Raw genomic sequence first — 60,948 nt, 5'->3', positions numbered from 1 at the left:
TGATTAGCATGTCACATTTGGCAACTGGAATATTTTGTAGGAAATTTAGTTCCAAATGAATTGAAAAATTAAAAAAATATCCTTCTAATTTATTATTTTGACGAAAAAGTGACACATAATTTGCCGTTTCGCGAGTTGTAGCTGGACGGAGCAGACTGTGGGAAACAAATCAGCTGTAGCAAACCCGTGAGCGTGCCTGAGACCGGCCGGCGATTTTCACGGCTTGCAAACTGCTATTGTTTTAATTCAATTGTACTTTGGTGAGTTGGCGTGCCATACCTACCTGATTCAGAACCTACCAGAAAAAACGACAACACAAAATATGCGAAAAAGCCGATATCGATTAGTCTATAAATACCTACCTACGTTCGAACGTGTTGTGTCGCAATTGTTTATTAGATCATAGGCGATTAAAGGGTCGAATATCTTTTAAATAATATTAATAAATATTGTTAATAATAATTATTAGTAAAATTATTTTACCATACTTATAGGTAGTGCGTAGGCACTAATTAATATTATTATGGCCTGCTACATCCTACTATTGTAAATATTAATGATTACATTTCTCGTCATGTACCTACCTATCTTACTGCTAGAAATTTAAACTAAAATCACAATGCGATTTGTATAAATTGTAAGTAGTGAGACTGAGAGACCTCGTTATCAAGAGCACGCTATCAACGGCGATGCTGCGGCAGCGGGGCAAGGGGGGTGCGCAGGCTCCCTGCAGCGCAATACCATATATGGTAACGAAAACTCAGAATTGTTGTGATTGGTGGAGAGGTGTCCGCGGTCGCGGGCTCGCGGGTAGGGGCGCCCCGATAACCAGCCTCATTTATATAGTCAGCGTACCTCGGTCGCCAACATTCCACGAAGTGTACTCGAGTAGAGGTGTTGTGCAGCATATCCGAGGCTGTGCAATAGCGATAGTAATTTATTTATTTAATAGGACTATTTAATAAAAGTAAGTTGATCCAAAAGTGTAGAATTCGTGCATTTTGAGTGTTGTGGTAGTTTTTAAGTGTAATTAGTGCGTGCGGTCAGTGACACGGAGTAAAGCCGGCCTCGACGTGTTGCCGGGACTCCGGGAATGCCGGTTGCGGTAGGGCGTGGTCGAAACACTGGTCCTTTTTAATGTGATTGGATTAAAACAAATTGGAAAGTTCAAAGTATAGCCTGTGCTCGACTATCGATCCCCTTCTCCGTGTCACCGCGTGACGCCACGTCTACTTTGAGTCTTGAGACGCGTCTTATTAGATAGAACCTTATTTGGTCATCGCGTTTCCATCGCCCACTTTACTTGAAAGCGTTGGCGATATGTAGGTTTTACAATTATTAGGACCAAATGAGTTTGTAATCCAGATTTGTAAAATATTTGAGTACTAATTAAAGAATTATGATTATCGATTAAAGTATAATAATATTTAAATTATGCTGTAATTGATTTGAATTATATTATAAAATATTTTTTACCGTTGTTAAGTCACATATTAAATTTATTTACTTATTTTTCAGACTAATTCACAATGTGCGACGAAGAAGTTGCCGCGCTGGTAGTGGACAATGGATCCGGTATGTGCAAGGCCGGCTTCGCGGGAGACGACGCTCCCCGTGCCGTGTTCCCATCGATCGTGGGCAGACCTCGCCACCAGGGCGTCATGGTGGGCATGGGGCAGAAGGACTCGTACGTAGGAGACGAGGCCCAGAGCAAGAGAGGCATCCTCACGCTCAAGTACCCCATCGAACACGGCATCGTCACCAACTGGGACGACATGGAGAAAATCTGGCACCACACCTTCTACAACGAGCTGCGAGTTGCGCCCGAAGAGCACCCCGTGCTGCTCACAGAGGCTCCCCTCAACCCTAAGGCCAACAGGTAGGTGTCGCCTTTGCTCCGCATGACATGTCAGATGCCTGGCCGCGTCTAGGGCCCGCCCGCACTACTAACCGCGCGCTTCTGTTTCAGGGAGAAGATGACCCAAATCATGTTCGAGACCTTCAACACACCCGCCATGTACGTGGCCATCCAGGCTGTGCTCTCGCTGTACGCGTCCGGTCGTACCACCGGTATCGTGCTCGACTCCGGTGACGGTGTCTCCCACACCGTGCCTATCTACGAAGGGTACGCGCTCCCGCACGCCATCCTGCGTCTGGACTTGGCCGGTCGCGACCTCACAGACTACCTCATGAAGATCCTTACCGAGCGCGGTTACTCCTTCACCACTACCGCCGAGAGAGAAATCGTGCGTGACATCAAGGAGAAGCTTTGCTACGTCGCGCTCGACTTCGAGCAGGAGATGGCCACCGCCGCCTCCAGCAGCTCGCTCGAGAAGTCCTACGAGCTTCCCGACGGTCAAGTCATCACCATCGGAAACGAAAGGTTCCGTTGCCCAGAGGCTCTCTTCCAACCTTCATTCTTGGGTATGGAAGCTTGCGGCATCCACGAAACCACTTACAACTCGATCATGAAGTGCGATGTCGACATCCGTAAGGACTTGTACGCCAACACAGTATTATCTGGAGGTACCACGATGTACCCAGGAATCGCCGACCGTATGCAAAAGGAAATCACAGCACTGGCACCATCCACGATGAAGATCAAGATCATCGCTCCCCCAGAGAGGAAGTACTCCGTATGGATCGGAGGATCCATCCTGGCTTCCCTATCGACCTTCCAACAGATGTGGATCTCGAAACAGGAGTACGACGAGTCCGGCCCCTCGATCGTACACAGGAAGTGCTTCTAAGCGCGCTGTGTTCGCGCAGAGCTGCCCCCAGCAGCAGCCCGCGGCTCGGCCGGTCCCGCGGCCGGCTGCTCAACTCAGGCTTGTAATCTCCGTTAATTTAATTGTACGTAAGATATTATATGTAATTAAATCGTAATAGTGACGGCAGGACGGAGCGCGGCGCCGCGGGCGCGCCTCGACCGCCGGCCTCGGTACTGCACTCGCCAAAGGATCTTTTTGTAATCTCATGAATGATGATTGTATGTGCTGAAACGGATAAGACTACTTTCTTACTAGGTCATTTATAAATTATAAAAGAAAGAAAATACATGAAAAAAATTCGTAAAATTTAACCTGTCTTTCTTTTCACCTACCCTTGACACTAAAATAATCAAAACAGTAGGTATGTAGGTAGTTGCACTCCTATGCAAGATCGATGCTCGACATTGACCCAGGGCCAGAAATAGAACCGATGCGGCGTAAATAACTTGCGTGCTCTTGCATATCCATTCATGTCTGCATCCATAGTTATTTCACATTTTGTTTACACAAGTGATAACTGCGTTAAAAACAACCGACTTCAAACTTGCACTTGCAAAATTTACAAATATGTACCTACAAACAAAAATGCTCATAAAATAAAAACTACTGGGCCTATCCGAATAAGGGTCCGCACACACAGACAGGCTCGGAGAGCATCGGCGCGCATTTTTCTTTTCACACAGACCGGATCGTATACGCTTGGAGTTGGTCGGAGCGGAGCCGTCAACTATTTCACATAGACCAGCTGGAAGCTATCTGAAAGCGGATGCGAATGTAATCGGAGCTGAACGGCTGCGCGAACGAGAAAAAGTACGCGATCGGAGCCGGTCAGCTCCTCTTATTATTTCACACCAAGCGCGTTCAAGCATTCTTAATGTCAAAAGCAGTGCACACGCAAAAATAAACCTTAAGTTACAAATACTAAAAACTCTGTTTTCATCGTGATAAGAATCTGCTCTCCTCTCAGAGCCGGTCTGTGTGAACGGACCCTAAGGGTCAACTCACACCAAAAGAGCGTCGAAGCGCGGCGAAGCGGAGCGCAGTTTCCGTGTCATATGAATTTTAACTTTATCTTCATTACTATAATACTTATTATCGCATGACAAGCTCGAACGAGTCGCGCGGATGCCCGCGGCGCCGCTGGAATTCCGTGGAATTCCATTCGGAGCCGTGCGACTGCGCGAGAAGTCGCGGGAATTCCAGAGAATGCTCATGAGAATGTTGGTGTCCCTTCGTCCAGCATACTCACCATGGAATCCTGATATTTCATGAATGTCAAAAAACTGTTCTGAAATAGTGCTAAATAGTGCCCAAAGGAAAAAAATAGTGCTCTTGTACTTGCGAAGTTATAGCCATAGTTCGATGAGTACCATGCTGGACGAAGGTTTCGCCCAGCATACTCACCTCCGGGCTCCGTCCGGAGAATCTGTATACGCTTCAAACATAATTCATACTTCAAAAAATAGTTCCCAAATAGTGCCAAACGGTGCCCAAAAAGAAAAAACAGTGCTCGAATAACTTCGGAGTTACAGGCTTCGTTCAGTGAGTATGCTGGGCGTAGGTTCTACGCCCAGCATACTCACCTCAGTGCGCGAATATCGAACGAGCTATAGGTACAATTTACGTCTCAAAAAATTGTGCTTGAAATAGTGCTCAATATCAGTCCAATTTTTGCTTGACTTTTGACCTAGAAAACCATTAAATTTGATTGTAAACTTCTACATACATTACATTGAGTACAGTCGAATACAATATTATTAACTTTCTTTCTAACAATTTTTGTCTTGTGTAAATTATTAATTGTCTATGTAAGGGAGTATTTAGTATTTACTTTAGAATCGCAATATTATTAATTACACATTATTTTAATAATACTTTATAATAATATGATTAAGCCTTCGCGCGTCGCATGGGACCCCGGTAGCTAGGAACAATGATTTTATATATTTTGTCTAGATCACGGCGCTTGAAGGATTAAGATATCAAATGAAGTAAATCATGCATGAAAAATAAAGTTGCTGTTATTAATGCTTACATTACAACTGACAAAATTATTCAAAATAATCATTTTCCGGATCAAGGACGGTACCACAACGTTTACGGAATTGACCTGTATTCCTCATGTGATAAAGTTCAATATAGTGTGGCAGTAATGGATGCACGTACGGTCAATAGGTATGAGGCTTACGACGCGCGGCGCCCGCGACGCAAATGAATATGTTTATGTTTAAATACTAGATGGCGCTGCCCTAACATCTTACGATTATTAGACAAGACTGATCTGTATTTTGAAGGTGATAAGGGTCCATTTTGTGTCACAAAGCAATCGAAACGAACAAGCGCTTCTCAGTTTCTTTGTTTGTTTACATTTAGTAAATGATACTGAAAGGAAATGTAAATAAATACCAATTATGTAACGGTAAAAACGCATACAAATATGAAGTACTAGACTTCGTATTTATTGAAATTAATACTTCAATTGAAATAGAAATTGATGAAATTCCTAAAGAGATCATAAAACGGTGACACGGTAACGGTGTATCATATGAGATAAACGGTGACACCTTTAAAATTCTGTCGGTAATAGATTTTACAAATGGTGAATCAGGACGCATGGGGCATTACAAGTCAAAGTGCTATCGATTGCTAAAGAGAACTTGGAACTGCTATGATGACCTTAGTAAAAAAGTTTGTAGTAATTCCCAATATACTGTACCACACTGCATTATATAAACGCGAATGTAAGATGAAGATCGGTCCTAACTTGTTAGTTCCTATTTTGTTATTGTTTGTTTGTTTTTTTTTGTTCTTGTAAAAGTTATTTTATTAATAACTTACAGAAATGTGATTATAAACTGTGATTGTTAATTTGTAATTACTATAGGGTATTTAATATTAATAAAAAAAACGTGATTATAAACTGTGATTGCTCAATTTATACTTATTTGTAAGATAATTTTATTGTGATTAAAACGTTGTAGCAGTAAAACAAAGTACAAGTACCTACGTGTTATATTTTAGAAAGTTTTACCAATATTTGGCTAAACATTTTTTTATATGTATATTATATACAATATTAAAACTACAATTTTTTCTATTTACATTGATTATATTATGAATGTTAACAAAAGCTGTGAACTAGTTAACTAGAATTCTGATTACTTTGGCCCTTTAAATAGTAATAATAACGTAAGTAATTAAAAATGTTTTTATTGCTAAACCTTTCATTGATGAAACTATTGGAAAGAGTTTTAAAAATTTGTATAACTATGTCACAGTACTAGTTTTGACTGGTTATAAGTTTTGCCTGCAACATATATACAAAAAGAAACTGTATAATTTCCTTTTTACAATTTTTCAAGATATTAATTTTATTGGCTGCAAATGACTGTTTTTATTCAGATAAACACACAATGCAATGAAGTAATAGACTTCATTTACGCTTAAAGTTTCATTCATTTATTATTATTTATAAAATATATAATAATGCATTTAATCGAAAGTTTTTGACATGTGAGAAAATACCATAATTATTTCCAATAACATGAAGTCTACAATTAGAAAGTTTAATATTTTTGTCCAAAAACATGTGTCGACGACTGTACCCCATTTTACGTTAGTATGTAGAAGTTTACATTAAAATTTAATGGTTTTCTAAGTCAAAAGTCAAGCAAAAATTGGACTGATATTGGGCACTATTTCAAGCACAATTTTTTGAGACGTAAATTATACCTATAGCTCGTTCGATATTCGCGCACTGAGGTGAGTATGCTGGGCGTAGAACCTACGCCCAGCATACTCACTGAACGAAGCCTATAACTCCGAAGTTATTCGAGCACTGTTTTTTCTTTTTGGGCACCGTTTGGCACTATTTGGGAACTATTTTTTGAAGTATGAATTATGTTTGAAGCGTATACAGATTCTCCGGACGGAGGTGAGTATGCTGGGCGAAACCTTCGACCAGCATACTCATCGAACTATGGCTATAACTTCGCAAGTACAAGAGCACTATTTTTTTCCTTTGGGCACTATTTAGCACTATTTCAGAACAGTTTTTTGACATTCATGAAATATCAGCATTCCATGGTGAGTATGCTGGACGAAGGGACACGAATGTTGACCATCGGTGCAGAAACCTCGGAGTAATCGGTACACCTCCTCCTTTTTTTTTAAGTCGGTTAAAAATATCAAATGAATGAATTTCATAATCAAATATTCTGACTAGTTCATCAGATATTTAGAATTGCAATGTACCTATCTACCTACATATAATATACCTAGGTCAAAGAATTTTTACAATCGTCTAGTATGTTATAGATATGTACCTATATAGGTAACTAACTTACCGCCCGCTTTGTCTAGAAGGAACCTAATAAATTGTATACCTATAACCTTCCTCTTGAATCACTATTTAGGTAGGTACCTACTAAAAAACCGCATCGATACCGTTGCGTAGTTTTAAAGATAAGCATACAAAGGGTCATAGGGACAGAGAAAGCGACTTTGTTTTATACTAGGTATGTAGTGAGTACTAACTACTAGGTAGGTGTACCAAGCGCTGATTTCCATTTTTGTAAAAATTCCAAAGAAAAAATGATTCATAGAGTATGACATCAGGGCAGCTGTTCTGGTATGAATATGGAGGGCAAATATTCGACACGTCTGTGTTTATGCGATTGACCTTTAAATATCACTGCAGTTCTTAGATATTCAATCGTTTGAGGTATGAACAACACTTTGTCGCAGATTACCTACTAAAAATAGTTACGTAAACATAAAACAAAACATGACATCTCAATTTTCGGGGCACATTTGTGGGTTTGTTTTGCGGATTTTTGAAAGACATTAAACAATATGTACAACTAAATAGTGAAATAAATCCTCTTATTACTGGCCTACTGGAGACGAGAGCGGAGAGCCATCCGGATTATTAGCGCTCAGGGAGGGAATATCTCATATTTTAGTTTTTTATTTCAGTTGTCTCTTTTTCGCTGACTCAAGTTGAATCATGCCATCTTACTTTAACGTCTAAATTCTAATCGTGCATGCATTCACTTTGATTACCTAGTGCAAGTGCAGGCGATTAGTAATTAAGGCTGCGAAGTGCAGGAATGTAGTGCAAGTAGTGTGCACCACGGAGTATGGATATCTATACATATAATAAATCTGTAGAAGGGTCAATTCTGTAGATTGAAAATATTGAAAAAATAACTAGTAGGGGGTGTTACTGGATCGATACCAAACCCAAATATGTGATTAAAAAAATTTTTGTCTGTCTGTCTGTCTGTCTGTATGTGAAGACATCACGTGAAAACTACCGGTTCGATTTCGATGAAACTTGGTATAATTATACCTTATTATCCTGGGCGTAAAATAGGATACTTTTTATCCTGGAAAAATACGTAGAAAAAAAATTAATCTCAATTTTTCAGTTATCCATAGACGTTATTCTGTAGTAGGTACCGCGAACACACGTTGCGTTTTATTATAGACCTAGCCGTATTTGGGTCCAATAGATATTTATAAGATGTCATTGTCCGAGTTACTCAAAATGGAGAAATAAACCATCCATGCAAAGACCGACATCCGCGCGGACGGAGTCGCGGGCGGAAGCTAGTTGAATAATATGTGTATGGACGAACATCGAGAAACGCGCTTGCAATTGGTTGGTACGTAAGTAAAGTAAAAACGCGATGTAAATTTTAAAATCTTTTATTTCGAACAACACAAATATTTCGAAAAATTCACATTATGATTAAAATCTTAATACTAGGTACAAGAAATATGAATGTCTGACATAATATCGAAAAACTAAATAAATAAGTTAAAATACACACGTTAAAACATGATTGTTTGGCGAATGAATAGAGAAACCTCATTTTATTAAAAACAAATTGATAATGTATAAAATAAACATAAAATAATATACAATGCAAAAGTAATGGTGTAAATTTAAGGTGATACAATATTATGATTTACTAGTGAATTTGGACTCATGTGAGTAATCTGGATAAAGAGTTCAAAACGTTAAACTTAGAAGTCGTTAACATATTATTTTACCTCTAGTACTATTTTAAAGGTCATGTCATATTATAATAATTGGTAATTTGAAATTTCCTTATGAGGATTTCATGCAGGAAAATTCTGTAAATTCAATATACAAACAAATCTATATGGGTCTTGTGATCTCATTTACATTCAAAATATGACATTTATCCTATTAAGAGCCTTGATATACAGGATGTCCCACTATCGGTATACTAAGCGTGAAGGAACTTGTAGTCCTGCATTCACTGATCACGTAAAAAATACTTAAACAACAAAATTACGCCAAAAGCTAAATTTTTCCTTAAAATTCATCTCTTTTTTGAGTTGCTGAGTTTTCTTCTCTAGCTTCGTGCAACCGGCATATAACGCTTCGCTAATGTGAGCATTTTGTCTATGAAAACATAATCTTAAACGATAGCTCACGTGCGGGTGGCAGAGTTGGGTGGGTTGCTTGAGGGGTGTACACAAAGTTTTAAGACTTCATCTATTTGAAAAAAATGCATCTGGAATTTTATAAGTATTTTTTACGTACTCGGCGTATACGAAACTATAAGCTCCAATGATCCTAGAATACCGACGGTCGGACACCCTGTATAATGTTAAAGTAAAAATATATAGAGGAACTGTTTAAACTGATGAATGTTAACTAACAACAACACTTAATTGAGGGATATATCATTTTAGTATTAAAACATGTACAATATATCAGAATTACATTTGCTTTAACAATTTGATAACATACTCTATGATAATTTCGTTACGTAGAATTTATTATAATTCTTTTAAATAAATGTTACAAGTGCAATCATCAACCTGCGATATTCAGAGGTAATGACTTTACAAAATGGACGTATCAAAGTTGCTTATTATGTGTATAATATATATTTATCTAATCTTTATTTCATTGGAGATATTAAATTCTTTTTAAGACTCTTTGATTGTGTGTACACATAAAGAGATTATATGATATAAAAAAGAATTTTTCTTTGTGCATCATATATTAGTTTCAAGTTTCAACATCAAAAATTTCTATTTATATAAATAAAGTGCTAAACATAATTTTCAAGTTGATTTACTTTTACAATTTTGTATCTATATATTTGATGTTTTAATTTTAATTTTAATGTTGTTGGAATGAAAAAAAAAGTGTTTCATTTATTTTGTGGGTTTTGCTTGTTGCTTTAAAAGAATATGTTGCGGAATAAGGTCAACTCCAGGAAGAAGTCACACTTAATATATAAAAAGTACACGATTAAAATTGCTTGTATGTATAGCAATCGTGATTATAAATATTTAGAACAAGAAGATTAAAACAACTTAATTACAATTGGCATAAAATTACTAACTAAGCGGGACTAGCTCCTTCACTAAACCTAAATTAAAAATTATTTTTGGACCTTGACCTAGTTAAGTGTGACAAATGGTAAATGATTTAGATGTTATGTAAACATGTGTTACTAGATTTTTACATGATAATTAGAATTATTGTAATTTACAGTGTTTACCCAAAAAAAATCATTGTTTTTAAAAGTAACTAATTGTGACAATACCATTTTATGATAATTACAAATAGTATTTTTTTTTATTTAACAAAGAATTTGTACTTGTATCTTTTTCTATAAAACCTAAAACGCACAGCAATTTGAAATCACACAAAACCGTAAGATCCTTAAAAATATAAAGTATAATAAGTAATAACTATAATCTAGAAAACCTTATAACATAATCAAATCTTAAAATAATAAAAAACATATAAATATTGGTATAAAATTTTATCAGAGCTAAGCGTATCTGCCTTGTGCGGTATTTTATTGAGATTTAAACAATCACTGTTAAAATAATAAATCGCGTCACTACTATGCAAAGAAAAACCTACAACTATCGGGAGTTTCTACATCTAAATACAAACTAGTTATTAGTGTTTGTAAAGGTCCTTTCTTATTCAATATTTAGTAAATTAGGCTCAGTTTATGGTCACAGTTTGTACTTTAAACCTACACAGTTCTAGAAGGCCACATTACCACTATTCACTTTGAATCACTGTGGATTGTTAAGAATTCATAGACCATTTCGCACCGTGGACGAGTCATTTGTATATACACAGATATAGAGTCACATAATAGTGCCAAGTTCAGAATGGTAATACAATTTTGCGTTGTTATATCAATATCTCAACAGAACACTAGATCTCATATATTTAATTGCCACATTTAATAGTTGCTCGCCCTATCACACATTGTGGGCTAGGCAAAAGTTGTTGTTACGTTTCACTGTCTCGTATGCTATCTTCGGTGGCTTGCCGTATGTCGTTCAGCGGGTTTCCGTGCACTCTGAATCTGTACACACAGGTGTATGTCGGGTTGCCATGGTTACTCTCCACTCGCAGCTCCACAATGTCGAAAGCGACGGGATATTCCACTCCGTCAATGTTGGTCGTTTTCGGATATTGCACCGGGAAGTATTGTATGGATGTGCTGTTGGCGTCGTATATGTAGTTCCCGAACAGATGAGGCGCTGTGTCCAATTCATTGTGAAGCCCCTGAAATTTTCACTCGGGAATTATATATGTAACTAGCGGTCCGCCCCGGCTTCGCCCGTGGTACATGTTTACGTTTTCTCTACATAAGAACCATCCTCGTACTTCAAGGAATATAATAAAAAAAGAATTATCGAAATCGGTTCAGCCGTTCTCGAGTTATGGAATTACAACGAAAAGTGGCATTGATTTTTATATATTAGATTTTAAAATCTATCCAACTACTAATATGGTTTTATTTAACTGTATTACATAACTATTTCTAATTCTAACTACAATTACTATTACATTGACATTTTTCTGTCTACTACAGACAAAATGTAACATATTTCTAAACTACGTTTGGTTAAATATGAAATTCATGCATGATAAAAAAAAAAAACAATACAAAAAATTGGTATACTTGATGATCGTTAGTATGTAGTAGGTATCACGACGAAAGCAGTTGTCTTATATTATGTATAAGAAAAATAAGTGCAAAAGAAACAGAATTCGTATCAACTCTGTGTTCTTAAAATAGCAACAATCAAAATTATGTTTGTTGTTGTAATTTGTAAAATACAACGTCAATGATTATAAAAGTAATAAGGAATGTTACTATATTTTCCATTCATTGTGGAAGATCAAATTTTTTTACTGATGTAAGCAAGTCATATACTTATGTATGCTATCTCAAACTACGGAGCACTACAGCAAAAACCAATATCTGATTCACTTTTTATTTGCGATCGACAACCTGAGTATCTTAAATTAAATAAAGATTTCAATTAGTAATTAATAATAATTATATTTCATGTAGGTAAGTCTAGAGACGATATAAGAACACTTACATATACAGAGAAGTTTTTAGGCGCAGATTCTATCTTGCCCTCCGCCGCGAGCAAACGTGACATGTGCTCCAGTGAGAATCCAGTCACTTCTATTATAGCGTACGTGCGTATTACTGTAAAATAAATAAGTTATTATAGTATTCAAAATACCATATATGTATATAAATTTAAGAAAATAAGGGAAGTATGCATTGTAACTTTTGTTTAGGAAATTGAAAAGTTTCTACTGAAAATGAACGTACAGATACGTCGCCGTAAGCTATTAAAGTAAAAACTGTTAGATTATAATTTATATCGCGAGATTACAAAAATAATGGTAGATTTGTGATGCGTCACATATATTGCTTCCTTCTTCTCGTTTTGTTTCGACGAATCACATTTTTTTGAGAGATTATAATCTTGCTGGATAGATCAAAATCGAACAATTTAAAAAATTACTAACACAAATATTTTGCACACACACTACGATTATTATTTTTTCCATTATTTTCTGTATCTCCTTAATTCCCTTGTTTTTTTGATCTGTTAGCACTCACCCAGGTACCCCGGGAAGCCCTGGAAGGCCCAGCACTCGGCGGGCATGGCGCCCGGCGTGAGCGCGTACCGCGGCGACGTGTACACCCACCACACCGGCAGCCCCAGCACTGAGTACTGCTTCGTCTTGATCTGGTACAGCTCCGTGCAGCGCGTCGATATCACCTGACCACCTGCATAAACAAATCGAATTAATAACTCAGCCCCCGGAATCACAACACAATAGAAAATCTATTGTGTCGCGGTCTCATCGGCTCGGTGGTCAATGGGTTAAGAATTATTTTGCAGTTTAATAAGACTTGGTTACAAGTAAACGTCAATTAGACAAAAAATATTACATTATATTTTGATATTAGATATTTTGTATAAGAGAAAAACCGAATTGGTCAGTGATACAACGCTATGTGAATATTTCGTACGAAACAGAATAAGAAGTTAAAACCATATTTATGCAAATAAAGATTTTTTTTAGTGAATCAAAATATGTTCACTTCAAACTTACCCGCAGACTCCAAAGCGTAATCCACCAATCCCGTCTTATCAGCGTCATATATCTGCAGCATGCTGGACACGAGCCGGCGTATCTCCTCCATGTCCACAGACCCGGGGTCTCCCGCACCACCAGGAGCAGATACCTCCACCCTGGTTACGTACTCCTTCACCTTCTCTACTATTAATTCCATCTGCTTCCTCTCCACAGATAATAAATACTCCTGGATCATCCGCCGTATATCGTCCTCGCTCAACTCCGGTTTCCACGAATATATCAACTTTTCGTGTATCTCCTGACTCAGCAGTTGCATCTCGTCCTTCGAAATGTAATTCCTGTCGAAGTGTTCCTTCAGTTTGCTGGCAATAGCTTCACTATTATCGTTAACGCTTAAAATCTGAATCAAGTTTTGCTGCAGATGCTTGAACGAGTACTGCTCGATTTGCGCCTCCAGGTTGTCCATTTTCGATAATTTGTTATCGAACAGTGTCAATCGGTTGTCGACTTTTATGGCCCAGTTTTCTAAGGCCTCCACTCGTTTAGTCAAATCCGAATCTTGAAGGATCACCGGTGGCTTGTATGTATCGATTATTTCTCTTTTCGGTATTAATTGGTCCGCGTAGTTGTAATCTGTAAAATAAAGCACACGTTTAATAATCTGTACGCGCTCTGTCCTTCCCCACATGTGATAGAAGTTAAAGCGAGTTTCGTTCAGGGAAGGACAGAGATTGAGATTTTATATAAATAAAATGTTTAAAACTCACCTAAAAGAGCGTCGAACGAGCACTTTGTATAGGTGACGTTTATACCTCTATCCTTCCCTGTCGGTAAGGTGTGTTCAGGGAAGAATTATGTGGGAAGGGGAAGGGATGAAAACACATGTTACATGAAAGAAAATATTTATTTCAATCAATTATAACCCAGAATTAGTACAATTAAATTATAATCAAATATATTATAAATAAATTATTACTTAATCACTAAAGCGAAACTGAATTAAACATCGAAGTATGATCATTGCGAGAAATCCCAAGCAAAATAATTGAAATTAAATCAATGACAACAAATAATAAATAATTAAATAGGAAAAAAAAAGAAATAAAAAAATAAAGATACTTTGTGACATTTTCATAAATAATTTCACTTATCAATAACAGGTACTGATGAAAAAAGCAAGATGTAGTAATAACCATTACGTACACGTTACAATACGAACCGTCGTACAATATACATCTTAGAATTGACAGGACAACTGTATAATTATATAAAATTTATAATTATTTTTCCATTAAAAACTTTTCTGATGAAAAGTTAAACTTAAATGAACCATTTCAATAATACGACTAGTAAATTAGTTTCCGATTAATAAACCAATTAAAAACAATTAAAAATATGGCCACGTCATGTTTTATATTAGGTACATAGAGTTCACTTTCATATTTTTATTTACGTTCTTCTAATAATACCCATTCCCTTAAACAAATCTTAATTTAAAGCCTCAACCAAATTGAAAAAGCGTAGATAAAAATATAAAAGTTGTAGGGGTTTTGCTGTCTTACAAAACACATAATGTAATAATAAATGTTATGTATTATAACACAGTGTAAAACTCACAAGTGATAACTGCGTTAAAAACAACCGACTTCAAACTTGCACTTGCAAAATTTACAAATACCTACAGACAAAAATGCTCATAAAATAAAAACTACTGGGCCTATCCGAATAAAATTTTTATGGGACCAATTCGACACCATCCCGCATCGAACAAAAAAAGAATCACGTAAATCGGTTCAGAAACCTCGGAGTAATCGGTGTACATACATAAAAAAAAAATATACCGGCCGAATTGATAATCTCCTCCTTTTTTTTGAAGTCGGTTAAAAATCGTCGTTGCCGGACGTATACGCCGCGCACAATAAATATGTATGCTTCGTAAGCGAGTATTTCATTTAGTACACAGAATACACTTAAAAAGTTATTTAAAGCATTACAGGCATAACATAAAATAAATAATTCAATCTTAATTAAAAATAGCAATTATGTTTCTTCGGAGGGTAATAAATTGTAAATAATTGTAACATCTGAACCACTTTTATAATATGTAACATAAAGTTTTGTTAACTATATAATGCACTAAAAACAACATAAAAGGTGAAATTTCACCAGGATTATTCTTGTATTTTATGTTAAAATAAAATAAACTCGATCCTCTTAGGGCAAAACCAACCACTGGTACATGATTATTGTATACATATTTATTAAAACTGTCTATTGCATGTTAATTAAAAAAAGTAAGCAATAGCAAGCATTAAGTAGTGTAAATAGATGCATGTATGTATGTCTGAAAATATAATCTCAAATGATAGCATCCAACATCTCATCTCATATCTATAAATACAACATGTAAATTTTACTTAATATGGAGAATTATTAACGGGAATAACTATTAACTTACGTATTAAGTAAGTACTTACACAAAAGATTAAACTTCTCGTTTAAAAAATAGTTTTATATAGGTACTTGTTAAAATCATTTACCATAATGTAAATATCGAATTTATTAAAAAAATATCTTGTTAAAAAGAAATTAATTACTATTTATACTATTTTTAAGCGAAAACGATACTTAAACTTATTGTTGTAGTAAACTGAGTATAATGACATTACTTATTTGATCATGAAAGAAGACGAATTTTTATAAACCGATTGTGAATTTGATTGGTGAAATTTTTACGGATTTAATTTAAATCAATTGAATTTAAAGTATTGCTCAAAATAATAAATTTATATTAACATTATTGTTGTTTTAAATGTATTCAATCTATTTTAATTAGCGAAATTACTAATTACTTTATTTCTAAATGTATAATACTTTTCCCTATATTCAACAGAAATTTTGTAAATACCAAACAATTTATCATAATTTAAAATCAATCTAGTTTCGTACACGAAACTAGATTGTACCACATGATACACAACCATTCCTCTAATTAATGAACACATCTACTTGCTAATCACAACTCAATTCACTACAACAATCACATCACGACACTGGCATTACTGGCAATATACGCAATCATCAAAAAACACCGCTCCAAAACCGTCGTATCTCCTCCCAACAGCTCTGAGCGACAATTTCTATATAATCAGACGCATCTGCCATTCTATTCTGTACCACTTCCTTGTACACTGTATACCGCTTCGATACTTCAGCTAAATTAGCTACTGGCATCGATATATTTAGCTCTGGCATCGTCAGATTGATGGTTGGCAATGTGATATTCGGAAGCGAAGGAAGGCTGATGTTCTGCAGTTTGGTCGCGGTAAACTCGGATAAATCTAGATAGAAATTTGTAAAGTTTGGCATAGCCAGATGATCCAAGTTTTCGTATGTGTAGTGCACTGAAAGGAATTGGTATGAATGGTAATGGACAAATACAATAGCTTTATAAATAATAAATAAATTATGAGTTCGTATCAATATTTAAACATAGTAATAAACATTACACTTTCTATAATCACAGGGCTAAATTTATTAAAGTGCAATAAGTTATAATTTAATCTTCAAATGTAACTTTCTCAAAATTTCATTTGATTAGATGAATTGGAAAGAAATTTTGCACATAGGTTTGGTGCATCATATCTTATAAAAAATGAGTCTATATAATTTTACATACTTATATTTGGCTACAGATATTTTCAAAAGAAAATAAATTTTAATTTATAAAAAATGTAATAATAAATAATAAACTTACATCCATATCCGAAGGCGGGCAAAAGCAGCAATAATGCGAGCGGCCACCAGTTGCGTTTAGCACCAACGGCTGCCTTTTGATAACTCCCTACAGAGTACTTCTCAGATACGATTTCTTTACTTGGTGATATCTGTTTAATAAAATGTTATGTAGTATAGTCACTAATTAAAATAAGTTAGCTATCTATACTAATATTATAAAGAGGAAAAATTTGGAAAAATGTGTATGTATGTATGGTTTTCACGCATAAACTACTGGACCGATTTCAAAAATTCTTTCATCATTAGAAAGCTGCATCTTCACTGAGCAACATAGGCTAGGTTTTATCCCGGAAATCCCACGGGAACGGGAACTATGCGGGATTTTCTATGAAAACGCGGGCGAGGCCGCAGGCGGAAAGCTAGTTAGCTATAAATATGAGTTCAGTGACAGCTAATTTCGAGGTGTATGCTAAATTCATTAATAAAAAAAATTTCGAGGTGTATGCTAAATTCATTAATAAAAAAAAATTACTTAATAAATAATGAAATTTTTAATAAAATATTAAAATTTAAATTAATAATTTGATTAATATAATAAACATTTAATAAAAAAAATATAAAACATATAATTAAAATTAAAAATGTATAAAAAATGAAATATTACTATATCCATGTCACTTCATTATTTATATCCCAGATGTATATGTAAGAAATATTTTTCTAAAAAAAAAATAAAAATAATTTTCAAAAATAAAGGGCACTACAGTGACAAATAATGAATGCTTACAGTCTCAGTAACGGTGGTCACAGTAGTGGTGATGACAGTTTGTATGATGGAGTATATCCAATAGAACGGAGCAGCCACCGCGCTCGCTGAACGAGACAGGATACTCGCTGAAAATATAGTGACATATTAAAATTAAGGGAAAAAAAAACGACGTGTGGCACTCGGGGACTGCCGCGGTAAAGCCGCCGTCGGAGTGGGGAGCGTGAGGTTTTTTCGTTACGGAATTTCTCGATTCGGTCCCCGCGCTCGAAGGCCTCGAAGGCTAGGCCCGCGATAGAAGCTATGCAATAGCTTAAAATACATATAGTGGTAAATATCTGATAGCTGATGCTAAAAATGTGAGAAATAAGTATAAAAAAACCTAATTGGCCCCACCACCTTCCTGTAGGCGTTGTGAGTTTAGTAGCCACAGCGGCAACGAAGTTGGCCAGCAGCTGTGTGATCCACCACCGCTCGTCCCATACTATAGTCTCGAGTATATGCTATTTACAATAATTGTACATAAGTCTCACCTTTAGCGGGCCGTCTCTCAGTGTACGGGTATCTGTGGGATGGCCCCACCACCTTCCTGTACGCATTCCGAGTGCTGGCAGACACAGCGGTTATGAAGCTGGCCAGCAGCTGCGTGATCCACCACCGCTCGTCCGTCTGTTTGTATGCACCGTTGCGTGCGTATGTGCCCTCGTCGTCTGAACTCTCTATTGACTGGAAATAAGAAAAAATAGTTATAGTCTGTGATGGTCCTTATAATTTTTTTAGGAAAGCGCTTGTAATAATAGTAAAAATTTTTTCTGAAAATCATGTCAATAAAAAATGTTTTAAAGTGAAATAGGTCTGATGCGGATCACCAGTATGATTTTTATATTGTTGTAGATCAATGTATTTTTTGTACAATAAGACGTAGCTCGGGTTAATTTTCTTACTGCATGAGTTTTCTAGTAGTAACCGAAGACGAAGCGGTAGATGAAGAGTTTTTTTTTATGATATAGGATAGCAAACGAGCAGACGCGTCGCCTGGTGTTAAGCGATACACGCCGCCCACAAGCATCCACTCCACTGGGAAGTGGATGTGTTGCTATCCTCAAAGGGATTTGGAAGGAGTTAGGTAGAAGGGGCGAGGATTGAAGGGAATGAGGATAGGGAAGGAGAGGATGGGTAGGGGATGGGAAGGGATGTGGAGTCAATAATTTCTGTAATGTTTCGCTATCTAACTAACCGTGAACCGCTTCCTAGTGGTGGTGGTGGTCCATTGTGCGGCGCTGTACTCGGGCTCGTCGCGCGCGCTGGGCCCGTGCGCGCGGAACTGCGACAGCGAGCGGCGCGACATGTTCGGCACCGCCACCTGCCCGGGCGCCAGCTCCACGCGGTCGCGGGACAGCGGCGAGTATGTGTAGTCCGTTTTCGGGTATTTGCTGGAAGTTTGCGTGTTTTATTATAATTATAATACACTAAATTAGGTAAGGAAATTAAAAATTATTAGGAAGGCTTTAGTATATGATAAATTATATACTAAAACCTTCCGCTTGAATCACTCTATCTGTTAAAAAAACCACATCAATATCCGTTGTGTAGTTTTAAAGATTAAAGCATTTATAGAGACTAAAGGACAGAGAAAGCGATTTTGTTTTATACTATGTATGTATGTAATGATAATAATAATTATTGTGTTTTGTGCAAAGAATCGATAATTAAAATTAAAGATGAGAAAATTTGTTTTCTTATAACCCATCTGAAATGATAGGAGTGTGGGGATTCGTTCCGTTTCTCAATGGTGAAGTCTGTTTGCCTTTGTGGGGGTAGGTATAGGACAAAGCAAAATGCATCAGTTTCATTGATCGATTTTCATTACGGACAAGTATCTACTTGTGATCATCTGATCAGCCTTCTATATTCTGTCAGATCGGAACAGGTAGTCGGATTCTTTGATTTTTTTCAATGATGACTCTTTACGGCTTACGATATATGAGAAAGTTTGATTACGAAAGAAGCGTGTCGTTTTCTATGGAAGCGTTCCTTCCGCTATCACGACAGTAATAACTCAGTGTTTTAGTGGGTGCAAATGATTTATAAGTCATACTTGGTTTTGATCGTAACATTTTTTCTCCGGAACATTTATAACTTATTCTTACGGTATACATCAATATCTTCTATCTTACCCCAGAATTTGAACACAATAAATATGTTATTCCATTATTCACGTAAAGCATCAAACATGCTTAGAAAGCTTCAAGTTCATTTTATAAATTAACTTCACATTTTCACTTGATTACTTACAGGTCATACACGAACACAGTTCTGTCCTAAAGAAAATTAAACATTCAATTACTTTATGGTGTACTTCAAGACATACTTATTACGAACCGTTCATTCATAGATAGTGCTTATAAAATAACCAGTTTAGACATTACGCAAAACGCTCACAGTGCAACTAAAATCTAGTATCCTAGATAATGCATTTGAGCTGAAGTTAGACGAACACTATTTAGTTGTAAAAATACTACACTCACACCGTTTGACATTTGCAAAGCTAACAAATATAGCACCGTGTTTATTATCAGCTCACTTGTAAACAATAGAAAGTGAGAGGTCTCTTTCATTAGTTAATTGCACTTTAATGGTAAACTAGGGTGTACAATGTACATTGTACACGCTTTTTTTCAGTGTTGATCGTTGAAATTTTTGAAAAATTTTCTTCTATCAAAGATTTGTATTTGAACATATAATAAATTGAACTTCCAAGAAAAACATCGAATTTGGTATAGATGATGTGTACACCAAGGTGAGCAGCTATACATTTTACAAGTAGGTAAAATCTTATTTGACGATGTCATGAGACCTTGTATTTGATATTAAAATGTAAGGAATAAAGTAAACACATATCCTCAAAGATATAAAGACTATAGAGGTTGATAACAAATCCTTAGATTCACGAGTAACAATTTCAACAGAATGTCGGTTTGAATTACTAAAAAAATATATATAAACAAACCTTACTGTTACAACTTCTTCTACAGTCTCCACGTCAACCATTCGTATTACACCTTCCATTGTTAAAACATTTAATTATTTATTAAATTAATTTAAATTACGAACACTTCTTACATTTTTATTCACTGGTCATTGATTGTCAATAACGGTCTAATTATTTTCATTCTACCCTCAAATTTAGAAAATGTCAAGTTACGAAAATAATACAGATAATAATACATTAGAAGAACTAGTAAGGTGCTGTATTTGTTAACGATAAAATAAATTTTTGTAGAAATAATATTGATGTAAGTTTTTTTTTATTTTTATTATTTCATGGTATCAATAAATAAACAAAGATGGTAAATATTTATGTTACCGAGAAGTGCGAAAAGGGTTTAACAAGAATTACTTTAAATAGTTTCTAGGTTGGTTACACTGAATTAAATTGTTGCGTTACTTTTCTGAGAATTTCAATTTAATAGTAAAAGATATGACTCATTAGAGTCAAAGTTTGATAAATTAGAGACACAAGCATCCCTAAAAAGGACTATGCTATATTATTATGGGTCGAGTTTATTCATATTTATCTACTAACCGTTATTCGTACAAACATTCCAATGTACATTGTGGTCTCAATTCTCATGTAGAAATACTTCATTATTGTGCGCATTTCGTAAAAAGTTATTATTGAAAATCGAGCACGCTTCCGCAAGAATTAGGTCACGGTTACAGCACCACACCCTACCAGAAATGCGACTCGTAATGTATTTTAACTTACTAGGATCGCCAGGTGCTCGAAATTAGACATTTTAACGTTTCCGTGCGTTTCGCTAGTTATGTGACAACCCTACGCTATATGTAATGTGAAGCGCTGACGGTGTGCTTTCGTTCGTGAGAACGTTTTATTCCTTTAAATTATAATATTAGAATAAAAATATATTGTGAAGCATCGTGCTCATAATAACACGTATATTGTAATTTTACTTTTTAATTAAAATAATTTAAGATATATAATTCTTTTTATTAATTCACTGGAAAGTGAATTTAACTGGCGCAGTCGGTAGGATACTCGGGTCGCCCGGCGGGAAGATATCCGAAATAAATATCGGTTCCGAGGCCCCGCGCGGCCGACCGGTTTTTTTTAAAAACCCAAGCGAGTATCCAGAACATCAGCAGTATCCAGCCATCGATACAGAAACCATGTTAATGTGAGTTGCACAGAATTATTTTATTGTGTTGCTTTCCTATATTATATTCCTATATTAATTTTAGAATAAACCTTCACGATTTTCCATCCTAGGAAATCCCGGGCTACCGAGGCTGTTAATATCCAACAGTCCTCGAGAAATAGTTTAGTTGATAGTATTAGAAGTATTGATAGTTTTAATATGTCGTTTGACACGGAAGAAATTTTTAAATGCTTAAGGGTGGTCCCAGATTTTGATGGTAACCCCCATGTATTAACAAAATTCATTAAAATATGCGACCAATTAGTTAATATAACCGTACATTATTACTATATAAAATTAGGGTTCAACATTTAAACGAAAAATTGGATAAGGCATCGTCCTTGTTCTTTCCTTGTTAGAAGCTTTAAAACCAGTGTAAAACGTAGATTGATAAATGGTTTAGGTTCTATACAGAATTAGCGCAATTCCTAGACTCCTTAGACGATAATATTAATGATTTACTTTTAGTAATAAGAAATATAGAGGATAGTTTAGCTTTTATGCGTACATCGCGAGCGCACCATGTTATGTTAGGGATAGATATACCTATTAAGTATTATATTAGTTACTTTACGTTCCTTTTACGATTCAGAACAAATTATTAATGTAGATCTCCGCGAATAATTCGCACTGGATCATACTTTAGTAAAAATAGGATAGTAATTATATTAAGATTCCCCATTATAACTCCTCACACTCTGATCGTTCAAATCATATCATCATACCTCCCTATCCCTATATAGCAACCAATAAAGATATTTATGTGCACATAGAGGCTGAATGCCCGAAGTTCAATCGAAGAGCAATCGGTCACAATAGATGGTGATCTATATACGTGTCAACGGTTATCCCAATTCAAATATCTTCGATAAACCAGGGGAGTACTAGTTTTATAATTTCATATTTAATTATAAACAACACCTATATTCATTTGTATTACCAACACCGCTCATATTTAATGAGCTACGTCACAATAAATACATTGGCACAAAAGTTACCGTCTCACTTTGCTTGACAAGTTGGAAGCAATTTAGAAGACAAAAACTTATCGCCCCAGACAATATTATTCTTTACTCTTTACTACATCATACCGTTAATCACTTATCAACATTCAGTACTACCATAATAGTATTCAAAATATATAATTATCTCATACATTTTCTTTCATCTGTTTCAGCAACTACAAAATACAATATGCTGACCCGCAAGGCAGTAGCTAAGGACATGGAGAATAAATTAAAAGCTGCACTCCATGATTTGAAAACTTCACAATCTTTATGTGAAAAACTCATACAAGAGCGGGATGAAAGTGAATTAGAGATTCAAGAAATAATTAAAAAGAACTCTCTTCTAAAGGCCGAGCTGGCAGAACTACACATGAAATACATTTATAGTGAAGACAAGTGCAAAGCCCTCCAAGACATTGTGGACAGCTTCCAGCAGTGCTCTAGTGACCATGAGATGGCTCTTAGCCGTATCGCTAAGTTGGAATGTAGCCTAATGGAAGTGCAAGAGGACAATCCCAAGCGGCAATGCAACACACCAAGTAGTCTTCATGATGAATTAGTTGAATGTGGACAGTTAAGTGGCTCTGTAAACTTTAAAAAAATTAATTTCTCTTCACATAAGAAGTTGAAAAAATACCTTAGATTAAGTAAGTTTATCAAGCGTACCCAATCAATTGTTAGAAAGAGTTCTTTTAAAAATGTAGTTCAATTAGAGAAAGTCAATAAAAATCTGGTTCAAGAGTTAGACAAATATCATAGGGATCTAGAATATTATAAAATCTTGTATGATGTAGAAACAAATGAATTAAAGGAGAAGATAGACTCTTTAAGTCAAATGTTAAATGATGTCAACCAGAAGTATTCTGCTGCCCAAATGCAAATAAACGAGCATATACAAGAGGCAGATGACTTAATTAAGTTGAGTAATGAAAATATGGATCGCTTTGAGTCGCTGACCAATAAATATGTATGTCAGTGTTCAAAAAGTGACAATGAGCAAACGTCGCCCCATAAGCTTGACTGCACAGACATACATAGTGTTAAACCCGTGACAACAATTTCAACTAGTAAAACTAAACACCTTTCCGAGCAGGAAATTATTGTGTTGTCAGATAGTATTGGTCAGGGTTTTGGCGCTATGCTCAACAATTTAGGGCTTAAAGTCACTAATATTTGCACTCCTAACAGTTCATTTAATTATATAATCAAATCACTTGATCATTTTAGCTTTAATAAGAATAATATTGTAATTATACTATATGGAGATAGTTTAAATATAAAAAATAAGGATATTGATGTAGGATTTCAAAAAATGTTGGAAATTAGTAGTCAGACTAAATGTAAATTTATGTTGTGTACATTGCCGTACCTACCTGGTTTGACACAAGAACAAAATAGATTAATTCATAATATGAATTTAAAATTGTATAATGTAACAAATCATCATCGTGATGCATTTCTTTACTTTGACATTAATTTGTGTATTAAATCTTTTACTTTGACAAAGAATACAGTGTATCTGCCATCTAGATATAAGCGAGAACTTGCTATGTTAATAGCATATAATATTAACCAGTCTGGTACATGTTTGTTATCAGACCCTGGATCTACTATAATTTTATGTAGTAGTAATAATAATTATATACACCAACCTTGTGTTGACAGAAAATCTAGCCCTAAGCTAGATTTAAACTAGTATATAAGACAACAGCTAAGCAGACTTTTTCTATTGTACATCAAAACATTCAAGGCTTGGCTAGCAAATTATTAGAAATAGAATTATTTTTAAATCATAATAGAATTAAGGTTTTTTGTGTAACAGAACATTGGCTTAAACAATGTCAGTTGGTAGTAAATATTGATAATTATACATTAAAAAGTATATACTTCAGGACATATGCTATTCATGGAGGTTCTCTTATTTTTGTACACAATAGTGTAAAATGTAAAGAACGAACTGACATTGTTAGTCTTTCTGTAGAACGGACCATTGAACTGTCCTGTGTTGAACTGGAGCGTTACATTATTGTTTGCGTTTATAGACCCCCTTCCAGTGACTATAATATGTTTGAGACAGTCATGGAAGAAATATTAAAGCGTTTAAGTAGGAGTAAAAAAAAAAGTTATAGTATGTGGTGATTTTAATATTGATATACTTTTACAAACACAAACGGCTACACGAATTGTTAATTTGTTTCAGTCATTTAATCTGTATAAACTTTTTAATGAACCCACACGAATTACACCTACTTCTGCAACCTGTATTGATAATATATACTGCAACTGCTTCTGTTTAGAGAAAAATATTCTCAATACACTCACTTCGGATCACTGTGGCCAGAAAGTAGTTTTTGAATGGGATTGCTTACCTGAATTTAAAAGAATTAATGTTAGGCCTATAAGTAAAAAAGGCATTAATAAATTTAGAGATAATATTAATAAAAACCTGCCCGTACTGAATGATCAATCCTGTAATAATAATCCTTGTGAAATGTTTAAAAATCTTTTCAATTTAGTTCATAATGAATTTGAAAAAATATTTAAAGTTAAATCTTTAAATATTACCAAGGATTTACCATTTAGTAAATGGGCGACACCTAGCATACATAGGTGTAGGATCGTTCTTTATGAGTTATATGGTATGAAGCAATATAATAAAGACCCATCTTTTCTTAGTTATGTTAGAAATTACTCAAAAATTTTTAAAAAAGTTTGTTTTACTGCAAAGCGTTTGTATATCAAAGAAAAAATACGCGACTCTGATAATAAAGTTAAAACAGTCTGGTCTATTTTAAATGGTGAAATGGGTAAAAGCAAATCAAGTAATACCATAAAACTTGTAAATAATGACAGGGTTATTGACAAAAGTGCTGATGTTGCGCTTGCTTTTGAAGAATTCTTCAGTAGTGTCCCTGTTACTATTACTAATAGTTTAAATTCGTCTTCAGCACTTGCAGAAACCTTTTTGAGGGACCATGTTGCGGGGTGCAGTACATTATTTGAATTACGACACGTAACTGCTAGTGATATTGTTACTGCCTTTAAGACGCTTAATCTAAAAAATACTTGTGATCTTTGGGGAATGTCCGTAAATTTAGTTAATAATATCATAGAAAATATTGCGAAAAATTTAGCTTTTATATTTAATAAGTGTTGTGACTATGGTACATTTCCTAATTTACTAAAGCTTAGTAAAGTTATACCTCTATTTAAGAAGGGCGATCAAGAAGACTGTAACAATTATAGACCTATCTCTATTTTACCAACATTAAGTAAGGTATTCGAGAAGTTAATATTAAACCAACTGAGTAGTCATTTTGCATCTAATGATTTACTGCACACCAAACAGTTTGGTTTCACAAAGGGGCGCTCAACCACAGATGCTGGGGTTGCACTTCTAACACATATATATAAAGCATGGGAAAACTCAAAAAATGCTCTGGGGATATTTTGTGACCACTCCAAGGCATTTGACTGCGTTGAACATTGTACTTTGTTACGTAAACTTAATCACTATGGAATTAAAGGAAAAGCACAGAACCTCATAGCGTCATACCTGCATGATAGGATACAGACTGTAGTTGTTAATGGAGAACGTTCTAGCGGTGCGTCAATTAACATTGGTGTTCCACAGGGGTCAATTTTAGGTCCCTTCTTGTTCTTGGTATATATCAATGATCTTCCCTATTATTTGCAGGATAGGTGTGAAATAGTTCTGTTTGCAGATGATACCTCATTAATTTTTAATGTGGATAGGCATGACCCAAATGTTGACGAAGTGAACAGTGCTCTTTTACACATATCTGAATGGTTTAATGCCAATAATTTATTATTAAATGCCAAAAAAACCACTTGTGTTGAATTTTTACTTCCTAACGTAAAAAAGTTGAACAGAGATATTACCTTGAACGGGGAGGTATTGCATCCTACTGAGTCTACTGTATTTCTAGGGTTAACATTGGACGAGAAACTACAGTGGGGAGCCCATGTCAACACCGCTGCAGGTAAGCTCAGTTCAGCTGCATATGCAGTCCGAAAAATAAGGCAACTCACCGATGAAGATACGGCTAGACTGGTTTATTTCAGCTACTTTCATAGCATTATGTCCTATGGAATTCTACTGTGGGGCAGGGCTGCAGATATAGAAACTATATTTATCTTACAGAAAAGAGCCATTCGTTCTATATATAATTTACGTGCTCGGGATTCACTAAGAGATTATTTTAAGAATACTGGTATCCTTACTGTACCATCACAGTATATATTTAATAATATTTTGCATGTACACAAAAGCTCCGACTTACACACAAGAGTAGGAGATAGACACGATTATGGCACAAGGAACAGGAATAGAATTGAAATGCCATTTTTCCGATTAGCTAAAGTTAAAAATTCATTTATGGGTCAAGGTATACGCTTTTACAATAGAATTCCTCACAATATTAAAGAGTTTAGTAGTTCTAAATTTAAAACTTATATAAAAAATGTATTAGTTCAGAGAGCGTACTACAATATTCAGGAATATATGGACGATAAAAACCCATGGAGGGTTGTCGCGTAAAAACCACAAGACAGTTCATTGGCATATTATGATATATTATGTAGTTAGATATAAGTTTCATATATTGTAATATTTACATGATTTTAAAAGAGCAACTATGGAGTTTCTTGCCGATTCTTCTCCATAGATCACTGCTTTCCGAATCGGTGGTAAATGTTAAAATAATTATGTAATGACGATTCGAAAGTGCTACTAAATAGTAGTCTAATTGAATAAATGAATGTTTGAGTTTGAGTTTGAGTTTCTATGTGAAGTCGACCCTAAATCATCATACAAGAAGTTCACCCGACTGTATTGCAAAACTCATCACCACGCAAGAGATATCCAGCGACTGTGAATCCACCTGCCTAACATTAACTAAGCCAGCAATGGAGAAATTGGACGACAGTCACTACATCATTATTTTTCCTCATCTCACAAAGGTTAAATTATCCTGCAAGCGTAAGGAATAGCTTCATCTCCAAGGCAGTTTCATAGCAACGTTACCTACAAACTGCTCTCTACGTACTGACGACCTCACTATTACAAATATTAATAATGAAATTAAAGATACACCTACAAAAATTTTAATTGCACCAATCAGTAATATTCCGACGAGAACGCTAAAAAACCTTGGGACTGCACTCCATCTACCATACGACAATACCACTTTACATCTTTAGCTACTGAGCGCAGCGGCCACTTCAATGTTCCTGTGCTATCGTCGCTACAAATCAAAGAAAATGAATATTCAGAAAACACAGAAAACATCAGCCCCAGAAGTTGATCCTGCCGCAACATTTTCACTCAATGTCCTAAAATAGTTGCGGATCTGCGGGGGGAGGAGTTATGTGACAACCCTACGCTATATGTAATGTGAAGCGCTGACGGTGTGCTTTCGTTCGTGAGAACGTTTTATTCCTTTAAATTATAATATTAGAATAAAAATATATTGTGAAGCATCGTGCTCATAATAACACGTATATTGTAATTTTACTTTTTAATTAAAATAATTTAAGATATATAATTCTTTTTATTAATTCACTGGAAAGTGAATTTAACTCGCTTTTAAACACACATTTAGCAATTTTACATTGAAATATGGAAACATACGATTTATGCAAAATACGTGGAGGAAATTCAGTAAGTAATTTCATTTCAGTAAATGAATGAGGAGACGTTCTTCTTTCACTAATGTAGTTGGATTTTTTCTCAATTTATTAGTATAATGTTTGAGAAGAAAATTAAGAACATTTATTTGATAGTTAAATCTTGTTTTCAAGATAGTAAAATGAAAAACGTAATATTAGTTACCTAATTATAATGTAGGTCAGCTCTCACCCATTTTCATCTCGCGTAGATTTGTAAAACGTGTATATTTTTGTATTCAATTAGCGTCTTGAAATATAAGGCCTAATCACTATTTGCTGAAAAGATAACGCCACAAAAGGTCAAGAATGATTCCTGGTTCGGACCACCGGTCATTTCCTACCAATTATTTAAATATATTTTCCACCAGGTATTCAAATTTTATAGTGCCTCTAGGAGTAATTTCTACATGTATATTTAAAAAAAAATGCAAAAATACATATTTCCTGTTGCAATGATAGGAAACACAAGACAGAAAGACATTCATGACTTTTCTGAAACCCCGAGGCATGTCAAAGCTCATATTCCACCAGCCTGTTAAATTTTATCTATGTTATTTGTGTCCATCTTCTCAGCATTATCACGCCCACTACAACTATACAAGCTTAACTTAAACATAGCTTGTATGTAAACCTATGAAGTAATGAAGAAGCTTTGCCAAATTTAATCAGATGTACCCGCTCTTTCTTACATCTACATCCAACCAAACATATTGTGTTGTTTGGTTCACAGAACTATATCGAGATATAGTTCTGTGGTTTGGTTCTCATCGTCCATATTATGCCTTAAACATGTTCTAAAAACATATGAAGAAGCTTCGCCAATTTAACCGATACATGTAATCTCCCGCTCATCATCACACCACCTACAATCCATACTAATATTATAAAATGCGAAAGCAACTCTGTAGGTTACTCAATCACGCCTTAACTACTGAACCAATTTGCATGAAATTTGGTATAGAGATATTTTGATACCCCAGAAAGGACATAGGCTACTTTTTACCCCGGGACATAGGATAGGTTTTTTTCCCGGAAATCCCACGCGAACGGGAACTATGAGGGTATTTCTTTGATTGCGCGGGCGAATCCGCGAGTGGAAAGCTAGTCACCTATAATACATTTTACGAACTGCTTCTTCACGAGCACAAAACGTTTTTTTCCCGGAAATCCCACGCGAACGGGAACTATGAGGGTTTTTCTTTGATTGCGCGGGCGAATCCGCGAGTGGAAAGCTAGTCACCTATAATACATTTTACGAACTGCTTCTTCACGAGCACAAAACAAATACTCACTTCCAATACTCGCCCGCCATCTTGTACAGTTTGTATGGCAGGTGCTCACAGTCGGGGTTGCGGTCGAGCAGCGCGCTCGCGTCCGCCAGCGCCTGCTCCGCGAACGAGCTGTCTGTGGAGCACGCGCTGTACGCGGGGCTGCTGTAGCGGGTCGACCTGACCACAATATATTTGTTACTTATATTGTAATATATTGAGCATAATAATATACTTACTTATATATAATATTGTACTATAGATATTTGAAAATTGTATTGTCAATTTATTTGATTTAATATGGTAAAAGATGGACTTAAAACTGTATATTGTTCTCAGAGGTTTTTCTCAGAAATTTACTATATTAAAAACTTCCAGCAATTTCACAACACTTACTGGGTATATTGCTTGTTCTAGTTTTATTTTATTGAGTCAGTATTTTCAGGGATAAAACCGCCTTCAGGTTGTGATTCCTCACAAAACACTCTGTTCCAATTAGGCGGAAAAAGAATACAGGATGATAGCAGAATTGAAAATGTATTAATCAATTTGCGAGGAAACCACTACATTATAATATGCCGTCGCTTCGTGATAAACGTTTCCTTTACAGGAAGAGTAAATCTTGGATGTCACAAATACATAATAATTTTTGATAAGGCATAAAACTTCTAATTTTGTTATCTATGTCTTTAGAGAGAATCTTAAGCAAATAATAAGCTTTCTATTGGTAAAAAAAAATACATAATAACGAAGGGTGGACCAAATAAATATGGGAGTATGCGACTCAATTTCTTATGCAAACAATTTTATCATTTCCTGAACAACCTTTCTCTTAAAAAAGATAAGATAATAATTAAGGGAAAAATAATAAGAGATATTGTGTTTACTACACAAAACTAAACGACACTCACATTGTACGATACAAATTTGAAATGTTGCCAAATGATTTAATATTTAATTACTATCAGCTTTTGGCAAACTTTCAGACGTTTTACTTTTTAAATTACAACCATGACTAGCTCCCTGCATAGGTTACAACTTCAATGTGAGCTGTCTCATTGTTTTGGAACCAGTTTCTGGACACCCTTAAATTTGTGGCAGCTGGAGATCAAGACAGCAGATGCTGGGTCTTAATTGAAGCAGTTTAGTCTTCATTTCGTATTGGGGCATTCTTTTGTTTTTAGCACCCGTTTTTGAAGGTCGCTGGGTATTGGAATGGCTACATAGTTTAGGTTTTTCAGAGGCATATGAGGACGTATCCCTAGACATTTTGGCACCTGTTGGTGCAAAAGCGACTCACCTGTCCCGCGTCACATTATGCGTGTGTATGGGGCTGAGCGTGACGTCAGCGAGCGTGCTGTAGTGCCGTGAACTCGACACGCTCTCATACTGGCTGTTGATCTCGTTCTGCCAAACGATAAGAGTATTAGACCGATAATAATATACGTTATAATGAAGATATGGATTTGGGTTAAGAAGGATTGTGATAAATCAGAAATTGAAAAATGTTTGTTGTGGTTCCGGATTAGACTGTAAATTTTTCGTAATTTGCACATGAAGAAAATTCCTTGAATGTTATTAAATTAGCCAGTAGATAGGTAGACGATAACAACTATATTTTCATGATTACTACCTGCCGATCAAACATTTCTTTGAAACATCTTTACAAATTGATTATTTCTTGTTATATTAGTCAGCGTTTTGCAAATTCCCGCGTAAAAAAACCGTAACAATTCAAACATACCGACAAAAACGTCAGCGTAGCTTCGATGATGTCATTTATAACGGCCACTGGGCACTGAGTAAGAATTTCTTATAACGTTAATTGAACTCGCTGTTTTACGAACGCAGTGGAACGTTCAAAGATATTTAAGCAAATAATATTGAAGAACTACTTTTAGCAGAAACCCGCGTAACTATGGAATCTTGTATTTAATTATTATTCAACTGGTTTGAAAATTTATTCACACAACATTTTTATATTGATCTTGATATTCCCTCAACGTTTTGACGCACGTACCTAACAGTTTTCTTTTCCAATTTTATAAGACGCATGTGATTTATCAAACTTAAATGGTAACCCTAGTTACCACCAACCATTAAGGACGTATAATAATGGACTGGAAGTGGAAGTTTAATTGGTTATACTGCATCTTGGTTGATTAGTGCATTGCAATTGAATTGAATTTAAACTGATTATGTATAAAACTAATAGGAACGTGAGAAAATTCACCTATCGTAGTAACGTACACATTGCGATAGCTGCAGTGAATATTTACATAAACATAGATCGCTTACGGTATTATCTTGGTAAGTATTATTTAGTTGTTTTATTTTAAAAACCTATACCACTTTCTCACTACGATCAACACAAATTTAATCAAATCTAGAGGAATCTGAGTACCTATGTGCTACATCATAAATAATTCTTATGATACAATTTGCGATACTTTATTATCTTTACTTGCATAGATTATCAACAATACTTGTATTAAATACAGCCATTCGCATTTACAATACGTTATCCATTTGATATCTTGACCGCAAGCCATAGCGGGCGACATTTATGTAGTCATACAGCGTGATCTATTCTTACAAGAACCGTGGTAAACTATCCGGGTACCTTTCTAAACGAGGCGGATCGTGCAACAATAATGGTCCTACTTCATCTACTAGCGCATTAAAATATACTGGAGTTGCAAGAATGCACTATCGTCCATACACTATAGTATTGTTATAGTACCTATCCAAGTCAACTTTATCAGTGACTCATTGTCATCATGATTTATTAATGTTTCATTAGGAATGCTGTTAGTTAGAATTAGCTGTCCTCGTCGTGCATGTCGTTTGTCCGTCTGCTCTGAGTCTATCTACAGCCGCGGCCGTTATAAAAATATTTGATTTTTGAAAGTGGTTTAATTTAAAAAAATGTTCTATTAGAAGCCAGAAAATAACAAGACAACAAAGTAAGTTTAAGTATAAACCAATTTGCCTCGCGGACGGAGATATTAAGAGAAGATAGCACTAGATGCAAAGAAATCCTCAATTAAAGACCGATAAAATAAAACAATGTAATTGGCAAGTTACTTTAAAATGCGCATGATAAGGAACTTGAAATTATCAAGAAAGTTACACACAAAGTCTTCAATAGCACACACTAATTAAATGTTAACACAAAACCGACCTTCAATCGTCTCATTACGAATACAAGCGCTTCTTCCACTCATCACCATAGTGACTAAATAGCAACGTACCTTTGATTCCCTCGAATAAGAATAAACTTAATAAACTGGGTCAAGAACGTAAAGATTCGTAAATAATTGAAAAAATCACTATGAAACAACGACTTCACCGGCGTGTAGTGTAGAAATAATGTCCATATGTGGTCGAGTAATTTAAAAATAAACCGACGCGGGAGATCGATCCCAGTTATATTTGGTTATTTTCCTGCAATATTTCCTGTCAAGCTTTGTGATTATTGTAAAATTATTATAAATTATGTAATCATAATTCTTATGAATATGTATTCATCCCCTCTTAATAGTAATACCTACATAGTAGGGGATGCTTATAGTGAGTTTATTTTACAAATTTTTGAAGTGCCGCCTGTTCAAATATCCGCCCGCTTTAATTAAAATTAAACCTACAAGTAAAAACAGAATTTACAATTTACATATGATAATTATTAGGTACGTTGTCGCATTTCGTTTTGTTTTTAGTATTTTGTTGTTGAGTGTTTATTCGTTCTAATCCGTTAAATCTATAGATAATATCCAAAACTACAATGATAATAAAATTTTAAATACATAAACAACTTTTCTTTAAAAAAGGCCAACACCAGCAACACAAGGGAGACACGATGTGCGTCAAATTTATTTTTAAGGTCACAGTAATAGGATGTAAAAGCCGGAAAGAGTCATCAATTGTTTATAAAAGATTGTATAAAAAAATTAAGGTGTTATGCACTCTGTGTAAAAGTAAAATCAACACCTAAATTTTTCTAGGTAAAAAGACAATTTTTTTAATAGAGATGAACGATCCCCGGACTGCTATTAAAATTTAACAATAAGCATATTCCAAGAATGTGTACAAAAGAAGGTGAAGTTTAGAAAATTCAAATTCAACTCGCAATGTAGCCCAGATAAAAAATATTTTTTTACAACAAAATAATGTCTATGTACATTATTACAAATATATTATAGTAATACGTTCGCCGTGCCATTTTCAAGAATGAAGCATTCTGAGATTTCTGAGATCACACTGAAGTCTGAAATTATGTTTTTATCCTAAAATATTACTCAAAAAAAATTATCAAGCGCATGTGGTATATTTAATCCTATTTATAGGACATAACACACCCGGAATACAACAATAAACAATAACATTTGCGCCCTTAAACAACATACACACAAAGATTATTTTTGGTTTTCCTTCGGTAACTTAAGTGGCCATAGGAAGTAAAACAGTTAATAGATAGTGGGCGTCTGTTAGATTCAATAAGTATCTGGATTGATATTTATGGTGCATTATAATTGATATTCTATTAACGTGCGTTGGATTACCAAGCTGAAGATAGGTGATACGAGTTGAACGACTTGGCTTAACTAACCATAGAGTTCAAGCATAAAAGTATTTCATAGGAATAATAACGAAATAATTATTTACGACCCATTCGGTCCCCAATCCCATCCCTTGACCCAAGGACACTTATTCATAAGTGTAATTTTTACTAAAAGCAATGAATACGTAAGAATATTTCGTACTAAAACTTAATGCTTTAATGATGAGATGATATTCAAAACCTTAGTAGGTACGTAGTAAACAAATTCAACAGGTTATTACTACGAATACAATTAGAAGTTGGTCAATATTGACTTATCAAATGTGTGGAAGTGGACAATCAACTATGAAGATGAATATGTAAATATTTTTTGTACCTTTATAGAAGGTGCTAAGAGGAAAAAACTAGTTTGAAATATTTAACGGTCACAATAAATATGCCTTCTACATTTATACCGCAGATGCAATGTATGCTATTTATTATTTAACCTTGAATTTTGAATGCGATGTCAAGTCTGAACTCGGAGGTAATAATGAAGGCATGTATTTAAATTTACATAGAGATAATGACGAATTGATAAACCGAGCAGGAAATTTAAAATTCGCGAATGTCTCGTAAAATTTTACGTGTTACAATTCGCTTAAATTTAATAGAGAGTTCTAAACTATTGTGATAAATCGATTATAAACGTAAATTAATGTCAAGTGTTTCTAATAGAAACTTCGATTTCCACTAGATGAGTGTTTTAAAAAAAATATCAACGAAGTTACCCTATAAATACTCTTCGTAAAAAATTGCCCGCATATATTAAAAACTAGTTGTACCTACCCCGCGGTTTCACCCGCATAGCTCCGCTCCTGTTGGCCTTAGCTTGATAATATGGTATAGCCTATAGCCTTCCTCGATAAATGGGCTATCTAACACCGAAAGAATTTTTCAAATGGGACCCGTAGTTTCCGAGATTAGCGCGTTCAAACAAAGAAACTCTTCAGCTTTATAATATTAGTATAGATTAATCGCTCGAGCGCAGCGGCTGGATGGATTTGATGAATTTTAGCAAGGGGATAGCTGATATACTTGGCCTATAAGAGGGTGGAAAGGAGGGTGGTGGTGGTGGTGGCAAATTATCACGCGATAACATAAAATGCTGTGGCTAAAGAGCTTGTATGATAATATGTTTTATATTATGTAATAATTGTGTACCAAGCTATAATAAGATTACGAAAGAACATTGATAAAAGTAGATGCACAATGTAAGAACCATGTTTATAAAAATAATAGTGTTATTTTCATATTATTTTTAAATTCTTGTATAAATATTACTTCTAAAATAAATGTTAGTAAATCTTAGTTTTAATTATCAGTAAAATGAAGGTCATTTATTCAGCTTAAAGGAACAAACAGGGGGTACAAACAGGTAAGGATGCTTGGTTGAAAATGTTAATATGTAAGTATGTCTATTAGACAGGTAATGAATAGATTTCATAGTTATCTTTTACATAACTTAGCATTTCACAGTTGCATTAAATAGTAAATACTGCAAAGCAAAAAAAAATACAGTTTATTATAGGATACTAACCTGATAAATTTCTTTCCTGTGCTCTTTCAATCTATCTAAACTCTCTTCAGATGAATAGTCTGAGGTTTTAATAAGTTTGTCCGTTTTTGTGGACTGCCTCGTTCTGTATGCTGGTGAGGATTCATCATCTTCAGGTACTGTGTCTATGCTGCCTTTCTTTGAAGAGGGTTGGAGCTGCCTGTAAGAGAAGTAATTGCTCTTACAAATGCATTAAAATAACTACGAAAAATTCTTCTTAGTTTTACGACAATAAAATTGTTGAATATTTAATAAAATGTTCAAAATTTTATATTAAAATAATAAGATAATATAAATGTTTAATGACTTGAATAGATAAAAAATTGAATAACTGCAATGAAATAATTATGTAGGTATTTTACATAGTTTTTAATAACTTTTTTTAATAATAAAATGTGTTAGAAGAATGATCTGATTTTGAGATTATTTTATGTGCATTGAACATCACATCAATAATGAAGATATTGCATATTATTTACTTCAGTCTCATCTAAAAAGATTTAATATGATAAATTTCAAGCATGGTATTGAGTTTAAGGGAAGAAAATGCAGTTATGTTTTAAAACATTTGGACATCTAACATGCAATCAAACAAACAACGACTCAAAGCATAATAATTTACAATTTTGTATACATCTCAATTATCAGAAACCTTTAATTGTTATTCTTCCTTTCTCGGGAAATGCACAGTATCAGAATGTTGGTTCAAAGAATAAAGGTTATATAATGGATTGTATGCATCATAAAAATTTTAAAAACAAGTCTCGATTCATTCCAAAATTTCAGGAATTCATTAATTTTAAATAGACTGATACAAAATGTAATTTAAATATCTTTTGACGATTAAATACTGTTTAACTTGATGTTTAATAAGTAAATATATAGTGCAAATGGCAATGAAAGTATAATTAGCGCTGATAACATGTTATCAGCTTGCAATAAATGAACCTGCTGATTCACACACCCTTGTGAAATGTACCTCATTTTTGAGGTAAAACCAAACTTGCTTATTCATTTACATTTTAAACAAAATCAAAACAGATTAATTATATGATAATATTTAGGATTTTTTGTTAGAAGCAAAATGCTTTTTAATTTCTTTTCATTAATTAGCTTTAAACCTCCACAGTACAAATCAATACATAAAAATGTTAAAAATCTCTCATTAACGTTTTGTGATTTGTCATATATTATTATTACTGCAATTCATATTAAACAACTCCGTCTTCGAAAAAAGGAAAACATATTTCTCCAGATAATAGTTATTATGATTTATTTTATTTATTTATTTATTTAACATAATATTAATTCTTAGATGATATAATCAATTCTTATATGATGTTATCAATTGTTTATTGAATACATCACCAAATTCATTTGTATTATAAAAAAATGTAATAATTGCAATTAAATCTTTTTGTAATTTTAATTAACAACAAAAATGTTCATAAGGTTTAACATGTAGAAAGTAAATATTATAATTTCATTTCCTATAGGTACTTATACTGAATTCTCATTGAAACATGTTTACAATATTCATTTCACAATAATAAGCCCACTATGTCTTCTTTATGGGTAAATCTGTTACACCATGACTGGCCTTACACTGGCCTTCATGTTTATGACCTCATTGTGTGTAAACAACCTTAAAATTCTTGACACATGCTGTATTTTGAGATCTATAGATAAATGAAATCATGTATTTTTTAAACATACCATGAAAAATTGTTAAGAATATAAGAGTTAAGAGTATACTTTAAATAATAAATATAATATAATAGAAAAGGTGTATATTTTTTACTGAATATTCAATGAATTTGTTTTTTAAAGATTGCACTAAGCCTGATAACAATAATTATCAAGATTATTTGGAAATGCCCAAGAATGTTTTAATTTACATAGAATCAATTTTAGTACTTACTTGATAGGTGTGCTTCGTTTTATTGGTGTTTTTCGTCCTGATTTTTGATGAACATGTTCTTCACCTTCTGGGCAATTTTCGCGATCACAGCTTGATCTTAAAAAGGGTGTTTTTGATCGGGACCTTGATCGTAATCCAGCAACTGTTGGATTCTCCATGATTAACAACACAAATTGCAACCACAACGAGCACCACGGTTAAAAGTAATGTACTACATCATCATGATTCCCAATTGTAGACCTTGAAAAGTTTTACTGGAGCAGTCTATTATTTATGCACTTGCCCTATTATAAATATTGCACAAGGAGATCTATTTCTGTAGCTTTAAGTAATGCCGCCAAAACGTAATACAACGCTTGTTTCTAATACATTAAAAATAATTAATTAAACCACTGTTTATGTTAAAACTGTAGATCGTTATTATAATAAAATAAAGTATACGTCTCTTGTACAAATTTTGTACATTAAAACTGGCGTGGTAAGACGGAATTAGTGAATTTCGTAACTTCTCTCAAATGTAAATTGTAAACTGCGTTGAGTGATGGTGATGACGTCACTAAAGACAAAAAGACGTTACCATTTGTGTTGCCAAAAAAAATATAGTATGTAAACTTATTGTATAATCCAGTAAAATCTATTTTCATCACATTTGCATGTTTTTAAAGTCTCAGATACTTATTTAAATTTAAATAATTTTATTTTAGAATACTAACGAATTAAATGTCAAATTAAAAACAAAAAATATTTTAAGTGCCTAAGTATTTAAGTATCTATTTAAACGCTTGGATTCTCATATTGAATATTGAAATAAAATTATATAATCTCAAAATATACCTAATTGTAGACGATATCCAATTTATGCATTTAAAACTTTTCTTCCTATTCATCAGAAACCAGTTTTGGCCTGACCACAGGCCTGCCATAGGCAGGCCTAATGGCTGGTTTACACAGTGCGAGCTAGCGTACGAGTACCTAAGCCTTCCGAGTAGCTGCACTGCAGTTACTCGCACTGTTTGGACGTCACTTACGAGTAAATCGTACGTGCGAGTTGGTCAGTAGCTCGCATCCGAGTTACTTCAACATTTTTTGATTTCACTCGCCTGCTCGCCCGGCAGCAACTCGCACATGACAGCGGCTCGTGCGTCGCTCGCATCGTTTGGACGCGTTCGGCAGTAGCTGTCATAGAGCGTTTCACCGTTTTTTAAATTAAAACAAGTTCACTCGACATCTGACACAACTCGGACTAAGCAGTAGCTAGGTGTGGTGTAGACATCAAAGGCGAGCCGAGCTACTAGCGTACGAGTAGACAAACCGAGTAGCTGTCTACTGGCCAGGCAGCAGCACGCACTGTGTAAACGAGCCATTAAGGCCGGCCGCACATCGTCAGAATTTTTCTGTCAGAAAATTTCTGCCGTGCAAAATAAACGCGTGCATCCTCCAAGGCATCCGTCAATATCTGATGGAAATTTCTGACTGATGTGCTATATAAAATGTATTGAATTGCTGCCTTCCGAATTTCTGATCAGAAAAATTCTGACGTCCGATCTCGATCGTTTGCATCCGGCGCCCATCAGAAGCGGACATTCGACACGTCAGAATTTTGATAGTATCCCAACAAGATGTATGCGGGGCTTAGTGTGTGACCGACCTAATCAATGTCAAATCAATGTCAGGCTCAGGAAAGACATGACATGACATGACATGACATGACGTTTGTACTGAATTGAAGTATGAATTTTGAAAAATTATAGCTGTTTGGCGGCTTTTTTATTGAATTACATCCTGGTTAAATACATTAACATACAATACAGAAAAAATTAAAAAAGAAACGTAAGGTATAAGTTATCAGTGGAAATGGAGGAGAAAAATGTGTTTTTAAGAATAAAGGAGTTGGGTCATATAAGTAGCAAACGTGATGAACTGCGCCAATACTGCAAACTTAAATTTAATGAGGTACTGAATCCGACCCTTACATAAAAAAGCATTAAAAAAGCAGCGACTATTGATAATAATAAATCAATTAAATTTATTAAGTAAACAACTACTTTATTAAGTACTTTTATTTGTAGTTGACGAAGAATTTGAATCAACGAATACTGAAAAATGATGCAGGAGATCTTATAGACTGTATTTTTAATGGTTTAACGGATAATACTTCCACTAAAAGTAAAGTGAAGGTAAAAATAACTATCAAGTATTTTATACACATGTTTCTTTTAATTGTATTTCTTGATAATTATAATACATCATACTGATTTGCAGATCATTGATATAGTATTACAAACAATGAGAAAAGAGGCAACGTCTCTCACTCACTGTGGAGATGTTATTAGCCGCCTTTGTTTGGAGCTGCCTCGGATGCCTGTAGAAGATCTGCTCCGTTGGAACAATGACAGTGTTCAGTCTATTGTAGATGAAAGTGATGTAAATATGATGTATGTTTTTTACCCTGCTTTTTTTGTGTAATTAATATATAATATGTTACTGCGTTTACATTCACTCATTCAATATAGACCTCTAAATTATTGTATCATTCATAAGTGTCTTAATAAATATTATTTTAGTCACTTAGCCTTTAGTTTGGTTAGTAAGTGTGAACATTATTCTGACTGAATATTGCAAAATAACTTTTTCACAGCTGGCGGGATATATTACCAGAATGCCTTAATGTGATATCAGCTCAAAGCAATGTAAAACACTGCGGTACAGACATGTCAGGCAGTGAGTACAAGGCGCAGTGTATTCACTTACTGTGCATGAGTAGATGGCGTGAGAGGCAGTTGGTACAACTGGCTACAATGTTTAAGTGAGTATTAGTTAAAAATGGCTATTTTTCCCTGTCTTATTTTATTATAGAAGATCTTTATATCTCATATACAATTTTTTTATTACTGAAAAAAAAAATGAAGTCCCATGTCCCCATACTGGGGTAAGGGGCAGATGCATTAAACATCTTTTTTATTACCGAAAGGTAAGGTAGAATTTCTAAAATAGATTTAGTTGCTGTTTGCTGTAATATTAGTAAATTCACTTCCTCACACTTTTTACATAATCATATGCAGTAAACATTGTCGATTAATTTTGATATATCCTAATAATAATTAATGATTGTCTTTACCAGAGACATGCATCTATCACGCACTGATCACAGGCAAGTTGTGAACAAGATGTGTACTCACATTGCTGACATACCTCCAGAGGCACTGCCACCACTTGTACATCAACTATTAAAGTAAGTAAACCGGAATCAAATGAATATGATCTTTTTCATGTTTTCTTTGTTAGTGCTTTCCAAAATAAATAAAATTTATGGATAATAGTATCTTTCCCTCTGAAAATACAAAACACATGGAGTTTTTCTCCAATTATAATGAAAGAAGGAGAAAGTATAGATATAATGTTAAAAATAACCATTAATTGTCAACTTATTGTTATTACTTATTAAAAACTAGCTTTCCAGTCGCAGCTTCGCCCGCGCAGTCAAAAAAAAAACCCGTATAGTTCCCGTTCCGGTGGGATTTCCGGGATAAAACCTATCCTATTTCCCGGGGTAAAAAGTAGCCTATGTCCTTTCTCGGGTATCAAAATATCTCTATACCAAATTTCATGCAAATTGGTTCAGTAGTTAAGGCGTGATTGAGTCACAGACAGACAGACAGAGTTACTTTCGCATTTATAATATTAGTATGGATGTAACAGGGGGATTATTTTTCTCTTTAATATTGGATTTTTGTCTGTTTCAGATTATGTAAATTATATAATTTGGAGGTAGTTCTTGCCCATTTGAGCAATTACTTCAATTTACACCTGTACAGCAAATTGGAGCCCCCACCACAGGATTCTGAATCAACAACTATGGATATTGATGATATTGGTAATGTCCTAAAACTTAAAAGATATCAATTAATTAAATTGCAGATATTACCAATAATTCTAATAATCCATGAGCTATCCAGAAAGAAAATAATATTCAGTTATTATGTTCCTCCTGTATCCACCTTTTTCCAAACTTACTATCTGGGTCTGTCTTATGATTGCAAAATTCTAAATTTTATATGTAATAATGAAGATTGATTTTGGGTATATTTTGTACCATGTCTAAAGTATCCAGAAAAGTAAATAGGTAGCAGGCACACTATGCGAAAGATCGAACTTCCGCGTGTGGCAAATGCCTACGTGATTAGGATGACTTGCACTTTCAATCATCACTTTATTATTTTTTCAGTACAACACAGTCACGCAGAACTAAGCAGATGTCTATCAACCTGCTTATACCACATCTCTCAGGGTGCAGCGGACCCAGAGCACATACGTAGACATATAAAGCAGTGGCCAAAAACTCAGCTGTTAAGAGCACCGTTCCTTCTTGATCTAGCACTTGCTGTGTCTGATAAGGGGACAGAGTTTAGATCTGTTTGCTTGGATGTAAGTTAAAAAAAAAATATTTATTTTCTACAAATTTTTTTAGTACATAGCATAGCATATCAAAAGGTCTAGTAGAATGTTATAAATTGATATTATTTATGTTTATGATTTTTAATTCATTCAATATAAAGATGGTTCAAAAAGTGTGCTATGATTATAGCAATAAATGATATCTCTTCAATATTTAATTCTAAAATATTGTTTTTTATTAATACAATTTGTCACAGGTTATCAAATCAGCTATAGAACAAAGAACATTGGATGAATTAAGAAGTAAGGAATCAGCGTGGGTGCGGTCTGTTCTCCCGCCCGATGTAAATGTGGCCAATGTGCTTAAAGTACTAACAACTGAAAGGTAAAATATAATATGTTAAAAATAAAATATTCTACTAAAACAATAGACTAAAATCAATTTATTATATAAAGAATAAATAAAGCAAAATCTTGCAATTAATTTGCAAGAACTTGCAATTACTTTTTTCAACAACATAATGTGAAAATAATAAAAATATTTTATGTCTATGCTATATTATGTATTAAGTACTCAAATCCAATACTTTTTTGCAGTGCTAATCATAGAGAACTAACAGTACGAGGTTTAATCAACCTCGCGTTCTCGTTACTATCGGTGTCTCGTATAAAGGCAGTAGCACCTGCTTGCTGGTCCCACGGGAAGTTAATTCTTGTAAGACTGTGCAAATCGCAGCCTAATACCGCTCAGCATATATTGGGACAGTTGGCTGATAGACTGTGTGGGGATGCTAGCCAGAGACAGTATTCAGGTAAGACTAATGTAAAAAAAAGGAATTGTAATTTCATTTTGATATTACTTAATACTTATTAGAAAGGAATGTAATCTGTAAAGATTATTATAAAATAACTTGTTCCTGTACTACTAAAAGAACTATATAGACACTAGATTTCCGCCCGCGGCTTCGCCCGCGTTTGCAAAGGAAAACCCGCATAGTTCCCGTTCCCGTGGGATTTCCGGGATAAAAACTATCCTATGTGTTAATCCGAGTTACCCTCTATATGTGTGCTAAATTTCATTGTAATTGGTTCAGTAGTTTTTACGTGAAAGATTAACAAACATCCATACATCCATACATCCATACTTACAAACTTTCGCCTTTATAATATATATATATATTAGATATTAGATGTTTTACTGCATGCCTTTCATTCTCATAATGAATAAAATATAATTAATCCATAATTCCAGATTGTCTATACATCCTGTGCAAGTTAACGCCCGTGTCCATAGAGAGTTGTACACAATTGAGCACAATACTAGAGAGTTGCCAACCAAGTGCAGACTACACGCAGGCGGGCGCGATATACGCGGCCGTGCGACCGCTCATATCGTTCAGTGCGAGAGTCAGAGACACGCTGGTTATGGTCTGCCGCAAGGGTTTATACTCGAGGTATATACATACATACACATATGTACACACACATACTCTATGAGTCTAAGTGCCCTTACGCACTAGCGGTTAACCGCGGGGGCGGCTAACCGCGCGGTTAGCCGCATTCCCATTTTAATATGCAACCGCTTATATGATTAGTGCGTACAATCATAAGCGGTTGCATATTAAAATGAGAAAGCGGCTAACCGCGCGTAAGGGCACTAACACATATGCATACAAGCATACACATAAGTAAGCACGCACGATACTTGAGAGTTGCCAACCAAGCATAAATTACACGCACGCGGCTATGATGCACTAATTAAGGCACGAACACGAACACGAACACGAACACGAACACACAGTATATGGCCACACGTGTGCCCGTATATTTTACGTAGAGATTTCAGTGAAATTTTTTATTGCTCTATCTGACTAATTTGTATTGATACATGTTCCAGAGACTCCCAGCACCGCTGCCTCTCGCTGCACGGGTTCCTCACAGTGCTGAAGCACATGAAGCTGTCGCTGGCTAAGAGTTTCAGTGAGAGCGGGTGCGGCTCGCAGTACAGCGCGCACTCCTACCTCACGCAGGTCGCCGTGGACCTGCACGCCACGCAGCAGGGCGCTAGGTATCACAACATTACACAAAATCTAAACAAGAACATAACTGCGTTAAAAACAACCGACTTCAAACTTGCACTTGCAACATTTTAAAAATAAGAACAGACAAAAACGCTCATAAAATAAAAACTACTGGGCCTATCCGAATAATTTTTATGGGACCAATTCGACACCATCCCGCATCGAACAAAAAAAGAATCACGTAAATCGGTTCAGAAACCTCGGAGTAATCGGTGTACATACATAAAAAAATTACCGGCCGCATTGATAACCTCCTCCTTTTTTTTTGATGTCGGTTAAAAAAAAGACGTGTGGCACTCGGGGACTGCGCGGTAAAGCTATTGCATGCTATGCCTTCAAGCCACACCTCCGCCCGTCGGAGTGAGGAGCGTGAGGTTTTTTCGTTACGGAATTTCTGGATTCGGTCCCCGCGCTCAAGGCCCGTGATAGAAGCTATAGATAGGGAGGCGAAGAGGGGAATTTTCTGCAATACTCGAGCGTGGCAGTTTAAGATATGAGAGATACCTTAGACCTAATAGAACAAACTTTTTCACTATTTAGCTCTATATGTAGTGACGCGCGCCTAGGATAGACGATCAGATTAGTAAAAAAAAATCGATAGTCTGAAATACTCGAGCGCGTCAGATTAAGATATTGGGGGTTGATTTTAGTGTTTTAAGACTAAATTTAATTAATCTGACCATAAGTCCTTGACGCCGCCGAGTTGTAGGGTCGCGAACTTGTAAAAAAAAAACGTTAACCCGGCATTCTCGAGCGCGATTTTTTTTATTTTTATTTTGAAGAATATAATCTAAAACTTACTAAAAACACAAAATCTGCCGGTTTCCGCATGACCGGAAGTCTGGAGGAGCCATTTCGTCTTCCGAAAAACGCGTTGCAGCATATAAGTCGCGAACTTTACTTTTTCAAAAAAAAAAGTTTAAATAAACAAAAAAGGTAATTTTATTTTACAAAAAAAGGTCTCTTTTCATTTTTGTCCAAAGTTTAATTTTTTTTTACTTGAAGCATCATAAAAACTCAAACTCCCGGTTTTTTGAGTATATCTCGAAAACTGAGGGTGGTAAGAAAAATTGATATGAAATAACGATGATTAAAAAAAAAGAAACCCACAAACCTTTTTCGGTCAGATTAAGAGAACCCACCAACATTTTTATCAGATTAAGAAAATATGCTTTCAGGATACCTAGATAAACCTCCCCTATGAAAATCTGACGCGCTCGAGTATTTCAAAAGGACTTTTTTTTTCTGCATTTTCAAAAATTCATCGTAACTTATCGTCATGCCGTAATCGTCAGTTTTTTTAAGGGGAGCTTTCTTGGGGCCTAATTAACACCCCTTCCGAAAATCTGACGCGCTCGAGTAAATTTTTTTTTTGTGCATTTTTGACTAGCCTAGACTAGCCTAGCCCCACCACGCAAACCGGCAGATTAGTATACCGTTGTTATCATGTTTTTTTTTTACATTTTTGAAAATCCGTACACGCCAAACCCACCGCTAAAATGGTTTTTACCATAGAAGCTTTTCTTTTCGAAATTATTTTCTCTTTCGATTTTGATAAGTCTCGACGACGCCGTTGAATTACGCCATTTAGCTACCTCGCCTCCCTATCTACTATGCAATAGCTTAAAATCTGAAATAATATTAACACTATAAAATCTCCTTAAGCCTAAAATCCTCCCCAGAATGTTGTCTGTTGCAATAACAACGGCACCTTATTGAGTTGTTAGCGGGCGAGCCGCGGGTTGAAACTTTGTGTACTTTTTCTTAACCTGAAATATTTAACTCTTTCATTTAAGAATTATTTACACACACCGTATCAAACTTATTTCAGCGTACTTCTTTTTTTGTAAAAAAATAAAAATACATCCTACTTTTCTATTAGGAAAATTTATTTCTCATTTGCGTTTTTTATATTTATAGAATTTTTAAAATTCTTTGTTTGTTCAGGGTAACGTCACGAGTGCGCAACGAAGCCATATGTTTGGAAGTGATCTCAATTTTACGAAGATGCCTCGTACAAGACGCCCTCGTGAAGCAGTTATTATACTCCCGTAAGTGGTCTATTTATTGCCGCAAATCATATTTGCAATGGTTATAGTTTATGTAAACCATAAAAAATATTGACACAAATTGGATTTTTCTTTTAGAAATATACGAATGTGCGAAAGAAAAGCAGGCGTTACACGAATCAATTCTAGAGCTACTCTATGAACATGTCAGCAAGTTCCTAGCTGATGATGGAGAGACCACGCCTCTGATGTGGGATAAGTGTTTGCAAGTTACACCTATTACTGCTTTATTGACTGTAAGTTACAAAGTTTATTACAAGTACAAAATATGTATGTTCTTTATTTACTAATCTGATCAATGATTTTAGAAATTGAGATTCACTTAACTCCCAAATTTGTAAATTTAATAATAAACTCAAACTCAAACTCAAACATTCATTTATTCAATTATTCAAATATCTCATTCAAATATTATTATAATCTCAATATTTGTTGCACAAACTCAGCTCCTATTGCTCGTGCCGTAATTTTTATCCTATAATAGCTTTTCTTGATATGTGGATTCAACCCTTTTAACTTTGCAATTATTGTAACTAATACTTCCTGAGATTATCATTTTGAAACAATTTATCTTTCAAAGTTTAATAGTAAAGAGTATTTTTTTTCTTTTTAATTAAATTATTTGAATTTAGACTTTGTTTTTCCCAGGAACCAATAGGAAGCCTCCTGTACGTGATAGCACAATTCGTGCAGCCAATAGAAGAGGAGTCAGATGATATTCTGTCCAGTCAGAGCGATAGCAATAGTGCTCACTTGAGAAATAAACTAATGGCCGTTTTGGACAGGCTTTCTGATTGTGAGAACTTGCTGCAGATTGATATGGTAAGTTCATTTGAATATAAAACATGTACATACAGTGAAACCTGGTTAAGTGAGACATCAAGGGACCTGCAATGTCGTTTCACTTATAGAGGTATTCCACTTACCCAGTGTCTCAGATATACAGGTATAAATAAATATCTGTCTCATTTACAGAGGGTTCCATTAATAGAAGTGAGAATACAGGTTATTTCAGTTATACAGGTGTGATCATTAAAAAAAACATCTGTATGATAGTAAAGCGAAACTAAAACTGAAGGTAATTGAAGCTCAAAATTTGTACTTACGTACTTGGAATTACGTGTGGAATTTGTGGGTAGAATAAGAATGAGTAAACAAACAATGTTATCTCAGTTACAGAGGTTTATGCATATAAAATTTACTCGCTGTCTCAGTTATAGAGGTGACTATGATGATAAATCGAAAGAACAAATCCCAGATATAGAGGTTTACCTCGTTCCACTAACAGAGGTAATTCAGTGCCAAAGTGTTGGGACCTCAGCATGAGTTTATGGAGGTTTCTCACTTATCCAGGTCCCACTTCCAAGTTTCACTGTATATACCAAAGCTTTACATATTTTTCCTTACTGTCATATAATCTTATGTTTCGTTTAATTCATGTAATTCTAGTGATCAATATTTCCCGTATAAATAGGTTAACGGTTGTTTCTTTAAACCACCATACTACCTCATGTATTATCTGTGTAGGATATTTACATGTCTGATAAAATAATTATTGCAATACAGATATTTTTTTAAATTATGAAACTTGCCATGTTACGCCAAAGGATCTGTTTTTGAAAAGAAAAACAATATTTTTTTAAATATTGGACTACAATTTCCATTTCCAGCAAGATCTAGGAATATCTGACCTCACTCCCGAGTCGAAAGCTAAAAAGCTAAAAGTACAACAAACACTACAGTGCTATGAAACTCTCATGGCGCACAAAATAATGCAGTGGACTCCGCATACGTCACACGCAGCTTCAGTTTATAACTTGTATAAAACTTACAGTCAGTTGTTGGATAATACTAAGGTAAGATTCACTTTATTTTTGAAGTGAAACTTCTTTATCGGGGTTGGAAAATTTAGTGTAACATTTTTTCGTTACGCGTGACATTTTTCAGTTACGCGCCATCCTTTTCATCCCTACCACGCGTGATTCGACTTATTTCTGTAAAGTTGCATATAGTAAATTATTTTTTGAAAAATAGGGTCATAAAGAAGTTCCTCTACGTGTGTACACTAGTACACGCACACATTTTTCTTTCATTTGTATTTTCTTCTAAGATGAGTTTATGACTCTTTGAAAAAAATAAAAAATTATTGAAGCTAAGTAAACACAGCAATTTTCATATTTTACTCACAAACAAAACGTTAGTTGTTATCTAAATACCATGAAACCTAGAATGATGATTATTTTTATGTCTTTTATTTAAGTGTGTATTATTATTTTTAGGCGACACCAAAAGGCGGTAAAAAGGGTAAATTGAACGATACTCGTGATACGATAAAGTCACAGAAGAGTCAGAAATCTCAGAAAGAGAAAGGCAAAACTAAGTTTTCTAATATGGTGAAGGACAGGGCTGGACCCTTTAAACCTTTGCCTTGTGTATGGGACTTGGGACTTTGTTATCGCATGTTGGAACTACTTTACAGGTTCGTTATAAGATATTTCAAACCATCGACAGTAAAATCTTATTTCGTATTTTTTTTATATTCGGTAATTTAGTCCACATTTTTTGTCAAATACAGTAGTAACACGTTCAAATACATGTTTGTTTAATTTCACTTAGAAGTAGATAACTTTGTGAGGAAAAATTACAAAAAATGTAAATTATAATAATATGGTCTAAAAAGGTTAGAGTATCTATTTTTTTACTTATAAATGATTATTATTGTACAAAAATATTGTTTTACTGTTAAAATTATCATGTGAAAATTAATGCTTACATCTAAAATTTTACTAACCACTAACCGCTAAGTATTTTATTTTGACAAAGTTATCTTTTTTAATGCAATACTCTTAACCCTCAGCGAGGAAGTAACCTGGTCATCGCTAGAGCAACGCAACCAAATCCGCGGCAAGCGTGACTTCCATCAGTTTGTACTACGGAGCGTTATAACTGCTTTACAAGAAACTAAAGACAAGCATAGTATTGGTTCGCACGGTTTGAAGATAGCTGCTTTGTTATATGAGCGGGCTGTATGTAGGTGAGAACATATTTGTGCCTGAGATAATATATTGAGGTAGAAATAATACTGAAGAAAAAAAGACGTGTGGCACTCGGGGACTGCCGCGGTAAAGCTATTGCATGCTTTGCCTTCAAGCCACACCTCCGCCCGTTGGAATGGGGAGCGTGAGGTTTTTTCGTTACGGAATTTCTCGATTGGGTCCCCGCGCTCAAGGCCCGCGTAAGAAGCTATACAATAGCTTAATAATAAGAATTAAGTGTTGATATCAAGAATAGTTCATTAATAAATTCGTAGTAATTCCCAAATGAAAATGAATTGTGCTTAAAATATATAAATGCTGATTAAACACATGAAATTTCTTATAAAAATTCATAAAACATATTAGTTAAGGAACGCTTATCAAAGGATATGTTATTTGAGTTTTCGTTACAGTATTTTTAGCGAGAACTTTAAAGTAGTAAGTATTTAAAATTCTCGAAGGACCAATCTAAAATGTTGTCATTCCAAATTCAGTTTTGTTCCATTCCAGATTTCAAGACATATGTGATTTTGATGACGCCACTGCGCTCGGTTGTCTCGAAGTTTTCAAAACGTGTCTCAACTTGCTTTTGACGTCACATTACTCATTCAAAGTGGAGAGTGTTTTATCTGGAATAAGTATGTTTCTTTAAAATTTAGAGTAGAGATTAGAATTAGAGATAAGTGGAACAAATTTTTAAGTTCAAATATCAAATTTAACAAGAACCTTATTCAAAATAATCATTTAACATGTGTAAAGTAAAATTATGATTAGCCGTGTTTCTTTTATATCACTTATTTTTTTTTAATCACATCCTTATCTACATCAATAAATCAAACACATACAAAAAGGATATTAAGGTATTTTTTTCCTGTTTCAATATTGAATTATTTCTTCTTACCTTTTAATATCTAAATATAATTCAGCGGGCGAAACCGAAGCGACACCATCAGCGAACATGTCCAAGATATTAGGGCACGTACACACCGCGCTGTCCGAACTCGACGCGGACGGCGCGGTGGAGAGAGACCTTATGTTGAAGAAACACACGGCGCTGTTGGTGCAAATTGCGAGTGTGTTACTAGAGACGCATGTCAGTGCGTGCGCGGGATTGAATACTGTGAGTTTTTGTTACCTTTTAATGTTCTAAAAATGATGTTTTTTTTATGGCGTTACTTTTTTGTTGCTCAGTCATTTATCTCTGTCTAATTTTTATCCTTGCGAAATATGGTTACACATTTGATATTTTAATTCGTGTCTTTATGTCAAAAAATATGGGCATATGTAGTATGTTGCACTGATTTTAGAAAGAAAATTGTGTCGACTTTTTCAAGTTTCATAATTATTTATCATTAGATAATTTCGCTTTGTTGGTCTTTGGACATTATTGTGTGTAAATTAACTATTTTATAATTTTTTTTTACATATTACAATAATATTAAGTAATATTAAGTAGATATAATATTAAGTAAAAAATTATGTATAAAAAAATTATGTATTTAAGTTATTAGATAAAATAAACAACTCTCTCCATAATTCAGGTAACGTCAAAATTAGAGGACTATGTTCGCACCAGCAAGCAAGAATGTCTTCCACTAATAGGGCCACTTCTAAGTGCATGTTACCGCGAGCAAAGGGAAGCTGTGTTGTTGGATCAGCTCTTTGACAAGTTATCTATAGTACTTGGCAAGATTGATGTAAGTAGACACCTAGTAATTTTTTTTTTGAAAACGAAAAAATTCACAGTAATTTTGATCTAGTTGAGATTAATCAAAAAAGTCACTTAAAATTTTGAAATGTTGTCAATTAATAATTTATTTCTCTCTAAAAAGGAAGAAGAATCGTCAGCACCAACGCAAGAAACCGAAGATTTTCCGTCAATAGATTCCCGCTCCGGCCACACGGTGCTCACAACCATTTGTGTACATTTGAACAATCGGTATAAATGTATAGAGCACTTACTGAATAGGAGTAAAGATCTCTCCAATGCACTGAATAATGCTACACATTCAAATCAGCAAAGGATTGAGAAAGGTAAAACGGACTGACGTCTGATCCATCTACTTTTTGATATATTTTTATTAAAATGGCTCTACTATAGTATTCATGTCATAGTAAATTTACAAATTTTAACTGTTTTAAAATATCATCACAAATTATAGTTTACTTTTCTTCAAACGATTTCGTAAATAAGATGCGTATGCAGTACAGCGACACAGGTTAACACGCACGCGTGCGCCGTTGCGCTTGAATCACGCTTTAAGTAGTTAAATGCCATAAATGCGGTTATATGAAGCTTTGTTCGTTTTCTTTATTGAAGTACATAGATAAAATTGTAGGAAATTCATTACAAAAATAATCAATGACATGATATTATACTAGTAGACGCGGCATACGCCAACATCATTGCACTAAAAAACAACGTAATTAATACATACCTACTTACTAACGCATTATCACCAATACAGTTGTTCTCTCTTTCACTCTCACGCACGAGACATAATACATGTCTCACTCATGTACTTCGTAATAACAACTGCCGATTAAAATACAAAAAGAACGTCCAGCCACGACGCTGAATGGTGCGTGACTAAGTGAAACTCGGGCACTTAGCTGAGTTTTTTCTTGCCAAAATAGAGAGCGGGTAACGTATCTAGCTCTTTTATATATCATAGGCTATAATGGCATAAATATATTATGTGCAGAGGTGTGCGGGGTGTGGCGCTGGGTGTGCGTGCAGCTGTGCCAGGCGAGCGGGTGGGTGGCGCGGCTGTGCGCGCTGCGCTGCTGCGTGGGCGGCGCCAGCGAGCGCGTGCTGGCCGCCGCCGCGCGCCTCTACGCGCTGCTGGCCGCGCTCTGCCGCCAACTGCCCGCGCATGCGCCGCTCGTGCCCCAGCTCAGGTATGCCAAGCGCCGCTCTTCATCATGTAGAGCCCTGCGTGCTCTACACACTGCTGGCCGCGCTCTGCCGCCAGCTGCCCGCGCACGCGCCGCTCGTGCCGCAGCTCAGGTGCGCCAAGCGCCGCTCTATATAATATAGGGCTCTGCGCGCTCTACATGCTGCAACATCATGTAGTGTCGAAATGCTAAGGTGCTCTACACGCGGCTCAGTGTTCCTGCTCTATATATGTAGAGCCTGGCGCGCTCTATACGCTGCTGTGCAACATATTGTAGATCCGTATTTCCCGTTGTCTCTACACGCTGCTCTACAGGATCATGGAGAGTCAAAAACTCAACGTTGTTAGGCTCTACATCATGATAGAGTCGATTTTTCCATTGAAGCGCTTCACACGTTGCTCTACAATATAGGGCAGCGTTCATCATCATTTTTCGACTCTCTTTATGTTACTAAATATTGTAGAACTCACTGGCCGTTTCAGACTGCACCCGCTGCTCCGCGCTGTAGTTAGATAGACAGGATTTTTAACTACACATTCTACACATGGTTTATAACATTTTGTAAAGCGGCCGCTCTTCATCAATATCACGGTAATAAATGTGTCATTAATATTATAAAGCTGAACAATCGGTTCTACAAGCCGCTCTGCAATCTATTATGAAACTTTTTATCACGGCTAACAAGGCATTTCGGCATGGCTCTACTCGCCAGCCCAATTGATATACATAATATTTTTGTTTCCGTTAAAATGTTAAAAATGAGCTCTTATATAGAGCGTACTTTCTTTAACCTTATTTGAACTTTTATAAAATATATATTTTAAAATATTTAATTCTAAGCATATTATTATTACAGATTAGATCGACTCTTCAAACTAAGCGGTAAAAAGCTATCAGCGGTAACGGACAACCTTATCACGTACCTCGAAGCATCACAAGAACACCAGAAGGCTAGCAAAGTGCTGCGAGACACTAAGCTCATACCGCGGCTCGTGCTGGAAGCGGAACAGTTTAGCAAACACGCTATATTATTGGGGGAAAAGGCTAAGGTAAGTTCTGTAATATGAAAGTTCACTTGGTAACATTTCGCGAACAAAATTTTTTATTAGTAGGTATATAATATGACAAAAGACAGACAATTATCTTATATTTTTTTAATCCAATTAATTATTGATATGTATACAAATGAATGTTATAATATTAAATAAATACTCAATTGATGGCAATTCCAAAAAAATAAAAATATACTAAATTGTTCTGTAACCCCCTTGGCCACGAAATAATAAAATCTATCCTAATACCAAACATTTATTTATTTTTTATTTATATTTCTTACATAATATAATTTAGAAACATAAACTTATTCAATTTTTTTTGTGCACCATTACAACACACATAACAAGATTATATTTACAGTGAAACTTGGTTAAGTAGGACCTGGATAAGTGAGATACCTCCATAACTGGAACTCATGGTGAGGTCCCAACACTTTGGCACTGAATTACCTCTGTTAATGGGACGAGGAAAAACCTCTATATCTGGGATTTGTTCTTTCGATTTATCATCATAGGTACCTCTATAACTGAGATAGCGAGTAAATTGTATATACATAAACCTCTGTAACTGAGATAACATTGTTTGTTTACTCATTCTTATTCTACCCACAAATTCCATTTACATACATAACACGTTATTTTATTTAATGATCGCACCTGTATAACTGAAATAACCTGTATTCTCACCTCTGTTAATGGAACCCTCTGTAAATGAGACAGATATTTATTTATACCTGTATATCTGAGACACTGGGTAAGTGGAATACCTCTATAAGTGAAACGACATTGCAGGTCCCTTGATGTCTCACTTAACCAGGTTTCACTGTATTTATTTGTTGTTTATTATATTTATAATAAATTTATATATATATATTATTAAAACAAATTTATTCCACAGCTGAATTTCCAACAATACCTCTCTTTGGGCACGGCTCGCGACTTCCGTATCAAGGCGCCGGTCCTCATGGAAGTTCTCAACGCGGACCAAGACAGGCCTGATGGTATGTTTATAATATGCTAATATTATTATGACTTATAATAATTGTGGATTCAGCCTGGAATCTTATTTTTACAGTATTTTTGGTGGATCAGGAACTTTTTTTAATGGTTCTGTATAACTTAATATTGTGCGTAGGGAACCGAAAGCTCTAATTTTAATTTTAAGTAACGTAAAATGGATGAATGTATATCTGTCGTGGTCATATCGTAGATTTGATCATTTCATGATATGAGTGGCCATTTCACGAAATGGTCGCATATCGTGAAATGGCCAATTTAGTTTGGCCACATCATGATGTGGTTTGGGCAGATCAATGATAAGAAATCGTTTCACGATATGGCCAATTAACGCACGGTTTTTTCATGAAATGACCAAAATTATTTGATCATATCGTAAAATAGTTACATTAATCGTTGGTAGAGGCGCTGCAAGCTCTGTGTTTATGTGATAAGATGGCGGCCGCTGGCGAAAATTAAATTATTCGCAGTTAAAAACTTCATAATTCGTTTAATAACAATATTATGAAGAAAGTCATAGCAAAGAATTTACGACGAAGAGGTACGAGTACCTACTATGGAAAATGTGGATATCTTATATGTATTTAAGAAAAAATGCGACTTAAATAAAATAATTTAAGAAACTACTACTATATTATTATAATCGTTTGTTTTTTAAAAAGCGATCCGCTTCTGGCACTCGCCGGCCGCTGCCGCGGCACGCTCGCTTTGCTCGCTCGGCTCGTGCGTTGTTTATCAAAGTGTAACCTAACCTAACCTAATTGTTTTCTATTGCAAAAACGATTCGCTTCTGGCATTCGCCGGCCGCTGCCGCGGCACTAACTTAAATTACATTAAACAAGTTTTTAGAATATAGTTATTCTGAAATTTTTTAATATTTTATGGACTCTTTATATTTTATACGATCTGGCCAAATGTGGATGACCAAATCGTGAAACGTTGACGATTTAACGATCTGATCAAACTATGTTGGCCATTTCACGATATGCGACCATTTCGTGAAATGGCCACTCATATCATGAAATGATCAAATCTACGATATGACCACGACATATCCAGGAATGTAGCAATCTTGCTATCTTGCTGAACTTTTAAATAAAGCTGTATTCACGTTAAATCTTTGCGAGTGTTCCTTAAAATGGTCATTTATGTTATTGCACTTTTCAGGTCAAGATATAAACGATGCGGCAACAGAAATATTGTCAGCGAGCGAAAATGAACAAGAAAGTGATGAAAATGAAGATAATACTAGAAATAAGCGAAGAAGAGTCTCATGATTATATAATATTGTTAATAAATATTTTTTATTAAATTGTTTTTTTATTTCTGTTTGAAACCCTATTTTAATATAAAAAATAGACGCACAGACAAAATAAAGCAGACTGTATAACTTATGCAAGTGCGGTACGTTTGACAGATGGGTCGTATTCCCGCCATTAATATTACAATTCATATTTGGAACGTGTAACTATACGTTCTAGAATTCGAGGAAGCAGGGGAGCTCGCGCGTGATGCACATTCGCAGAATTCGAAATCGAAATCGCTTCTCGCTATTTATTAATAAAGCAACGTTCTCTATAACGGTTAATTTTATAATTAACTGAAACTGATTTGCCGTTTGAATTTCTACGAAATATTCAATGGAAAGTAGCTGATACGGGGAAGAAGTAATTAAGTAGCCTTATGTAGGTACCTTAGAGAACTGTGATTAGTCTGTAGCAGTGAAGGGTGGGCGTATAAGTGGGCTGTTATGAGAAGTTGAATTATTAAAGTAAGATCCATATCCTGGTAGATGTTATAAGAATATATATAAGTAATCCTATTAATATTGTTTTTATATTACTATTAGTAAGTACTTATGTTTTCTTTGTATATGTTTATTTTGTACATTTTTCAATAAGTTAGTATTGCCTTATTTTTGCTCACCCACATCATATTGTTATATTTCCTCTGATTCTTGGGTTGCCTGGTAGAGATCGCTACCTAGCGATAAGGCCGCCCTTTGCTGTTTCTGTAGTCTTGTCTTTGTTATATGTGTTTATGTATTTTTTTAATGCAATAAAGTATAATAAATAAATAAATAAATAAATATTATAAATGCGAAAGTTTGTATGGATGTATGGATGTTTGTTACTCTTTCACGTAAAAACTACTGAACCGATTACAATGAAATTTAGCATACATATAGAGGGTAACTTGGATTAACACATAGGATAGTTTTTATCCCGGAAATCCCACGGGAACGGGAACTATGCGGGTTTTCCTTTGCAAACGCGGGCGGGCGAAGCCGCGGGCGGAAATCTAGTACCTATTTAATAATAATTCGTGGATTATATTTCGATGAAGAAATGAGAAAACACAAAACATTGAAAAATTACACAGCTAATAAAATAAAAACTAATTAGTTTTGTACTTTTGAGCATCATAGCGAAGTTCGCGCCAGTCATGCGCCAGTAGGTATGCTTTTTTGAAAATATGATTCAATGTTCATTATATTGTTCGACACGATTATCCAACTAATATTCATTGAGCTATTATTACCTAATATTCCGCATTTTTATGCCAAAAACGGTTGAACCGTTTATGATGATAGCTATTAGCAGAACCGAGTAATAGGGTGAAATGAAACTATTGGAAATATCGATTGAAATTTTAGCAAAAAGAGCTATTTATCTACATAATAATATTATCTATATTCAATTTTAACATCAGCTTTATATGAAAACATGCAGGATTTATTTTTCCGTTATTATAGTGAACAGAAAAGTCATTTAACTAGAACTTTTTTTATTTCAATATTAAAAGATAGCTTTTTGCCGATAAAATGAGGGCATGTATGCAAACTGAACCAATGTCGTAATCCAGGATATGAAATGCGCACATGTCCATGTTAAAAAGTATCCCCATATAATGTGCAGTTACGAAACTTGTTGCTAATATGTGGCATTTAAGGTGGGCAATAAAACATTATAGTTGCATTGAGGCGTAGGTACGAGATTTTTTGCAGGCCGAGTGAAAAGCGCTCGCGATTTCTATGTAGCACAGTTAGCTTTACATTTGAATAATATAAAAAAAACCTAGGTTACTTACCTATCGTTAGACATGTAAATAAAATATGGGGTAAAAACATTGTTTTCATACTTTTCAATCTATTTTCATTCCGTAAAAAAAATTATAAAAATCGGTCAAGCCGTTTCCGAGAAGTACCTATCGCAACTAACGCTCTGAACGAATTTATATACAAGAGTGATGGGATTTTACAATTCCAATCTGAGTACAACACGCGTAAATTCAAAATTGTACGTTAAGCTGCAAGACAACACTAGTAATAATATAAAAAAATATTTTTTTGCCAACGTTTACTTTTGCCTGTAACCAACACGCGCGCACAGAGGTATGCTAAATTGTAGGTAAGTAGTTTCCATGAAATCGAATGTTGCACCCGACAACGTAATTAGTTTGTCTAGTTTTTGTGTACTATATTTGCATACGAATTTTATCTTGGTAATTAATTAGTTTTTATACGCATAGCTATTCGCAGGAGCTATTTCATTTTGTAATATTTTTTGTGTCTTGTAATGTTTGTTATTTACAGCTATGCATAACGATTATTTATATTTTTTTCATTAATGTATGAAGATTATTATTGAATTATACCCAGATAGAAAAAAATGATGGGCGAGTCGAATCTTCTTGACCTCTTCTGACTAAGTAGAACCGTTATGATCATGATACGTTCATTTTGGTTTCATAAAAACAGTTTTACCCTGTGATCTGTGGTTTTACCGTTCAAATTATTGTTTACATGAGGAAATATGCGATATGCGTTTTTTAATTTTTTGTGTAGGTATCCAAGTATCGCCAAAATTAATATGATACCATACCTAGTTATCACAATTGAAATTAATAACTCCGATAGTGCCGCTCAAAATTTCAACTGAGGAAATTTGATCAGATTCATTCTTAGAAACTTTAGATACGTTTTTTAAATATTTTAATACATCACATTTTAAAAAGATTTTCATGTGTAAGATTATGCTTGATTGTGATTGTGAAACCATTATTTCCATACCAGGAAAATAGAGCTGGAAGGTTTCAGCGGGAATGGTTCTAAGAATCTGTTCCACTCAATCAGTATTACACTGTAATGACAAACTGTCTTTCGATCAAGGGTAAATTTTCAACTTGAACAAGATTAATAAGTTTTTTTTATTTATTACTAAGTATAATCCCATTTTTTATGAGAACAAGCAGTTTATTTATTACCGAGAGCAATTTTAGTAGTAGTTACTATCAAATAAGTAAAAAAAGGAAAGAAAATAAGTATTTAGGTATTCATGTAAAAAATATTCAAGTGAAAATGTTTTAGTTTAAGTGCCTACATAAGAATGTACTACGCTAAGGTACTACGTTCAACGTAGCTACCTACTATTACGTTCTTTGCGGATATCAGTTTTTCACCAAAAAATACAGATATTTAAGTATCTTTTTACCGTGGAAGAGGCGTATGAACTCAACATTTGACGAAAACAACGACCCCACAGGCCATCTATAACTTTTATGCTTTCACCTACTTTCACCGCTGTTTACCAGCCTACAAACCTTATTCAAACTAATTATTACCTATATTATGTTACCTCTTTGTGAGGTGACAGAAAAATATTCGGAAAGAAATGAGAATTTAAATTTAAAAATTTGTTCTACGACGTAATGTAAATGCTTCAAACTGCTGTTTCTTCAGTCAACAAACACAACTCAAACCTCCAACAAGCCGGAAAATAATTGGAACAAAAAAAGTAAAAAAAAAAGCCCAACCTCTCAGCTTAATATTACATTCTTCTGTGAATTATTACGCTCGCTGAACCTAAAATAACCATGCCTTGCTACCCGTGCTGCACTCCTTGCTGTGGACCCTGCTACTCGTATTGTTCCCCTTGCTGTTCTCCTTGCTATGGCGGTTGCTGCGGCTACTACTGCTGCTAGAGAAGAGCAGCAATCAGCATACCTGTAACTGTTTTCGTCGGACACTTAAGGGAATGTTGTAAGGATATGAAGCAGACGTGAGCAGCGCAAGCTTTGGTCGCTCCGTTCAGAGCCCAGCTCCTCAGAAGAGTAGGAACGTAGCAGCGACGTGGCGTGAGCGGTTCCGCCGCAAAGCTGTGACCCTCTAGAGCTCGGAGGGATTGTTGCTCGCTTGTCTGCTGATGAAGTGGTATGGGAGTGCGAGGCCTCATAGTATGGTCAGCGAAGTGTACCGTGCAGTTTACCATGCCTTTGTCATATTTTGAAAATAAACGTCATTTTAAGTGTCCTTTTGTTTATTAATTTATTTAAATTATATAGCTATGCCGTATATATTAAGATACAGGAACAATTTACTCGTCAAGACCAGGAGATGCAATTCGATTGGCTCTTGTATAGGCTTGAAACACCATATTATATTTAGATAATATACCTACTATGCATAATCAAATTAGCCATATTCGAACCTATTACTGTTCTAGCTAGACTATAGGTTAATACCTAGGAGGTAGCAATGCTTTGGTACCTTTGATGTACCTCAAGGATTTTATAAAAGGCCTCAACCGTTTTAATTGAAATTAGGCGCTAAATAATGACATCCCTCGCTACGCATCCTCGAACATCTCAGAGCTAGCGCGCACGAGCAACTTTTTCTCCGCAACTATTTTGTCTCTCCAGCCATGGGCTAGTATGAAAGTGCGCGCACGTAGCGACGCAACTCCCCATACAATTGATGGGAGAGACAAAATAGTTGCGGAGACAAAGTTGCTCGTGCGCGCTGGCTCTTAGGAAACGGCAGCCTAGGATGCTTTTCCACCACATATGTTCGAGGATGCGTGCTGTGGATGTTGATGGTTACGAGAGGTATAGCTGTGGGTATAGCTATAGGGCTGGCACATGGCCGGCACAGATATGGCGGAGCGCAGCGCATCACATTTCCACATTCAAACTATTTACGACATTGAAATAAATAAAATAATTTATTCCCGAGGAGCATCGAAGCATCACTGCGTCACATACAAAGATATACATATTTTGTTGTTGTACAGTTGACGGCTTGAAGCGGTCGCGACGGCTCGAGCAGTCCGTGTACGGCAGTGAATGAGCCATTCAAGCCTTCAAGCCGTCGGTCAACTGCTTGAAGCGGTCCGTGTACAGCCGCCCTACAGCTCGTACGGGTCATCCGAACAGCTGTGAAAACAGCCTCAAAGAACGGGCGCCCGAAGGTTTAAAAATTGGTATACCAATCTTCAGTGTACCACAGACAAAGCCAGCGCGCTAGTATTAAATAAAATACAGAATAAAATATAAGCAAAAGGTTTATTTCATAACTGATCAAAATGACTATTTCACACAAGTTTGCCAGTTCTATCCACAAGAGGGGCCGCAGCAGCTAGCGCA

General features: G+C 35.1%; 4 protein-coding genes across 6 annotated transcripts in view; 2 read left to right on the top strand and 2 right to left on the bottom strand.

The window, feature by feature from the left end:
• The first annotated feature begins 819 nt into the window (after positions 1–819).
• LOC123695264 (actin-5C) lies at positions 820–3,082 on the top strand. Of its 2 annotated transcripts, none has more exons than XM_045641036.1 (3): positions 820–967; positions 1,519–1,879; positions 1,970–3,082. In XM_045641036.1, exons 2-3 carry the CDS (start codon positions 1,530–1,532, stop codon positions 2,748–2,750), a joined length of 1,131 nt encoding a protein of 376 aa, XP_045496992.1. In that variant the 5' UTR covers positions 820–967; positions 1,519–1,529; the 3' UTR covers positions 2,751–3,082. The 2 variants fall into 2 exon arrangements, with proteins under 2 accessions (XP_045496992.1, XP_045496993.1); XM_045641037.1 differs by lacking the exon at positions 820–967 and adding an exon at positions 1,088–1,105.
• A 6,770-nt stretch (positions 3,083–9,852) lies between these two features.
• Positions 9,853–38,519, bottom strand: LOC123695905. Its single transcript, XM_045641860.1, has 12 exons — positions 37,976–38,519; positions 36,037–36,214; positions 31,197–31,303; positions 29,921–30,076; positions 18,948–19,143; positions 18,244–18,436; positions 17,732–17,838; positions 16,964–17,093; positions 13,222–13,839; positions 12,722–12,892; positions 12,186–12,298; positions 9,853–11,358 (listed from the first exon to the last, which is right to left on the bottom strand). The coding sequence occupies exons 1-12, from the start codon at positions 38,131–38,133 to the stop codon at positions 11,080–11,082; spliced, it is 2,406 nt and encodes an 801-aa protein (XP_045497816.1). The 5' UTR covers positions 38,134–38,519; the 3' UTR covers positions 9,853–11,079.
• Positions 38,520–39,734: 1,215 nt separating this feature from the next.
• On the top strand, positions 39,735–55,837 carry LOC123695589 (Fanconi anemia group I protein). The gene is made up of 25 exons (XM_045641485.1): positions 39,735–39,928; positions 40,045–40,152; positions 40,238–40,410; positions 40,614–40,781; positions 41,097–41,207; positions 41,719–41,849; positions 42,201–42,400; positions 42,628–42,755; positions 42,968–43,182; positions 43,623–43,824; positions 44,268–44,438; positions 46,399–46,502; positions 46,599–46,756; positions 47,169–47,342; positions 48,191–48,376; positions 48,800–48,999; positions 49,378–49,554; positions 50,066–50,193; positions 50,482–50,675; positions 51,097–51,252; positions 51,388–51,589; positions 52,261–52,456; positions 53,310–53,502; positions 54,407–54,509; positions 55,693–55,837. The coding sequence occupies exons 1-25, from the start codon at positions 39,830–39,832 to the stop codon at positions 55,800–55,802; spliced, it is 3,987 nt and encodes a 1,328-aa protein (XP_045497441.1). The 5' UTR covers positions 39,735–39,829; the 3' UTR covers positions 55,803–55,837.
• Positions 55,838–60,848: 5,011 nt separating this feature from the next.
• Positions 60,849–60,948, bottom strand: part of LOC123695803 (male-specific sperm protein Mst84Db-like) — a 3,545-nt gene continuing 3,445 nt past the window's right edge. For both annotated transcript variants that reach the window (XM_045641739.1, XM_045641738.1), the window contains exon 3: positions 60,849–60,948. This exon is cut by the window's right edge and continues 73 nt beyond it. In XM_045641739.1, the coding sequence (XP_045497695.1) occupies positions 60,916–60,948 (33 nt within the window). In that variant the 3' untranslated portion in view covers positions 60,849–60,915.

Source organism: Colias croceus, chromosome 11 (assembly GCF_905220415.1).
Source record: "Colias croceus chromosome 11, ilColCroc2.1".
Lineage (NCBI taxonomy): Eukaryota > Metazoa > Arthropoda > Insecta > Lepidoptera > Pieridae > Colias > Colias croceus.
The sequence above is the reverse complement of the archived record's forward strand: the minus strand, read 5'-3'. Positions and strand labels throughout refer to the sequence as shown.

What these genes read in the sequence shown, in the direction of transcription:
- LOC123695264 (XM_045641036.1), top strand. Translation starts at nt 1,530, where the DNA reads ATGTGCGACGAAGAAGTTGCCGCGCTGGTAGTGGACAATGGATCCGGT. An exon ending in CTCAACCCTAAGGCCAACAG is followed by an intron (nt 1,880 to 1,969) that starts GTAGGTGTCGCC and finishes CTTCTGTTTCAG; the next exon opens with GGAGAAGATGACCCAAATCA.
- LOC123695905 (XM_045641860.1), bottom strand. Translation starts at nt 38,133, where the DNA reads ATGGAGAATCCAACAGTTGCTGGATTACGATCAAGGTCCCGATCAAAA. An exon ending in ACAGGAAAGAAATTTATCAG is followed by an intron (nt 31,304 to 36,036) that starts GTTAGTATCCTA and finishes ATCGTTTGGCAG; the next exon opens with AACGAGATCAACAGCCAGTA. An exon ending in ATGGCGGGCGAGTATTGGAA is followed by an intron (nt 19,144 to 29,920) that starts GTGAGTATTTGT and finishes GCAAACTTCCAG; the next exon opens with CAAATACCCGAAAACGGACT.
- LOC123695589 (XM_045641485.1), top strand. Translation starts at nt 39,830, where the DNA reads ATGGAGGAGAAAAATGTGTTTTTAAGAATAAAGGAGTTGGGTCATATA. An exon ending in GAAAGTGATGTAAATATGAT is followed by an intron (nt 40,411 to 40,613) that starts GTATGTTTTTTA and finishes ACTTTTTCACAG; the next exon opens with CTGGCGGGATATATTACCAG. An exon ending in CAACTGGCTACAATGTTTAA is followed by an intron (nt 40,782 to 41,096) that starts GTGAGTATTAGT and finishes TGTCTTTACCAG; the next exon opens with AGACATGCATCTATCACGCA.